The following is a 72,089-nucleotide window of genomic DNA, read 5'->3' as shown; positions in this document are numbered from 1 at the left end:
GCTAAAGTTCACCTCTGGGAACAGCTGAAGATATTGAAGAGTACTGGGTCTAAGACGGAACCTTGCGGTACCCCACTGCTTACTGCTTACTACTCTCCATGTAAACTTAGATCCATTAAGGGATACTCATTGAGTACGGTTTGTCAGCTAGTTGCAAATCCATCTGGATTAGGTTGTGGTCTATTTTGTTGAATGCTTTGCTGTAGTCTAAGTATATTGTGTCCACAGTATTTCGCTGGTCTACTAATTTAGTCACTAATAGAATGGCAATAGGAATTGGCAATAGAAATACAGAGACAAAGTGCTCCTTGTCCAGTTTCAGTGCTGGGAGAATGGCTTAGAAAACAAATTGTGCAAGTCACATTGTGAATATACTCCTCAGTTTTTCATTAAATCTTAATATATTGTGGCTTGTTTGTATTCAAAATGCTTATAAATTTATCACTGTTGTTTTCCCTTTATTTTATTATTTAAAACAAACTGTATGGAAGAAAACTTAATAGGTATTTTGGGTTTGTCTATACAAGCATTTATGTATGAGACATGTTTTAAGTTGACAGAAAATAATTGCAAATATTACAAACATTAAAGTACCTTTGTTAAAGTAGAAATATTTCCTTTTAAAATTTTGATAGTGTATTTTCTAAAGCTTTGCTTGCAATTAATTGAATATATTCTGTCTATAATGCAACTACATTCATTTTAGTAATTCATACCTAATCACTGAGATCTTAGCAATTGATGCTTCCTGGTAAACAAGCAATTACAGATTATCTCATATTATTAGGAAGTAAATGCTAAGGTAATTTTCAAATACCTTTCCAAGAAACATTTCTTACTTCAACCTGTTTACCAACGAACATCTGTAAATTGTTGAAGATTCTGAGCTTATCCTAGGATTCAAACCTATGGAGCCGGTGCTGGAATTCATCCATTATGAACTGAGAATCCGCCAACAAACACACTCAACATTCTCTTGTAACTACACCATTAGAGGGAGATTAGTAGCAGTACTTAAGAAGCAGTCTTTCATGGAAGCTTGTTCCCATTACTGAACTGAACCCAGAGTGACCTGGATGACAAGAAGAAAAGCACTTTGTGTATCATATTTGAGGGCAGCAATGGTATATTATTTAATATAATTGCAAAGGATGCTTGCATTTTCAATTTATTGTATGTAATTTGATGGACAACATGCAGTTGTAATTAGTATTGGATAGCTTGCCAGATGTCATAATGGAAATTGATCACAATCAACAAGGTCACAAATACTGAATCTTTGATATTAATGTTGGAAGAAATGTCCATCTAGGTTCAGTTCCAAGTGGGAAGAATGACACCAGAAACATGGAGACTGCTTGGAAAGATGGTTTAATGGTTTAATGGTGGACAGGGCCACATTGGTCCAAAGAGTACATGGAATGGAGAGAAGGATATATTTATACACTCTCTTGGGCCCTGCCTTAGAGTTTCCTGTTCCTGTACAAGAAATGTATCCCATTGACTGTCAGACTCCCAGATGGCAGGGATCTTAGCTAACTTTGTAGGCTGCCTGTGTCCCAGGCCTGGTTGAATCTTGCTGGGTGATGATGTAATGAAGGGGCTTTGGGCAATTCCTATTATGGCTTAATGGCTTTGTCTTTTGTGTTGTAGATAAGCTGGCCCAGCCTTTTGTCTTGCAAATAACAAAAGTATCTGCTGGGAGCTGGGGCTGAGTTTCTGTTTTAAGATTTCTATTTCTCTTTTAGGGAAAATATTCTGCCTTTTAATATTTCCTAGACTGTTTTGTTTTCTTAGGAGAGGGGTCGGTGCTAACTTCCTACATTAATACAGTATTTTAAAAACATTTTTTTTCATTCAGGTTAGTGTGAATTTTGTCCTTTTATGAAAGTATAAGTGGAAAAATGTTGAAATTTTAAAAAGGTTTATGTCCCAGTTTCCCTTGCAACATTTTCTAGGTTGCACAGAAATATCAGGAAGCTGGACAGGATGAAAAATGCTATATAATTTAGTGCAGGAATATGGTGGAATCAAGCAAGTAAAAAGCTCATTTCTGAAATACAGTTGTTTCCCTCTGGATAAGGAACTTTGTGAGTCATCTTTTCCCCATTAGCAGGGACTCATGCCCCAATGTGCCTTCAGATCCTTCCTGGCCTTCAGATCCTTCCCACCTTTTCAACTCTTCATCATAAGGACTCATGACTGGGGTTTTCTATATATTCATAGGGTATTTGATGAACGACACAGCAACAACTCTTTTTTCCCTCCTTTTATTTTTTTCTTTTCCATTTATTAAGTGAAAAAAGCTAGCAGCATCAGTTAGTTTCATTTTCCCAGTCTAGCTCTGCAAGCAAATTTACAACTAGTAATTGTGTTTCTCCCAATAATGCTACTGCCTGACTTTTTAATTTGCAAAGAAAACTTTTTTCTCTACTACAGTGTTTCCCCAAAAATAAGACAGTGTCTTATTTTCTTTTGACCCCCCCCAAATAAGGGCTTGGTCTTACTATCTGGGGTCTTATTATTTTGGGGGTGTAGAGGTGGTGAGCGTAGGACTGGATGTCCTGTCACTGCCATTGCCTCCCCTCCCTGTTCTTCATGCTGGCCGAGCGGCCCAATGTGTCCCGCCCCACCCCAATGGCAACAGCTGCTTTCCTTCCCTGCCATCTCTTTCTCGAGAGGGTTGGCAGGTGGGGCGGGGGAGAAGCGAGACATGTGGAGTGAGACGTGGCTCCTCTTGCCGTCTCTTCTCCCACCCTCGCCGGGCATGACGGGACTCCTGTCCCTTGCTTACCCACCCACCCCCTTTAGGGATGCAATTTGGGGGTGGCAGGTGGGACTGGCAAGAAGTGGGATGCAGGTCTTACCTTTCAAGCTCCATCTCTTTCCTTGCCATTGTGTCCAGGGAAACCTTGGAAAACCTTTTCTTGTAAAAGAAACCTTCTCGCGAGTTTGAGAAGTTTGATTGAAGTCGCGAGAAGGTTTTCTTTTACAGCGTCTTTCCCTGGATACAACGGCGAAGAAAGTGACGGAGCTTGAAAGGTAAGGGGGGAGGAAGAAGAGACGGCAAGGGGACCCACATCTCGCTCCATGCGTCTTGCTTCTCCCCTGCCTCACCTGCCACCCCTCTCAAAAAAGAGACGGCAGGGAAGGGAAGCAGCCAGGCTGCTGTTGCCATTGGGGTGGGGTGGGACGTGTTGGGCCACTCGGCTGGCATGAAGAACAGGGAGGGGAGGGCATATCCCCCCCTTTTCCCCCCTCTGGCCTTGCCTCCTCAATTCAGTATGGTTGCATGGCAAGCAACCAGAGGAAATGGCAGGACCGGTTTTGCATGCGTGTAAGTAGTTGGTGGGGGGCTTATTTTATGGGGGTGGCTTATATTATTGCATGTGCTGAAAAGCTTGATTGGGCTTATTGTCCAGATATGTCTTATTTTCGGGAAACACGGTATAGAATATGATTGTCTAACATTTCTCTAACTGTATATATGTTTGTAAGGAATGATGTTGCTTAAATAAGTATGTGCATATTAACATTTCTAATTACTCTACTCTCTATCTACATCCTACTTTAGAACTAAGGAAAAAAGTAACCATATAATGACCAGCCTCCTTTCTCTCTGAGACTGACATAGATTTTCTCCCTTGGCTCTGACTGATAGACTGTATTATCTTTTGCAATCCTTAATCTCAGAGAGATCATTTGCAAAGCATAAGCAAGATGGTGCATTCTTCTCTTCTTTTGGATCTTACTGAATAACTCTCTTCAGCAATCTTCTCCAAAATTGCCCTTAAACACATGAGCCTTCAGCAGTATGCTGATGGGTGCTCTATCCCTGGAGGTTTCCAAGAAAAGATTGGACATTTGTTTGTCCGGTATGGTAGAAGAACTCTGGGGTTGGACTTAGAAGACCTAAGGTCTCTTCCAGCTATGATTCTAGTATAACACAACCCAATCAGATTTAGTTCTATCAGACAGCATTACTGTGTACTAAAGCAATAGTCTTGCTTCTGAGGTCTGAGGGTGAAAATGGTGGTGATGTGTGAAGTGCCCACAATTTTCCTGTTTGATCTTCATCATTATCTATAAGTAGACTCATAGGAGGAAATAACCATTAATAGCTATTAATTGTGAAGGTTAATGTCAGAGGCAGAAAAATTGCCTTGGCAGAGATATGCAAGCTCTATTACTAATGCAACAAGGGGAAAACAATTTGTAATCTACAATAGATAGAAAATTGGTAGAAGAAGCTCATACATGTCCCTAATTCACAGGAGAGAAAGGTATAGCTCAGACTTGCAAGATGCTGTTATTTTAGCTATTCTCAATAAAAATAATTTTATTTTTCCTGCAGAATTGATTTCCCTGTCTGATCTACCTGGTGGAGCTGACAGTTAAATACTCCCGGACCAGCAATGGAATGATTCTCAATACCAACTCTGATCTCCAGGAATTTGACTAACCGCTTGAGGAACAGAACAATATTTCCTCCAGGCAGAAGACAATTGGAAACCTGCATCAAAATGTTATATAACAGTTTGTACTTACCTGCTCACTGGATATTGGTGGGGAATGATGAGAGTATTAAAAATGCAATTCAGCATTATTCTCATCTCCTATATGAGTTTATTAAGAATTGTGAAGGAGATAACAAGTACATGTTACTTTTAAAGCAATATTGCTTTAGTAATAGAAGCACCCTTATTGGTATCCACTATCTCTCTCACATGCTTTCATAACATTTAGGTGCCCTTGCTCTCTGGTCTCTCCATTCTAATCATGTTTATTGCTGTCCATTCCCATCAGTGGCACAGATTCATGTGAGTATCGTTAAAAAGACACATGGTTTATTTACTCATTAGCATATCCAGCTGTTAGTTTTCCTTCTCCCAATATTTCAGACTAAGTAGCCATTTGTCAAGAATAACCCCCATTCAATAGAGGTTGAAGGATATTATAAAAACAAAGCTTTTTCTTTAGGTATTCTGTACAGTATCTGGTTAGAGGAGAAATAATCTAACAACAGGATGGGCAGGAAGATTCAAAGTTTTTACTTAAATATATATGTTAAAATGAGTGAAATGTTACTTTATTAAATGGATGATATTACATTAAGAACAATGAATCAAAAGTTTCTTCTCAACATTTTAAACCAACCCAACATTTACAACTTTAATCATTCATGTCCTATTCTTAACAGCCATCAGGTGCCCAAACTCTGTGGCTGATTGAATTAAAATGAGTCAGCTGGGGAATGATTGGCTCATTTTCCCTGGAGGCTCAAGAGCAGTCAAGAAGAGATAACATAAGTGCCTGGTAAGAGTGGTCACTCAAGTGATTGGGCTCTATTTGCACTCCATAGGCTAGGCTGCCTAGCAGTAGCATTAGAACTGATCAACAGTTTGTATATACTTATCCTGTCAGATTCCAAAGCTGCTCTCAGAAGCCCCAATGCCATTTACACAATGTTATTTAGCCAATGTATGGCAAGTAATGTACTAGGTCGGTGATAACAAATCTATGGCATGTGTGCCAGAGATGGCATGCAGCACCCTCTCTGATGGCACGTGAGTCGTCACCCCAGTTCTGTCCTGCTGTGCATGTGTGTGCACCTCGCACCAGCCAGCTGGTCTTTAGGTCTCTGCTGCGCATGCGCAGGGGGCAGGGCGCATGCGGGGGTGCACATGCATGTGCAGGGCCCATGCAGGGGCATGCATGCATGCATGGGGGCAGGGCACATGCATGGGCCCATGTGCACATTACATTTTGGGGGTTCGAGCATGTGTGCTTTGGGCACTCGGTCAGGAAAAGGTTAGTCATCACTGTACTAGGTAATCTTTATTGAGCCCTGTGAAATACCTAACTAGGAGGCTCAACTTATTCTTTATACTGAAGAGTATAGCTTTGGCTTGTTTCAAGCCTAACTTTAAGAATTAGCTTATTATATATTTTACTTCCAAAATTACTACTCTATTAATTATCCCAGATATTAAGTTCCAAGAAGAGAACATTTCACTTGGATGAGGAAAACAACTTTCTGATAATTATGGGACAAAAGTAGAACCAGTTACATAAAAAGTCCTCTTTATGGACTATGTTCAGGCAATGCTAGATAGTCCTCTACCTGGGAAATTTTTACTTAGATTCCTGCCCTGAGCAAGAGCTTGGACTTGATGGCTTAGTGAATTGTTCCAATTGTTTCAATTCATGGATCATTTCATTTCTTTTTTTAAAATATTTTTTAAAATATTTTTTGAGGATTGTAATTACATAGTAAAAATAAATACAAACTAAATTCAGAGAAGGTGAAATAGAATAAAAAGTGTAAAAAAGAAAAACTTAGGATAAAAAAAGAAATATTTACAGAAATGATTTCTGATCTTCATCATAAGTACCATATAAACAAACTTAATATCTCTTCACCACTATAAAATTACAAATATCTCTTCTTCCCATAATAGCATAGCAATAGTATTTAGGCTTATATACTGCTCCATAGCTCTTTACATCAGTTTACAATGTAATAATCTATTCCTAATCTAAGTGCAATCTATAAATCATCCAACATTTCAGTCGGCAAAAAAGCCCATAAAGGGTTACCAGAATTTTACAGAACAGTGTCTTATTTTAACATAACATAACAGCCAACTTTTATATTGTTTCTTTTTAGTTTTGATGATCTTGGTCTTTTTCAGATGTCATTGTAGGATTTAGTCCCTCTTCAGTTTTTCTTTTTCCCATACCGAAGGCTTCTTTAAGGCTTTAACAAACCTCTTTTGTAAACCCAGCAAAATGTCATTATCCAGGTCATTCCCTTGGTTTACCATTTGTATTTCCACTTTAATTGTCAAATCTTTAACCCTCCTTTTATATAGCCAGAAAAGTCTTACTGAGGTCACTCTCTTGGTGTGTGATTTGTGTGCCACGTTAGCTGTTTTATAATTCTCACTTTTTTATCATCCAGTATTTCTGATTCTAGTATATCTGCATCAAGAAAAATGGTTCCACATATGTCATTCCTTCATTAGTATCTTTTGGACATAATCTATCCATAGAAGCAGATATCACTGCTGGCATTCTAACTGCTAATTTCTGGCCCCATTCTTTAAAAAATCTTTTTAAAAAAATATTATTTAAAATATTATTTAAAAAATATTACAACACAAAATGTTGTAATATTTTGTGCCATTTTATAAATCCCTATACAAAAAACCAAAAGAAGGTTAATACTTTTTTCTTTTCTTTTCCTTTTCTGTCTGGAATCTTTAGTCTATTCTAAGATCCAATTTCTGAAATCATAAACTTTCAAATCTCTGATCACATTCCCATGAAAAGCTATTTATTTTATATAATTATTTCCAAAATCTTATAATAAAAGTCTCAATATTACATATTTATCTGGACCCTTCATCCAGTTATAACTTTTATAATTTTCTTAGATCAAGGTCTTATGTAGCTTTTTGCTCTTTGTTTCCAATCCTTTAAATTCTTAAATTTAATTATGATTAATTTTTCTTTTTTCAAGAATGAAGCTAACATAACTTGGTGGCTTTTAAAACCTGCTACTGTGAAGATTTCTAACAATCTTATGATAGAAAATGATTAGAAAGTCAGATTAGTGAACATTTCTACTACTATCAAACCTGAACTCTTTTTGTATGACATGTATATGCCGGTATATACCATCCGCTATGCCCTTTCATTAAGCAATGCTATGCAATGGACAGAAAAGGATTAATAAATAATAACAAAATTAAATATGACCTCCACTTTTCATCCATTCTGATTGGATTTTAGTGAGATTAATAAATCTCATAATATGTTTTCATATAAGACTTATACATTTTCTTCTACAATATGAAGCCATTTCAAAAATAGACAGCACACATTTTAGGATATTGAACATTCTGTTCATTATGCAATAAAGACATTCATCGGTATAAAAATATAATTAATTAATTAATTAATTAATTAAATAAATAAATAGGTTAAATGACATTGTTTAAATGGCAATTAATCCTTTTAAGATCAGGTTTGGAATCTGAAAGGGCAAATAGACAAACCTTTTGCAAGGTTTGAGAGTTGGAGTGGGGTATTATACAATCAGATGAATGATAAAGTTAAAAGAAAAGAAAAAATGAGATAGGTTGAGAGGATTTTGGTTGAAATATTAGAGAAGATATTGAATTATTGAAAATGTTTATACTGATCTTGATGAAAAGGAAAGTCATTCCTTTGTATAATATTTTGTTTTCCTTTCTTTAATTTTTACTAGTTTTTTAAGATTTCAGTAAAAGGTAGTTTTAAAAGAGTGGTATACATATCAACCTGTGTGCAAAACTGAGATATAAGGCCTGACAATTCACCAGTGGAACAGCTTGCCTTCAGAAGTTTTTTTTTTTTTTTTAATAATCTTTATTTACATTTATCATTAAAAAAGAAGACAACACACCAGATAAATGACAAACAGAACAACAAAACAAATAACATACATGCCTATAAGTAGTACCTTAATAACTTAATATTCGGTACAATATATCTATGTTACATTCTGGGGGAAGCAGAACAACCTAACTTACATTTGTAAATCAATTAGGTCTATCTGACCTCACTTTACTTGTATAATATAAATTTTTCAATAAATACAACTCCTAATCTGGTTTGGGTTATAGTTTTCTCTTTGATAGCCAAATATATAGTTTTTCCCAAGATAAACATGTTTGTGTTTGGTTTGTGTTAGATCCTTATCCTACGGTTGGGTTTGTGTTGAGTTACGGTTGGGTTTGTGTTGGATCCTTATCCTACGGTTCGGTAGATAATATGTACTGTAACTTTAACTGCTACAAGATGACTAATTGATTAAGTGGTTAAAACAGAAATAAAAGGAAGGCAGGAAGTTCATTCACTTCTTCTCACTCCTGCTCGTGATATTACTGTGAAAGATACTGTGTCGGTGTTACAGAACTAGAACTGTAAGCAAACTTTGTTTTGCATTGAAAGTGTTATCTTTGTTTATGAGAAGCCAAGTTTGTTTGTTTTACAACAAGTAAAGACTATTTTTTTTTTAATGAAATTTTATTGAATTAAGAATATATTACAATTTCAAACTATACGGTTCGGCAATGTGTAGTCATATTGTATATTTACAAGTGCAGTGTCTAATCAATTATCTAATTAATTATACAGTTGATACAAAAATTCTTATATATGAAATTAATTACTGTTTAATTAAGATATAATAATATATAGGATTAACTAATAGTTGTGCATTGTTCCTTATTAGTATTAACTTTTGCATTTAATTTCCAACCACCTATACCACAAATCCCAGATCGTGTAAAATTCTGAATCCTCCTTTCCATTTAATACATACGTTAATCTGCACATTTCTGCGCAGTCAAGTATCTTATTGACTATCTGTTCCTCAGTTGGTCCTCTTTTCTCTTTCCAATATCTAGCATAGGAGAGTCTAGCAGCTGTGACAATATGAATAATCAAATATTTCTTGTCCTTACCAAATGTTCGTTTTAGCACTCCCAAGAGACAGATTTCCGGCAAAAAAATAATATCCTCATGTAATATTTCTTGGATCCATTTTTGTATTTTTTTCCAAAACTTCCTCACTTCCGGACACGTCCACCACATGTGATAGAAGGTACCTTGGTGGTGGCCGCATTTCCAACACTTGGGGCTTGCATTTGGATAGATCTTAGCAATTCTAGATGGTGCTAAGTACCATCTATATAGCATCTTATACTGATTCTCCTTATAGGTTGTTGCTCTCGTCAATTTAAGATTGCTATTCCATATTTCTTCCCAGTCATCAAGATTTATCTTTGATTCGATGTTTTTCCCCCAAGAGATCATTTGGTCTTTTAGTATTTCTCCTTCTCTGTCGTATTCGAGCAGGTAGGAGTATAATTTGGCTAATAGTTTGTTCTCACTACCTCACCACCAATCAATATGGATCCCTTGCTCTTTTAATATCTCATTGGGTATAAGGTTACCACAATTATCTAAAATATCTTGATAGGTGACCATTTTCTCCCTACCTAACGTATTTGGATGGGTCAATGCCTCCATTATAGATATCCATTTTGGGTATTTTAAGTAATGTTTATGCCTAATTTCTTTCCATGTCTTCATTAATGTATCTCTAATTTTATGTTGATGGAAACATATCCCTGTTCCTTTTCCTTTATCCCAGAGGTAGGCATGCCAGCCTCTCAATAGGTCGTGCCCTTCCAGTTGCAAAATTCTCTTGTCTCTTAATAAGGCCCACTCTCGTAGCCATACTAAGTTGGCCGCTTTATGATATAGTTCCCAAGCTGGGAGTCCGAATCCGCCCCTGTTCCTTTTTTCCTGCAAGGACCGTAATGCAATTCTCGGTTTCTTCCCACCCCAGATAAACTTCCTTACTATCCCATTTAAATCCGAAAAGTATTTTCTGTCAATACTAACAGGAATAGTTTGGAATATGTATAGTAATTTGGGGAGAACGCTCATCTTAACAGTGGTTATCCTACCAAGGAACGATATTTGCAACTTCCCCCACCTATCCAAATCTTGCTTTATCTTTGTCAGTAAGGGTGTATAGTTATCTTCCTTTAAGGTTGAGCATCTGGCAGTAATCCAAATCCCTAGATATTTGATCTTCTTAACTATTTGGATACCCAAATTATTTACTAGTATTTCCTGTTCTCTTATTGGAATATTTTTTGTTAACATTTTGGTTTTTGTCATATTTAATTTAAATCCTGATAATTTCCCGTATTCATCTAATTCTTTCAATACTTTTGGTCCTGTTATTGATGGATCCTCCATTATCAACACAACATCGTCGGCAAAAGCTTGAATCTTAAAGGTTTCATTCCTAATTTCCAATCCCCGTATCTCTTTATTTTGCCTAATTTTTCTTAGCAATACCTCCAGGGCTAATATAAATAAAAGTGGAGAAAGTGGACAGCCTTGTCTCACCCCTTTACCAATCTGGAAGGATTTAGTTACATCCCCATTCAATAAGATATTTGCACTCTGTTTATCATAAATTGCTTTTATCACATTCTCGAAATACCCCCCGAAATTCATTCTTTGGATTTGCTGGGTCAAAAATCCCCAATTTAAGTTGTCGAAAGCCTTCTGAGCATCAAGGAAGACCATGGCCAGCTGTTTCTCGGAGTGTATTTCGTAATACTCCAGCACATCCATCACCACTCTCATATTAGACCTAATCTGTCTACTGGGGAGGAACCCGTTTTGGTCGGGGTGGATCCAATTATTTAGTATTGTCTTCAACCTACCCGCTAATATTCCCATAAATATTTTATAATCCGTGTTGAGTAAGGAGATCGGCCTGTAGTTCCTTATTTGCTTGGGATCGGTACCTTCTTTTCCTACCAATGTGATGAACGCCTCCTTCCACGATTCTGGGATCTTAGAGCCTCTCAGGGCCTCATTACATATTATCAGAAGTTTTGGTACAAGTATTTCTGTCAGATTCTGATTTTTGTATAGTTCTCCTGGGAGGCCGTCAGGACCAGGCGTTTTGTTACTCTTTAATTTGGATATTACCCCCTTCAGTTCCTCTATTGTAATTTCTCTATTTAACATTTCCCTTTCCTCCTCCTTTATCTGTGGGGGTTTCTCTTTAGCAAGGTATTGATTAATATTATCGATTGAAGTTTCCTCCTCACTATGTAATGTCTCGTAATACTGTCTGACAAACTCAAGTTTCTTCTCCTCATCCTCTAATATTCTGCCTTCCGAGTTCTCCAGACCGTCTATAACACCCTTCTCTTTCTCTTTTTTTAATTTATACGATAGCCATCTCCCGGGTTTATTTGCATTGTCGAAATAATATTGTTTGGATTGTTTGATTTTTTTCGCCAATTCTTCCTGTTCCAGTAAATTTAATTTATGCCTTGCTGTCATCCATTGCTCTTTTATTTTAATATCACTTGGGTCTTGTTGTAGTCTCTTTTCTGTTTCTTCCAGTTGGGCCAGCAGATCCTTCTGAGCCTTTCTTTTCTCTTTATTGTTATATATATTATGCGATATTACTAACCCTCTTAAGTAGGCTTTCATTGTATCCCAAACACATGTTAGTGGCGTTTCCTGATTCTCATTCTCCGCAAAGAAAAATTGTAGGTCTCTCTGGAGTCTCTTAGTAAACTCTGCTTCCCTAAGAATATGGGTATTTAATCTCCATCTCCTTCGTTGAATCCTATTTTGACTCTTCCACTTAATCTCTAGAGGGTTGTGATCAGCCCAAACATTCGGGGTAATTTCAACCGAATGAATATCTAACCCTAGACTTCTACTGACCCAAATCATGTCAATCCTTGACCAGGACATCTGGGGGTTTGAGTAGTATGTAAATTGCTTATCGTTTGGATGTAATGTACGCCAGAGATCTACTAGATTGTGCTCATCAACCAAATCAAAAAAGGTTTTGTGGAGTTTTCCCCTTGTGGTCTTTTTCTTTATTCCACTCTTGTGGTCAACCTCTGGGTTTACTACCCCATTGAAGTCCCCAATAATACAAATATTTGTATGTTCCAATTCATCTATTTTATTGCTTAATTTCCTGTAGAATTCTCCTAGGTTTCTGTTTGGAGCATAAATGGCTATTACTAAAATTGGGATACTACCCCTCTTAATTTCAATTGCAAGAAATCTCCCTTTATCATCTGAATATTTAAATTCAGCAGCAATTCCTTTTTTTACATATAAACCCCCCCTTTTTTTTTCTCTGCTAGAGAGGTAAAGCATTTGCCAAATTTCTCAAATTCCAAATATTTCCTCTCCTCTTTCTTTATGTGGACTTCTTGAAGGCAAATTATTTCCGGGTTGAGTTTGATCAATTTTGAAAAAACATGTTTTCTCTTCCCTCCGTTGTTTAAACCGTTTACATTAACAGACAACAATTTCCAGCCCTCTGTTATCTAGCTAACTACGTAGTTTTTGTTTATATTTACAGCTCTTTGTGGTCTTTGCTTCTTTCCTGTAGTTTCTTTGTCTTCCTTCTCTTCTAACTCCTTATCCTCTAGTGTTCCTTCCTTGGACTTTTTTAACTGTGCGTTGATCTCTTCCTGGGAGGCTATATCCAGTTCCTCCTTGCTACTTTGGCCTTCCTCCTCACCTCTCAGTTGGTCCAAAAGTTCTTGTGCAGAGACTAAACTGTCGATCTTGATCCGTTTTCCTTGCCAGGTGATGAGCATTCCCTCTGGTATAAGCCATCTGAAGGGAATGCTTCTCTTGTTTAGTTGTATCGCCAGGAACCTGTAGTCCCTTCTCAGATCTCGAACCCTCTTAGGAACTTGTTTCAGTATGATTACTTCTTTGCCTTTAAAATTTACAGGTTCATCTCTTACAATATTGTATAGCACGTCTTTCACTTTCCTTCGGGCAAATCTAACATGAACTTCTCGAGGGAGTTTATTCCTCCTGGCATAGTTGGTTTGCACCCTGTAAATTTCATCCAGCTCCTTTATAATATCGTCTTTATCTTGTTGTAGGATTCCAGCTATTAAATCTACCATAACAGCACCCAGACCTTTGTCTTTTTCCTCAACCACATTCTGGAAATGAAGGTAAAAAGCTGCCCAGTCCATCTTGAGTTGGATAATAGAGTCTTCCAACTCCCTATTCTGTGCCATCAATTTCTGGTCGATCGAGTCAAGGTTTCTCTCATTTTGCTCCACTCTCGTCTCGACCTTCTTTATCTTTTTCTCATTGTTATGGATGGATCTCACTCATTTTCTTCCAGTTGGGAATCGTGGCGACAGGGTGCTGTGTGAGCGAGCCCTGCTCCACGGCACTACCTTTTTCGCCGTGTCTTGGGGACCCCGAGGGGCGAGATTGCCTGGAGAGCATCTCGGACCAGAGAGGGGATCTGGAAAGTGGGAGAGCGACGTGCAAGCGCCTCTCGCTTGGACAGATTCCTCTGTCAAACCGGCATGGGCGCATCCGCTGTGTAATGGTGGACCCGAAGCCGCGACTACCAACAACAACGAGGAAGCAAGGAGTTCGGGACGGCTAACGTGAAAAGGAGACCCAACCATAAATCCCTGGTGATCGTGGGAGTAGATCTCAAGGAATTGCGAGTGTAGCCAGCTGGAAGAGCTCACGGCGGTGGGAAGGCGGCGAGTATAAGTGACAGAGCAGATTGACTGCATGTGGATTGCTGGCGAAGCTGCATGGAGGAAGGAGAGTTTGCTGAAGCGGGGAAGGCGAAATCAGCTGTTGGCACATTTTTCTAAATTTGCAGCGAGCACGGATAAAGAGGCTCAGATCCAGACTTGGTGTATAACATCGCGAGGAATTATCGAAACAATAATTTTCTGCTGTCATCTCTCAGCTACCCGGCTCTCCCCCAAGGGAGAAACTGGAAGCGCAGCCATAAATCATAGCGGGGATTTGAAGCTCGACAACAGGAAGGATTTTGTGACGTTCTGAGCTGCGGTCTTCTCTTTGAACTATATTCCTGCTTATTAAGACTTAGTTGCGCATTGGATTTATTTGAGATTTCCCCTTAATTAACTGAAATATCTCTCTACGTGGAAGAACTTCCTTGACTGTGGTAGTAGTTAATTAATACAAATAAGAGTAATGAAGTTTTTAATAACACTATTTATAGAATTTCTTATCAATTACAAATATCAATATTAATACTAACTTATTAACTTATTAATTATTCTATAATCATCCCTCTATTTATATAGATACTAATTTTTTTCCTTCTTTATTAATTATTCTAGATAACTTCTCTTATTTCTTTTTGAGTGAACTATATATTATCTTGTAAAAACTTAATAAACCTTAATCTACTGCTATTGTATAACCCTTCTACTTAAACTGTTAACTTCTTATATCTAGTAAATTGATACCTACATCTATATTTAACTAATAATTTATAGACTGTATTTGATGAATTTAATAAGTGTGAAATAGTGTGTCTGCATTAGTATTGCAAGGTTAATATCGAAGAGATTGAGTATTTATTACGATATATAGATTTGGATTAATTAACTAATTTTATATATAGATATAACCTTGATCGAGCACTTAGTACGGCATACTGGTCTGGTTTTGATAATCATATTTAGTCTATTTATATATAATTTTGTATAACAATATTTGAATGAACCATTGCGTGTAGACAGGAAAATTGGGTAAACGTAGGATTAGATGAATTAAGTGAATTTTGCTATTAGAAGAGAGGATAGTAGATGATAATTCGGAAGAACATCGAGGTAATTTTGACAAACCAGAAAAGAATCTTAAAAGAGATGACAAGCATTTCATCGGCAGTATTTAAGACTGGGAAGAAAACGTCATCTAACCCTGTATTAACAATGTCTTCTCCAGCTCAGCAAAAATCCACTGAGGTGCTAACAAAAGTGGATAAGTCAGCAATGTTACCAACCATTCAAGCGATACAAGTGACCTTGTCAACTATTCAAGAAACGATGCTCCTGTTACAAGAAAAAATGACTAACAATCATGTTGAACTTAAATCCAACATTCACTCTATCGACTATTTATTTTTCTAACAACGTTCAGAGTCTGAGAGTATCTGTGTTGCAACGCTGTCTGGTCTGTCGCTCTACTCTGCAGAGGGCAGTTTACCCTCAACACTGGTTATGGGCCCAGTGCCAGAGTGTGTGTACCAGTTACAGCAATAAGAGAGTTGCAGCACACATTATTGCTCCAGACATTCTGATACATATCAAATATCCTGGTGAGGATGGCACAAGGTCAAGCTCCAGCTCCTAACTTATCGCTGGTTACCCAGCTGGATGGCACCAACCACTAACAAAATTCTATATACCGTATGGCATGGAAGGAAGCCAGATTTGAACTACATACACACATTTGGATCACCTGCATGGGTACATACTGCAGCGCAGTTAAGGCGTAAGGGCCAGAGTAGGGCACAACAATTAATATTTGTTGGTTATAATTCAAACCACAGGTCCTACAGATTTTGGGTAAAAGGAACAGCAACGGTAGTTAACAGTGCAAATGCAGGTTTATGGAGCATGTAGGGTGGAATAAATTAGGTACTGAAAATGAGGTTATAATTGAAACTCAGACTGAAGCTACCAATGAAATGCCAGAGATCCAGAGCGAAGAGGTAGAGAAAGACATAGTACAGGAAGAGGTTAAGGTGGAGAGGCAATCTGTAAGTCCTGAACTCCCAAGAAGGTCGAGTAGAGTAACAAGACCACCTGATAGGTATCAGGCAACTACAGTCTATCAAGTAAATAAAGTTCCTACTACATTTAATGAGTTGACCACGTTTCCACCTGAAGACCAGAAAGTGTGGAGAGGTGCAATGACTAAAGAACTACAATCTTTGCAGAATTTGAAAGTATATGAGTCTGTAACAATTCCAAAAGGGAAAACTATACTCGGTAGTAAGTGGGTATATAAATTAAAAACTGGGATAGATGGGATACCAATATATAAAGCTAGGCTAGTAGCTCAAGGATTTAATCAGTCTCCTAATGATTACGATGAAGTATTCGCTCCAAGCTTAAAAGCCATTACATTAAGAGCAGCGTTGGTATGGACAGCTAGAAATAAATATACAGTTACCCATTTAGATGTAGAGACCGCATATCTGCATGCACCATTACAGCATGAAATTTATTTAAAGAAACCCTCAGGATTTGAGGAAAATGGAAAGGCTGACTGTTGGTTATTAAAGAAAAGTCTGTATGGGTTAAAACAGTCGGGTTATGAATGGAACCAGTGCATTGTAAAAACATTGAAGAATATCGGATTTAAAGCAGGATTAGCAGATCCATGTTTATTTAAAATGGAAAGGGATAGTATAGTATCATTATTACTTCTTTTTACGGACAATATAGCTCTGATTACAAAGAATGAGCAAGAGGCCAACAGGATTGTTGATGAATTAAAAGCTCATGTCAGGATTAAAAATCTAGGGGAGATACAACAATATCTAGGTGTAAGGATTGAAAAAACTAGGGAAGGATTTAAATTATCCCAAACTGATAAAATTAATAATCTATTAAAACAGTTCAGAATGGAATTGTGTAAACCATCAAAGACACCTATGGTTCAAGATTATTGCAACACTGATGTGCAAAGTCCGTTATTTGATAAAGAGATATACCAATCGTTGATTGGCAGTTTATCATACATTAGCAATTGGTCTAGACCCGATATTTCTTATAGCGTGAACCAATTAGCTAGATTCAACACGGAACCTACAGAAAGACACTGGCAAGGAGCAAAACGTATTCTTAGATATCTGAAATATACCATGCATCATGCATTGTATCTACAACCATCAGAAGAATTGCATGTAACCGCTTATGCAGATGCTAGTTTCGCAACAGATGGAAATACAAGAAAGTCAATCTCAGGAATCGCTGTATTTCTGGGGAAATCTTTGATATGGTGGCATTCAATAAGACAGAAGCATTTAAGTATGTCTACAATGGAAGCAGAGTTTTCTTGTTTATCTTTGTTATGTACGGATTTGATCAGTATTAAGCAGCTAATGCTAGATTTAGGCATAGATATACAAGATCCTATAATAGTATATGAAGATAATCAGGCAGCAATAAAAATGGCAACAAATATAGCTGTAAAGACTAGAACAAAACATACAGATCTTCGATATCTCAATGTAAGAGAATGTATAATGAGCAAGATGATAGAACTTGTATATTGTGCATCAGAGGACAATGTAGCCGATCATTTCACAAAAGCACAGGGAAGTAGGAAACATATAGATACATGTGAACAGTATGGTTTAAGATTGTAAACATATTAGTCTACCCAAAGGGGAGAATGTTGGATCCTTATCCTACGGTTGGGTAGATAATATGTACTGTAACTTTAACTGCTACAAGATGACTAATTGATTAAGTGGTTAAAACAGAAATAAAAGGAAGGCAGGAAGTTCATTCACTTCTTCTCACTCCTGCTCGTGATATTACTGTGAAAGATACTGTGTCGGTGTTACGGAACTAGAACTGTAAGCAAACTTTGTTTTGTATTGAAAGTGTTATCTTTGTTTATGAGAAGCCAAGTTTGTTTGTTTTACAACAAGTAAAGACTATTTATTTTTCTTTTTTTTTATTGAAAAAGTTTTTCAAATACAAATTTTTCCCCCTTTTCCCCCCCTCCTCCCTAACCCCCCTCACCCCCCTTCCCCTTTGACTTCTTCATAATAAAACCCAAATTCATAACAGATTATATCATGCTTTACTATCCACTTACTCCATCTCCATATACTGACCCTTTCTAATAAAATTATCATACCCCCCTTATACTATGCTATAATATGCATTTCAAAGTGACATTCTATTATAACAATGTCTAATAACTCCTGATTCAACATAATAATATTATTATATCTCCCAATTTAACAATTTCCACTCGTGATCTACCCTTTTACTACCCCCATACGATATAACATTTCAAAACATACTTCCACTCTAAAACTATTCAATAAATCCTAATTTAACACTTATTCAATTCAACTACCCATTTCCTTCCCCCCCTTCATTACATATATTCACATCTAAACATAATATCCCTTTTCTTTAAACTAAACAATCCATAACCTAACCTATCTCCACCCACTTTCCTACAAAATTACCATAATTATTCTTAATATCTTTATTCTTCTGCCCACTCCCCTAGAAGAATATTCCCTTATGTAAATAAAATCCTAAAAGAAAAAAAAACTTTAAGCTTGTAATCCATATAGCATCTTCTGTAATATCCTTCAACTGGATGATAAACTCCATCACCCATGTTAGGGTAACATCGCATCCTTATTCCAGCAGTATTTTCAGAATCTTCAATTACCATCTGCCCCCATCAGTAACAAATATCTTCATATTGGAAGAAAGAAAAAAAAACCCTGACAACCACCCGAGTGACTTTATAATTATATTCCGTATAATGTTTATGGAGGTGTCTTTTATCCAGATTATTAATTCCAGCCATCATAATAGGGTAACAACCAGATCTTCTGCGTGCCCCAATCCAGTAAATCTCTTGCCATATAACTCAACATACACGTAATATATTTATCCGGAAATCCAAAAAACAAACAAGATGTTTCCAACCATTCGATTTAAGGCCTTTTTCACATCCCAAAATAATTCAGCACTGCAGAGATCTGCCCTATCCTCAGGATAAAATAAACCAATACTTTGCCAATTATCTTTTCATATATTCAGTCCTCTCATAAGTAACTGGCATTACACTGTTGTTTAGTTTAAAAGTTTTTATGTTTGTGAGACCTACTTCTTCTTTTCTTGACTTTTTGTGGGTTGGATCTCCATCCTAAATTCCTTTCTGTAAATTGTGTGTCAACTATTTGGATTTGCTGATGTATAACTTGATCCTGTTGGGTTTGCTTTTGTGGCTGAGATCTTTCTGGTTCTGTAAATTGTATATCAACTGATTGACTTCCATGCTGGTTTGTGGCTTGACAAATCATTGCAATAGGATCCAGAACCGCCTCTCTTATATTAAATAATCCAGCTGAGACCTCTGAAAGAGAATCCAAAAGCGGCTCATCTGTGGAGACCTCTTTAACTTGTTGTTTCTTCATTGTCTCCATCTCCTTCTGCTTTTCTTGAATTTCTGTCTCTTGTTGATTTTGCTTTTTAAGTACCTTATGATAAAATTCTTCCGCTTTTTCAACAGTATTTAACTGATATCTTATTCCTTGATATCTCAGTATTATACCCACTGGGACATCCCACCTGAATAGAATATTTTGTCTTCTTAACTCAGTCACCAAGAGTCCAAATTTCTTTCTATCTCTTACCATCTTAGGCGGCAATTCCTTATATATCCAAATTTTTCTCCCATTCAGTTGTAAAGTAGAATTAAAAGATTTTTGCACAATATCATTTCTTATCTCTTTATCTGTAAAGTAAATCACCACATCTCTAGGCAGTTGCCTTTGTTTTGCAATCCAGGAATTCACTCTATAAGCCTTATTAATTTTACTGAATACCTCCTCAGGATGAACCTTTAAGATCCCAGCCAAAACTTGAGCAGATGTTTTTCTTAAGTCATCACTGTTATTTTCCTGTAAACCTCTGATTCTGATCGCAAATTCTGTAATCCTGTATTGCAGCATTACAACCTCTCTTTCAATTCCTTGCTTTATATCTTCTGCATTATAAGTCTCGTGACCAGCTTCCTCTTTAGACTTTAGTTCTGAGCTATTATCTCGAATATTTATTAAGTCCTTTTCAATTCTTAATATTTTATTATCCAAATTATCAATTTTCTCCATTTTAGACTCTAGCAATTTAATATTTGTATCCAACTTTATAACAACTTCTGAAAAACCATTAGTCACTGTAACAATCTTTTGTTGCAAATTGTCATACTTTTGTTGTATCATTTCTTTAATTTCCTGCCTTAAATTTTCAAATTTCTGGTTCACAGTCTCATAATATTTTGCCATTTCCTCCTGAATAAATTCTTTTAAATTAAAACCATTCTGCAGAGTCTGTAGGCTCAGAGCTTGTTCAAACAGTTGTGAGTGGGGGAGCACCCCCCCTTCTTGTCTATCAGATTTTATTAGTAATGCCATCCTTCCAGCAAACTGTTCTTTTTTACCCCCCAAACAAGATCAAGTACAAATCTCCAAGAAGAGAGGAACTTAAAATAACTCTTTTTCTTTCAAACTGTAGCCAGCACTATATATTCCGCTACTTTGTATCTGTTATGGAAGGACTCTTACTTTCAGCTTTCTTCTACTTCCCAAGCCTCAGCGGCCATTTTAAAGCTTTTTTTTTTCTCTTTCACTTTAAAATGCTTGTAAATTCATTAAGGATACTTGCGATTTAGGGTCCAAGATCCAAGTCTCATCTTTTTTAATAAGTCCATCTGTTAGTTTCGTTAGTTAATCCAGTTCCAACGCCTAGCTCTGCAGAAAAGCAGAGTGCACTCGATGCCCGGAGCAGCGGCAAGGGACAATAGGGAGCTCCAACCTGCTCGTCCCCAAGAGTTAAAAAAAGACTCTGGGGAGAGTCTTCGCAGAGGGCTCTACCCACCCCGCCCGCTCAGACTCACATTTCCATCAGGAAATGGAGTTTTTCGAGCCGCCTTTCAGATGTAAAGGCAGCTCTTTTACAGGCAACGGGGGTGGCGGTCACGAAGGACCGTCTGGCGGTGCCGGAAGCCAGACAGGAAGTCCCGGAAGCCAGACAGGAAGTCAAGACTATTTATTTTTCTAACAACGTTCAGAGTCTGGGAGTATCTGTGTTGCAACGCTGTCTGGTCCGTCGCTCTACTCTGCAGAGGGCAGTTTACCCTCAACATTTACATTTATCATTAAAAAAGAAGACAACACACCAGATAAATGACAAACAGAACAACAAAACAAATAACATACATGCCTATAAGTAGTACCTTAATAACTTAATATTCGGTACAATATATCTATGTTACATTCTGGGGGAGGCAGAACAACCTAATTTACATTCGTAAATCAATTAGGTCTATCCGACCTCACTTTACTTGTATACTATAAATTTTTCAATAAATACAACTCCTAATCTGGTTTGGGTTATAGTTTTCTCTTTAATAGCCAAATATATAGTTTTTCCCAAGATAAACATGTTTGTGTTTGGGCTCTATCTTTCAGTTTTTTAGCCAATTTATCTGCTTCCGCACAATCCAAAATCTTCTTTATAATTGCTTCCTCTGATGGGGTATTTTTATCTTTCCAGAATTGAGCATATGTTAATCTCGCTGCTGTGATAATGTGTAATGCAAGGTACCATGAATCTTTTTTAATATTTTCCAGTTTGGAGCCAAGCAAGCATGTCTCTGGTCGCCATTCAATCTCTTGGTTTAAGATCTCGTTAAGCCACTTTTTTATTTTTCCCCAAAATTTTACTGCTTCTGGGCACGTCCACCATTGGTGATAGTAAGTGCCATGCTCAAACCCACACTTCCAGCATTCAGCGGACTGTCCAGTAAACATTTTGGCCAATCTATCAGGGGAGAGATGCCATCTGTATAGCATCTTGTAACTATTTTCTTTATATGCCATAGAAACTACTAGCTTCATATTCCCCCACCAAATCTCTTGCCATTTTTCCAGATGAATTGAGTAACCAAAATTTTTCCTCCAGGCAATCATTGTATCCTTTATTATCTCGTCGCCAATCTCTAACCTCATCAACAGTTTATAGCTTTTAGAAATCATGCCTTTTTTCTGGCCCATCAAGATTTTGTCTAACTCCTGCAAGTCAACATTTATACCTTTCCTATCTCTGTCTTTTTTATATTTTGATTGGATCTGTAGATAGGTCCACCAATCCAATCGTAGTCCCTGGGAATTCAACTCCTGTTTTAGCTCTCCTCGTGCATTCAGCAAATCTTTGTACATTAATTTTTTCACAGGGTTATATAATTTTGGATATGTCAATGCTTCTAGAGGTGATATCCAGCACGGTGTTTTAATATAGTATTTTTTACTGATCTTCTCCCAATTTTGAATTAAGTTATTCCTTATATAATGCCGGGTAAATCATTTACTTTGTGGAGTGTTATCCCGCCAGAGTGCCATATGCCAGCCCTGTTGTAAATCATGGCCTTCTATCTTGAGAAGACGGCTATTGCCTAAGGTGATCCATTCTTTTACCCAGACTAAAGAGCAGCTGAATAGTTCTCCCAACATGGTAAACCCAGGCCTCCCCTTTCTTTTACCTCCTGCATCAGTTCTGAATGCTTAGGGGAGGTGGGGTTGATGTCATGGCGATGCGACGCATATCCATGGGGCTCCGTGGAATCATGCCAAATTTGACCTGCCAGAAGGTTCTGAGGGACCCAAATCACCCTGGAGGGGTGATGAAGACAGAGAAGACACTCCGCTGATCACAAGGAAACCACATACACCTTGTTTGATGTGGAGGAGCTCTCAATCCGGCGGGAAGAAAAAGACGGCCATTGCATGCCTGACCGAAGATCTGACAGCCAACCAATGCAGCAAGTATAGAAGTTGAGGAACAGTGTGCCCGATCTGGGTGAGATTTTTCCAACTCCTGTTGTGGAATTTACCCCCTTAAAAAAAGCCTGGGAAAAAGTGGGACTCAAAGAAGAGAAGGTGGAATTGTTTGTTTTCCACCCCCAAGAATAGCGGTGAGCAAATTTGCAAGCTATTTATAGAACTGGAAGTAGAGAAAAGATATTTAAAAAAAAGGAAGAAGAAACTGAAAAGCTAGAAAGCTGGACTGGGGATTTAAAATACAAAATAGACTAAGTTGAAACTTTTTGGGAATATGAAACTTGGACCCCTGGGACTTTTAAAAAGCTTTGGAGCAGATGATACAATTTAAGCTAACAAAAGAGAAAGGAGAGAAATAGAGCAACAGTGACATCTACTGGAGAAAACTGCAGAGAAGCAAAAGTAATGAAAGTACTTTGAAAGTATGACCTTGACTGGCTATTGAAGATAAGCTTGTTAGCCACAATAACCCTGCTCTAGCAAATTGTTTATACCAACAGCAGAGACAGAGAGTGAAACACTGTAACATTTTAAACTGTGCAGCTCTTTGAACTTAGATGAAAACCAAACAGATAAAGTAAATAGAAGCTGGGAAATAGCAAAGAACTTTCATTTTTCCTTCATGTTTGAACTTTTTTTTTTCTTTTGGGTGATATGAATCTGAGTGGTTGAACTTTGGGGCTTGGTGGGCCTAAGTAGATTACAAATTTATTAAATTTATTAAATCTATCAAGAAAAGAAAGGATTAGGATTTGAAGAACCTGAAGATTAATAAGGAACTTTATTTTTTTATTTTTTCTTCGACTTTCCTCTTTTTTGGACCACAATGACAGCAAATTTGAAACTGTTTGCAGACTTTGGTGGTGGCTTGATTTGTGAAAATACTTGTTATAGTGGAAGCTGGTGGGGGATTGAAGAAATACTAGAAAATTGTTGCATTATTGCTGATTATTCTTTTTAAATGTTTTGAAGATCTTAAGCTTACTCGAAATGACTAGCACTTCAAATTTAAGCAAAGCATGGAGAAAAAATACATCTTTGCCCTAAGCAGCAGCAGCAGCTGCTGCATCCAATCCAGCAAGTCAACGATCTTTGAATAGCCTCTGACGATCCAAGCTGAGTTGTCTGATCAGCAGAGACTTTTTTTCTTTTAAATGCCTGTGACGATCCAAGCTGAGTTGCCTGATCAGCAGAGGCTTTTTTAAAAAGCCTCTGCCGATGAGGCAACTCAGCTTAGATCATCAGAAGCATTTAAAAGAAAAAAAAGCCTCTGCCGATCAGGCAACTCAGCTGGGATCATCAGAGGCTTTTAAAAGCATTTTTCTGCAATCTCTGAAGAGGTTGTAGAAAAAATGCTTTTAAAAGCCTTTGAGGATCCCAGCTGAGCTGCGTGATCATCAGAGGCTTTTTTTTTTTTACTTTTAAAAGCATTTTTTCGGCCAAAGAGGTTGTAGAAAAAATGCTTTTAAAAGTAAAAAAAAAAAAGCCTCTGATGATTGTGCGGCTCAGCTGGGTATGGGGGGGGGGGCAGGGATTTTTGCTACTGGTTCTCCGAACCACCTGCCTCCATCGCTACTGGATCGGGCGATCCGGTCCGAACCAGGAGCATTTCACCCCTGATCCAGACCAAAATGGCTTCTTGCCTAAGAGACAGATTAAAAACAATTTGAGAATGATTTTAAATACATTGGAATATTATGAAGCACATCCTGGAAAACAAATGGTATTGACCTTCTTAGATGCGCAGAAAGCATTTGGCAACGTAAATTGGCAATTTATGCTGTTACAACTAAAATCTATGGACTTTGGTGAGAGATTTATTAACATGATAAAGGCAATATATCATAAACAAATGGCAAAGATGATGGTAAATGGAGATACAACAGAGAATTTTAATATAAAAAAGGCACATGACAAGGATGTCCACTATCTCCTTTACTATTTATATTGACATTGGAAGTGTTAAGTAGAAATATTAGACAAGATATAGAAATTAAAAGTATGGACATAAAAAAGGAACAATATAAACTACAGGCATTCACAGATGATTTGGTCTTTATCATGGAAGACCCTCAAAAAAATGGACTTAAATTAATTAGGAAAATAGAAGAACGGTGTATGGTGAAGTTGTAGGACTGAAAATAAACAAATAAAAAACCAAAATAATAGTTTAAAATGTTACAGACACACAGAAAAAAGAACTAACAAGGAAACTAGGTATACAGATAGTCAAGAAAGTTAAATATTTAGTAATTCAACTAACAGCAAGGTGTGTAATGATTAAATAAGATAATTATTATAAATCAATGCAACAAATTAAAACAGACTTGGAGAAGTGGAAAAATCTACAATTATCATTGATGGGAAGAATAGACACTATAAAAATGAATAACTTGCCATATTCATTTCAAACAATACCAATAAAACTGGAAAAAAATATTTTGAAGAATTAAATAAAACAATATTAAAATATATTTGGCAAGGGAAAAAAGCAAGGATAAATTTGAAAATGTTGCAAGATTCTAAAAATAGAGGTGGTTTGGGGCTACCAGATTGGGAATTCTATTATCAGGCTTCGATACTTACTTGGGTGAAAGAATGGATTGGCTTGAGGAACAAAAGATTATTGACCTTGGAGGGATATGATCTTGAATTAGGTTGGCATGCTTTTTTATGGTATAGAAAAAACAAAATACATAGCTATTTCCAAAGGCACTATGTTAGGATTATTAGTATGGGAGAAAATTAAAGAACAACATTATTGAAAATACCGATCTGGCTCTCCATAATGGAGGCACTGATTTATCCAAATGTTATTGATATAGAGAAGGTTACCAGATATAAAGATATTTTAAATGAAAAGGGGAATTTAAAACTAAACAGGAACTGAGTGATCAAGGGGTTGAAATAACATGGTGGTCATAAAGAATTAACAGAATTAGATCAGATATTAACAGGGACAGATGAAAAATTAATAAAAAATATAGCTCTTTGTTAAATATTAAGATGGAAGATGAACAAGTAAAAGAGACAATAATAGTATGGGCTAAAAATTTTGGCTATTCGATTGAGTTAGAGAAATGGCAGAAGTGATGGGATAGAAATTATAAATTAACTATGTCTACTGCATACAAAGAAAATCTTTATAAAATGTTTCATAGATGGCATTTTCTGCCCTCAAGGTTAGCAAAGATGTCTAAGGATAAATCTACAAAGTGTTGGAAATGTCACCAGATACCTGGTTCATATATCATATGTGGTGGACATGTCAAAAAGTGAAAAAATATTGGACAAAAATACATGCATGGCTGGAAAAAATGATAAAACAACATATAGATTTGAAACCAGAGAAATTTTTGTTTGGCATTTTACCAGACAAGTATAACAAAGGGAATGTATATCTGATTTTGCATGTATTGACTGCAGCAAGAATAGTATTTGCACAAAAATGGAAAAGTGAAGAGATCCCAATGGATGAAGATGTGATTAGAAAAAAAGAGAATGTGCAGAAATTGATAAGCTAACACAATTAAGGAAAGGAAAGAAACTGTAAATTTTTTTACTTGGGACTTATTTTTATCAATGGCTAGCTGACAAAGCAAGAGCTAGAAACAGAAATATATGGAAGGATCAGTGATATAAGGAAGATATGTTAACTTGGTTAAACAAATAGTATGATTATTATTACTATCAATATTAATATAATTGATATTAATGCAATGAATATTGTTGTAAACACTTTGATTATTATTTCCTAAAATGATTTGTACCCAGACAAGACACTGTTCAATTGAAATTTGAATTTTTGTATATTATAAAATAAAATAAAAACTTATTACAAAAAAAAAGAAGAAGTTCTGAGTGCTTCATCACTGGGTTTTTTTAAAAAGACTGGACAGTCACTTGCCTGAAATGGTATAAGGTCTTCTGCTTGAGCAGCAGGTTGGACTAGAAGACCTCCAAGGTCCCTTCCATCTCTATTCTGATTGATTGATTGATTGATGAGCTGTCCATGACAAGACATGAAGTGAATTGCCAAATATCCATTTATTTCCAAATATGGGAGAGAAAAAAACTTGTCAGAACTGCCATCCTGAGCTTTCAGTCTTGCTTTGCTAAATTGACTACGACTATGCCATTGACTATGGGGGGAGGGAGCTGCTGGGACAGGGGAAGTTGAAACTACTCATCGGGCCTTACCAAGGCATTGGCTCATCGTCCCAGGGCCAGAGACCTGGGAGGGGAATGCAACAGCTCATCATCTAGCCTGCCAATGCAGGGATCTCTACCAAAACAATTCCTTTGAATGTAACTGCACAATTGGGAGATAACTGGGGGGGAGAAACAGGAAAGGAAAAGTTAACTAGGGAACTTTTGTGCACAAATGTTTAGTACTGTAACCACTTGGCTTTTAGTAAAAGTATTCTTTTCACAAAACTTTTGAGTCTTTTTTTCCTAGCAGCTCAAGGAGTGACAAAACCTGACAATTTAAAGCAATATTCTTCAAACTTGGCAACTTTAAGATATGTGAGCTTCAACTCTGAGAATTCCCTAGCCAGCATGTAATTATGAGAATTGAGACAATTAAATTTTTATTATTTTATTTTTATTGTTTTTATCCTTTTTGATTTTGTTGTTGAATTTTAATATACTTGGGTAAATATAGACTTTCTTCAATGTATAAATTGTATTAAAATGTAATACTCTAATCTTTCAGCTAGGATAGGGTTACAAATATAAATCCCTCCTCTCATCTAATATTTAACTTAGTACTGGAAATACTGATATGTTCTGTCAGCCAATTAAATTATATTTTGGATATGAAAGCAGCTAAAGCTGAGTGATATATTATGTCTCATGAGTTATTATGGGTGTTGTATCCTTACATCAGGGATCCCCAACCTCTGGGCTGCAACCCACTAGTGGGCTGTGAGGTATTTGCAACCAGGCCACAGAAACAGGCAAGTGCATTTGCATGCACGCACAATCCCACTTGCGTACACAGAAGGCAAACTTGTGCACACACACTATTTGCATGAGCAAATGGGTACATGTGCACGCCGCTCACACAAAATTGAGCTGCACATGCATACTTGCCGGCCGCTTGCATAGAACCATCCCCTCTTCCCCCACTCCACCGGTCCGGAAAGCCAGAAAGGTTGGAGAACTCTTCTTACATTAATAAATATAATACAAGCTTGTCTTCTGCAGCGTTGGCTATTCCTGCTAGCTCAGTATCATCTGCAAATTTGATGAATTCTCCTTCTATTTCCTCATCTAAATCATTTATGAAGATATTGAAGAGTACTGGGCATAAGACTGAACCATTTGATATCCCACTACTTACTTCCTTTCATGCTGATGTACTACCATTAAGAACTACTTGTTGAGTACGGTTTATCAGCCAGTTACAAATCCATCTGGTAGTGATGCTGTATATCCCACATTTTATCTCATAAAATAAATCTTTTATTTTCTATAGGACTTGGTGTAGCTACAGTTTTGTAAAAATTGGGTTTTCACTTGTTTTTGTTTTGAATTCTGTTCAATGTGGGAATAATCATTCTAAGGAATTTTTTTTTATTAGTCCATGTAAATATACCAAATGGGTGTTTTCAGCAGAAAGGTATTGAGAAAGGTATGTGTCAGCCTCCGCTTTCACTGCTTCAGCTGCCATAAAAAACGGGGGGGGAACCAGTCAGGGGGGTGAGGGGGGGAAGAGTGCAGGAGGTATCTTTCAAGGAAACGAAACCTATTCTCCAAAGGAGCCGTTAGACCAACCGTCACACATTCCTGATGGATGACATTGCCAGACGTGATTCCACCTGACCTTTGGGAGACCTTTGGATTGGATGATGGATGATGAACACAGGAGGGGGAATGCTATCTAGATGCTATTTCGTGCGTTTTGCTCACTTCCAGCTTTACCTGGGTTGCGATCATTTCCAATTCAGTAAAAGTACTAATCTCTATAAAATATGGAGTTTCTTTCCTGGATTTTGAAGGAAGCATACCTGACATTAAGCTGGAAGTCCCTCCAGTTATCCCGGGAAAATCCCGAGAGACTGGAATCTAAAATATGTCAGACCCAGGGAGTGATGAAGACCAGATGGGAGCAGCAAGTTCCGCGGCAGCTACCCTCCAAGCGGAGAGAGAAAGTGCAGAATGGTTGGAAAAACTCCGGCTGGAACCTGAAGAAGCCAGATGGTCGAAAGGAGTTGGGAGATTGCCAGACTGGGGGGAGACCCCCCCCGGGGAGTGACCAGCTCCAGACCCTGTAAGAAAGAGGCAGTATGGATGCAGGAACAAAAGGAATGTCTCATGATGGCACAAGCCTTGCAGCTTATCCGTGATGTGGAAGAAAGCAGGAGAAGCCGGGAGAGCAGTGAGTCTTTTGGGTTTCCTGTGGAGAAGGGAGGAGAAGACCCCAGGGGGGAGCCAGAGGAGATAGCCTGTGGGGGAGAGGAAGAAGCTGAGGAAAGAACATCCCAGGTTTCTGCAGCTCAAGGGAGGGATGCAGCCGGCCCGGGACCCCCAGCCTTGCAGCCCCCCCCCCCCCCCCGCAGACGTAAAAAGCCAAAAATTCCCCCCCTGCCTGGGAAATATGATGGAAATCCGAAAACCTTGGGGTTTTTCCTGACCCAAGTGTGGAACCACATGCAGGACTGGGGGGAAGACTACGTATCAGATGCCGCCCAAGTGAGATATGTCACGAACTCCTTAGAGGGATTAGCAGCTGAATGGATGGTGGTTCTCCACAATAACAACTCCCCCTTACTGACAAATTACAACCAGTTCATGCGGGCCCTTAGAAGGTGGTTTGAAGACCACTTGGCTGAATGCAAGGTGAGACTCAGGATGAAGGGAATCCAGCAGGGCCGGAGACCTGTGGCAGAGTACATCCAAGAGTTTCGCAAGCTGGCACCCTATATGACAGGATGGTCAGAAATGGCTCTATTGGAGAGCTTCAAATATGGGCTGAATGAAGAGATATATCGAGACTGCAGAAGTATGGGGGTCCCCGAAGACTTGCAGAGATGGTACATAGTAGCTGAGGATGTGGAGATTGAATTGACCCGAAGCAAACTCCGAGGAGGGCGTACGGGGGATCAGTCATCATCCTTCCACTGTAAGGGAGCACCCAAGATGATGGGGGGGGAGAGCAGAATTCAAACCCAAATCAAAGCCCTTCACCTGTTTCAAATGTGGGAAGGAGGGACACCGAGCTGCCGAATGCTTCTCCAAACCAGTGCCCTCCGGAGATAGAAAACAACCTGTTTCCCTACTTCTAGTGAGACCAGAAAGCCCGAAAATCAGCTGGCCGGTGCACACATGCGCACTGGAGCTGAGCTCACATGCCTACCAATATGGCTACGTGTGCACCTGTGGGTCTATAGGGTCTCCTGCTTGAGAAAGGGGTTGGACTAGAAGACCTCCAAGGTCCCTTCCAACTCCTATTCTGTATTTTCTTATAACCAAAGCTAAACATATTCGATCATTAGTACTATATTGCTTTCTGTCATTTATCCTTTAGCCCAGTAAACCAGTGTACAGTATACCGTATTTTTCGGCCTATAAGACACACTTTTTTGTCTCCCAAAGGGGGGTGAAAATGTCTGTGCATTTTATAGACCAAATATTGCCAAACCCCCACCCACCTGCCAGCCGTTTTTTGGCCTCCGCACGCCCCGTTTTCAGACCTTTTCAGGCCTTTTTTGGGCCTGTTTTTGAGGCTTTTTTCGGCCCGTTTTCGAGGCTTTTTTCGGCCTGTTTGGGGGCTTTTTTCAGCCCGTGTTTTTGGAAAAAACGGGCCAAAAAAAGCCCCGAAAATGGGCTGAAAAAGGGCCGAAAAAAGGGAGGCCAAAAACTTTTTTTTGTTGTTTTCCTCTTCTAAATTTAGGTGCGTCTTATAGTCCGAAAAATACATTTTTTTTCCGCTTTAAAAAGAAAAGCAGGATCTGTATTGATGACAATCACATTAAAATAAAAATGATGGGAGCTTAACATTTTAGCTTACCTCTTTTCTGTTCACCCGCCCTGCTTTGTAGGATTCTGGCAGTTTGGATATGCGCGGGATGGGACAGGTCCTACCAGCACATCTAATGGAAGAGAGATTGATACGACAGCAACAAGAAATGGAGGAAGACCAGAGATGGTTGGAAAAGGAGGAGAGATTTCTGGTACAATCTTTTTTTTTTTTTGGTTTCCTTGTTGCAATTATAACAAGCTCTTTTCCTCTTATATTCTCGGATAATAATAAGAAAACAGAGTTCCTATTTCCATTAAATGCTGGCTAATTTTCCCACTAGTACAGCCCTTAAATATTCCCTTCAGATATTTATTTTTTTCCCATGCATTTATTTTTCACATTTTGGAACCGTCCAACTCCCGCCAAGAGGGGCAGTTACTATTAAAAGTCCACCTCAATCTTCGTTGATCATGTGACCGGCGGTGAGACGGTTGTAACTTTAAGGATGGGTCACAAGGCACTTTTGTCAGTGCTGTCACAACTTCAAACGGTCGTTAAAAATGGTCGTAAGTTGAGGGGCAGCAGTCGCACTCATATACTGCTCCACAATGCTTTACAGCAGGGGTCTCCAACCATGGCAACTTTGCTGGCTGAGGAACTCTGGGAGTTGAAGTCCACAAGTCTTAAAGTTGCCAAGGTTGGAGACCCCTGCTTTACAGCCAGTGGTGGGTTCCTCCCGGTTCGGCCCGGTTCAGCCGAGCCGGGTAGCGGTGACAATATGACGTCACCGAACTGGTTCGGGTCCCCCCACCCCCCCGCATTATTCTTACCTTTTATTTGGCCCCACCCCCAATCTGTTGCTGCCTCCTGAGTCCCAGCTATTGTCTAGAGGGAAACTAGCTGTTTAAACTCTTGCCGCAGGGCTTCAAAGGGCCGCCCTACAGCTGATCAGTGGTAAAAGAAAACAAATGAGTAGACCGGTGCCTCCAAAAACAAAATGAGTAGACCGGTACAGCTCTGCAAGCAGTTAAAAGCCTGGTAGACCAGTACCTCTGCTAAATCCTAAAGAATTATCACATGACCATCAAGCCACGCCCACAAAATAAGCCACACCCACAGAACCAGTAGTAAATAAATTTAAAACCCACCCCTGTTTACAGCACTCTCTGAGCAGTTACAACGTCAGCATCAACGTCAGATTGTCCCCAACAATCTGGGTCCTCATTTTAACGACTTCGGAAGGATGGAAGTACCTGTATATATAGATACTTGAGCACCTGTATATATATAGATACTTGAGCAAAAGATGCCTTCTTTAAGTCAAAAGGCTTATTTTGATGTTTTGCGAGGTGTGGTGGCGCAGTGGTTAGAGTGCAGTACTGCAGGCCACTTCTGCTGACTGCCGGCTGACTGCAAATTTGGCAGTTCAAGCCTCACTAGGCTCAAGGTTGACTCAGCCTTCCATCCTTTTGAGGTGGGTAAAATGAGGACCCAAATTGTTGGGGGCAATATGCTGACTCTGTAAACTGCTTAGAGACGGCTGTAAAACACCGTGAAGCGGCATATAAATCTAAGTGCTATTGTGGCTCCCTCAAAACATGATTAAGCTTAGAGCTTGGATGACTCTATATTTTGTCGGGCTGAGTTTCAGGCTGGGATTAGCACTATCCAAACCAATAAACTCTTCACAGACTGAATAATACATCTGCAATGGTATGATTTTCTTTTTTTAAAAAAAATGTTGAAATTGTCAGCTATAATGTAAAATTTCAGCTCTTTATCTCTCTATGATCTCTTTATTTCTCCCTGTAGCTAATGCCTCTGAATAATTAATCTTTTCCCAAGTAAAGCATTGCTATCTAGTCTACGAAACAGCGGGACATGCAGATTTTGTTTTCATGAAGTCTGTGCTAGCACACTTCCTTGAAGGCTACCAAATAAGGACAAAACAATGTTGTTTTTCCCCCAAGGGGGAAAATAAGCAGCTGCAACTATTCTGGATGAAATTATTCTGAACTATCTATTGACCGTCTCTTCCCTTTTTGAAGGAAAATGGAACAGGCACCTCAACTCCTAACTGGTCTGTGAGCTTTTGACATAACTGCTCTATTTTAAAAAAAAGAAACATCTTGCTCTAAAGGGGAGCAAGGGAATAAAGGGAATTGTTTGTTCAGTACTTAATGTACATGTACACAAATACACACACACACACGCACACCAGGTTTTTTTTTTAATATCCAGAAAGTTCATTCCAGATGTTCCAATCTGTTGTTGTGCCACCGAGGTACAAATTGTGCAGAAACAGTGAAAATGGTGTTTGCCAGTTCTTTGAACAACTTGGTGTAAAATTCCATTTTAAAACCGGCTAGAAATATTTTTTGGGGGGGAGAAACAAGATTTTATTCCAAAGGTTCGACATATTATTGCCTCTAAAAATAAATAAAGGCAGAGCCAGTGTAATTTCCCAACGGGTTTTCATAAAATTGTTTTTCAAGCACTTTTTTTCCCAGTTTACTTTTTGGGAAGTGAAGTGACAATATATTGTTGCCCTTTTATACACAATAATACATTGGTTGCCATCGTGCTGAACTGCATTGGTTTCTCTGCCCCCCCCCCCCAGCTGTGACTTCTTTTGAAAAGTTCCCCCATGATATTATATAGAAGATCCAGCTGAGACATGACAAGAAATCCATTACACATAGTCCTCAACTTACAACCACAATTGAGCCCAACATTTATGTTGCTAAGTGAGAAATTTATTCAGTTGAATTTTGGGCCCATTTTACGAGTTTTCTTGCCACATTTGTTCAGTGAATCTCTGCAGTCGTTAAATTAGTAACACAGTTGTTAAGTGAGTCTGGTTTTCCCACTGATTTTGCTTATCAGAAGGTCACTGAGACAGTCATAAATATGAGTCAGTTGTCAAGCATCCAAATGTAAATCACATGTGACCGGGGGGATGCTGCAAAGGCCATAAGTGTGACAAATGGTCGTAAGTCATTTTTTTTTTCATTGTAACTTCAAACGGTCACTAAGTGAACTGTTGTAAATCGAGGACTGCCTGTATACGGTTTTTCTTAATCTCTCCTAACCTCATATAATCTCTTCGGTTTGCTGCTTTTGTGATTGGCCAGGATGTGTTCACTTTTACTTTCAGGATTAATACATAATCAAATGGAATGAAAGTAGTCTTCGGTCCTCCCATTTATGGCCATAAATTGTAAAGCGGTTTTGTTTACATGACTGTCCTGATTTTAGGATCTTCTTTGCGGGGGTCGTTAAACAAACACGGTCACATTTAAGGGAACTATTGCTGCCGTTAAGGAAACTGTTGGTGCACCAGGGTGCTGGTTTTGCTGAAAACGTGGAAGTAACTCCTGGTTTTTATGCTAAAACACGGTCGCAGGACATTGCGAACGACTGTAAACGTGTCCTGGTTGCCAGGCGCTGGAGGGGTAGTCATGGGATGTGAGGGGGGTGACATGGGACGACGACTTTCAACGCTTCGAATCCCACGAGCCTATCAGAACCTTAGTTGCTAAGCAACTGGTCGTAAGTCGAGGACTATCTGTTTTTACAGAGGCACGGTGTCAGCCAGAGTGTTTCATGGAAGCTCCTGGGGTCCCTGTATGTGGACTTTAATAGGATATGCATATTTTCTGACAACTGTACACATTCATGCCGGCATAGGAGCCGTGGTGGCCCAGTGGTTAGAATGCAGTACTGCAGGCTACCTCCGCCGGCTGCCGGCTGCCAGCAGTTTGATCCTGGCCGGCACAAGGTTGACTCAGTTTTCCATCCTTCCGAGGTCAGTAAAATGAGGATTGTTGGGGGCAAGAGGCTGACTCTGTAAACTGCTTAGAGAGGGGCTGTAAAGCACTGTGAATATAAGTATATAAGTCTTAAGTGCTGTTGCTATTGTGCAGTCAATGCTCTCAGCACATTAGGCTATGCTGTTTGGAAGAAATTTTTTCCCCAAGGGGAAAAAAAATGTTAATATCAGTGGCGCTTCAAGCAGAGTCATTTGTTTTGTTTGTTTGTTTTGTTTTATTAGATTTATATACCACCCTACTCCCGAAGGACTCAGGGCGGTGAACAGGCACAAAATAAAATACATAGATACAAAAGTTAAAAAACATAATTAAAACCAGATTAAATAATTTAGCCCGAGACAATTAAAAATCCCAATAATTTAAAACAGATTAAAATTTCGATTTAAAAGAATTTTAAAACAGGGGAGAAAATTAGGCCAGGCCGGCTTGCTGGAATAGGAGAGTCTTAAGAGCACGGAGGAAAGTGCGCAGATCTGGGATCCTCCGTATCTCTGGGGGGAGCTCGTTCCAGATAGTGGGTGCCCCCACAGAGAAGGCCCTTCCCCTGGGGGAAGGGGACATTGTTTAGCTGACGGCACCCGGAGGAGCCCGTCTATGATAGTGTACCGGCCGGTGGGAGGCTGTTTGTGGTAGTAGGCGGTCCCATAAATAACCAGGTCCTAAGCCATGGAGCGCTCTAAAGGTGGTAACCAAAACCTTGAAGCACTGGCTGGGGGATTCTGGGAGTTGAAGTCCACCCATCTTCAAGCTTCCAAGGTTGAGAAACACTGGTGTAAATGAATTGTCTGTCGTCTTATCTATGGTGTGGGTGTGTAACCGTTTGTTTGTGTGTGTTACTATCACTACCCTCACCATTTCTTTGCAGAGTTTTATTTTCAAACATTTCCCACCCACATGCGCTTCAGTGCCCATCCCAGATTTACTGAGGAAGCAATCAATAACAACAACATGGATGGAATTTTTTTTATGCTAAACTTGGGTTTTATGATTTTTTTTTTCTTTTGCAGTGAGATGGACGCTGTTAACCTGGAGACAATTTTTAGAAGGAGCAAAACACCCTTTCAAAGTTTGGTCTGATCACAAAAATTTAGAGGCATTAAAAACACCACGTAAATTGTCCCCAAAGCAAGCTTGTTGGGCCCAACATTTCAATCATTTCAATTTCACTCTACGTTACCTTCCTGGTGGAAAGAACTTCATGGCAGACGCACTGTTCAGATTGCCTCAGTACAACAGCATCAAAAAGGAGGTGGTTCAGCCTATTATCCCCTCGACTCAATTGGCAGTACCAGTAACTACCAGAGCACAGGCAAAAGCCGAGCCAGAGCTCATGGGAGACTTGCTTAAAAAAGTGTGAGAAGCTCTGGAAACTGATGAGTGGTTTAAGAACCACTCAAATGAATGTACACTCCGTGATGGACTACCTTGGATTGGGGCGAAATTATATGTGCCGGCCAAGTTACCTGACAGTATGGCTATCTTATGATGACATGGAGTTAGTTTCTTGATTTTCAATTTTATAGTTACGATCTTTATTTCCTTGTGTCAAGGCTGCATCTCTCCTATTTCACCTTGTGAAATTAAAGGGATTGAAAATTATTTTTGGACAAAAAATTGTCCAGAAACTGGACAATTACAAGCTTATTATGTTACTTCTTTTGTATTATAGCTTGGTTGTCTTTTTATCATAATCACATTGTGATAAAATATGGAATATTTAATAAATAACAATAATAAATGTTAAAATAGATATCCTCAGAAAATTAGTTCTGCATTGAGTTTTTGTTCAAATCTCTCTCCCTTTTCATAAAGTAGCTCCTGATAAGCCCTCATATTTCAGCTAAATAAATAAATACATCTCTCACTGATTTCTAAGGGAATAAATTTGCAGGATCTGCCCAAACATACTGTACTTTGTTGTGAAAGAGAAAATAAAGCTCAAAGAAAAGTCTTGCATCACTAATCTTTCTCTGAATAAAAACAAATATGTATAAAATCCCTTTCTTACAAAAAAAAATATTATTTGCTTCAAGACTGTATGCAAATTGACAGATAAAATGAAAGCATCAGAGAAATTTACATTAAAAAGTTTCAGTGGGGATATTAATATACCTGACAGTATTATAGATACTTGTTTAAAATGTTTATTTAAGAACATATGTGTCACATAAAATGTATATACAAAACCTTTCAATGATATAGAAAGAAGATGTTTTATATGTACCATATTTTTCGGACTATAAGAAGCACTTAGTTTTTGGGGAGGAAAACAAGGAAAAAAAATCTGTCTCTGCCTCCCAGCAATTTACCTCCTTGCAGCAAACAGCAAACAGCCTGGTCACTTCAGCACAGCCTGATTTAGCACAAGCAGCTGATTTGTGGTTGGATCAGCCTCCCAGAATATCGCCCATCAGCTGTTCCAGGCTGCAGAGATCGCCACCACCCGTCGCTGCCGTCACCGCCCATTGCTACTGCCACCCATTACTGCCTCCACCACATGCCCCATTTTCAGCCTCCACGTGTCCCATTTTCAGCCTCCACACATCCCATTTTTGGCCCTTCCAGGTGGCAGGGATCACTGTCACCACTGCCTATCCCCACCACAATGGGCCAAAAATGGGGCACGCGGAGGCCGAAAATGGGGTGTGCAGAGGTGGTGATAGGTGGCAGCAGCGATGGGTGGTGATGGGCAATCCCTGCAGCCTGGAACAGCTGATAGGTAAATTGCTGGGAGGCAGAGGCCAAAGGGTGGGGGCTGGCAGGTGGACGGGACTTCGGCAACATTCGCTGTATAAGATGCACAGACATTTCCACCCACTTTTTTTTGGGGGGGTAAAAGATATCTTATACACCAAAAAAATAGGGTATATAATCTTTTTTAAAATTTAAATTTCTTTATTAAAAAATCATTTTTTAAAAAAATATGTGATGGAATGGAAATGAAGACAGTTAAACATACTGGATATATGGATCCAAGAATCCTATTCTTTGCCTCAACTTCATTTGCAATACTTAAATATTAATTTAATAACTCTCTGCTTCAGATAATTGTTCTAAGGCAGGGGTGTCAAACTTGATTTCATTGAGAGCACATCAGGGTTGTGTTTGACCTTGGGGGGCTGGGGTGGGCATGGCCAGCATGGGCGTGGCCAGCTAGACATCACGTGTGTCGGGGGAGCCTATGGTAGCCAGAGTGCCCTGTCAGCTTAACAGGCTCCTGAGCTCCATTTTTGGCTGCAACTGCCTCCTGCAACCTTCTGCCAGTGAAAACGGAGCTCGGGAGGGCCGAACGCGACCCTCCTGAGCTCCTTTTTCACTGGTAGAGGCACTGCAGGATGGTCCTTTGCTGTTTCCAGGGTGGCCTGCAGGCCAGATCTAAGCACCCCACAGGCCAGATCCAGCCCATGGGCTTTGAGTTTGACACCCCTATTCTAAGGGTTATTAAGATAATTTATGGGCATATTTTGAACATTTGGAGGAATACATCTTAAATATTATATTGTCAAATGTCAAATATTAATTGCCAAATACTGCTAAAGTTCAAATATTTTTTCCACCCCTATTCTAAGGGTTATTAAGATAATTTATGGGCATATTTTGAACATTTGGAGGAATACATCTTAAATATTATATTGTCAAATGTCAAATATTAATTGCCAAATACTGCTAAATTTCAAACTATTTTTCAAATAGTGTAATCATATATTGCTAAACTTCAAGAACTGATATCAGTGAAAATCTACTCAGTGAATATCTCACCTCAAAAGTGAGGGTGAGGTTCTCTTAATTAACCTTTCCAAAAATATTGTAGGGAACATTAAACCTATATACAAAAATGGAAGCTAGAGTCAACCAGCTTAAAACCAGCCTGCCATCCTGCATTAGTAAACAGATGGTTAGAATCTAAAGAAGGGTGTCACATGTAAATGCCTGACCTCAGACCCAGGGCTGGAGGCAGTGGGGTTGGGCAGGCCGATCCCTAGGGTCCACCCTAACCCACTGACCCTTCCTTACCTTAGCCACACCCCGGGGGTACTTAAGGTCCAGCCATGCGGTCCAGGGTGAGTTTCAGAATTGTACCTGCAAGAATGAGATACCTGTGAATAAAGATTATTGATCCAAAGAGTACCTGTGTGATGGAGTTATTGGGCTCGATCCTTGGACATCTCTAACAAATTGATAGCAGGGATGGTTAAATAGCCCAACGAAACTACTCCAGGACATGCCAGGGGACTCCATGCAAACGACCACGACGAACAGGGTGAATACCAGGGCATTCACCAAGAAGATGGCAGAACGGCCTGCCCAAACAGAAAACACGCAAGGAGAGGCGCCCAAGATGAGCGGCCTACTCTCCCACCCATGCACCCCAACCAGACACGACGAGGGATGCAAGGAACCTGAAAGCCCAACAAGTGAGAGGTACGACCTAAAAGAAAGACTCCTAAAACTAATAGACTCGGCACAAAGCAAAAGCGACCTCGTTGCGGAACTTCGAAGCCTGGTCAAGGGCTGCGAAGCAGCGAGTGAGGAAGATGAAGGCGAGTCAGACTACAGCAATGAAGACGCGGTAAGAAAAAACTGCCCCTGCCAGAAGCCCACCGAAAAGGCTGAAAAGGAATTCGCGCCCTTTTCGCAGCGGCCATCTTGGGTGGTGACGTCACCGAAGATGGCCGACCAACCACCAATAGATTCCCGAGATTTGAATCTCATAGCAGGAATCGGGGCCTACTTGAAGGTGACCACCCAGAACCACAGCGATGACTGAAAAGGCCCAAAACCAAAATCCACGAGCTCGCCTACCGAGCTCGAGATCGATGGGGCAATAGAACTAATCACCGCGGCCCTCGGGGACAAGATGAGGCTGCTGGACACACACTCCGGCACCACGCGAAAACCCAGAGGGACCACCAACCCGAGGGGAGCCAATGCCAACGCCAACCCAGAGGGACCAACCACCACCACACGGGTCAATACCACCCACGACTCCCAGAGAGCCCACCCATGGGGACACTGGAGCCGGGGACAGAGCACCGAGGGCGATGGGAATACTCACCCGACCGGCGACCAGGACCAGAACCAGGATCCGCGAGACCATCGGCAGGCAAGGGACGACCGTCGGCAGGCAGGGGACTCGGCCCGACCCCAGGATGCAGCATCCACGCAAGGCCGGGCCATCCAGGAGCATTCGCGGCTCCAACAGGACTCCCGACCTTCGCCGACGATCCGCGCCACTTTCCGGGGATCCAGATGACAATCCGAGACCACTTCGACCAAGTGAGGCCAGCTAAGGAGGAACCGAAGGCCCATCCGAAAGATTGGGGCCTTCACCCGGGAGCTGCAGGAACGAGCTCCTCACTCCACGGCTGCTGGGCTGGAATGAACTTCAGGCATGCACAGAGCCTACCTACAAGAGAAACGGAGCGAAACATAGAGATAGACCGACGCAAGCACATAGAAGCAAGTCAGTACAGACTTGCCACAGTCATCCCTCTGCCTTATTGCGAGTATCCATACATGCAAAACCATGGACAGCGACACAATGTAAGTAATTTAACTTACAATTCAGGGACTTTGCCAAATGACTTTCCCAAACTGAGACTAGATGGGGACAATTTTTTGGAATGGAACCAACAGCTCCAAGTCATTCTCCTGAGGGAAGACCTGTTGTCCCTAGTTACTGACCCCCCAGAAAAACCCTGGACTTTTGAATTAGACTGTACTCACCACAAGGCTTATTATATAGTTATTGCTAATATCACCCCCAGCATTTACCCTAGCATTAGCCACCATTTAACAGCTTCAGAGATAATACAGAAAATGCACAGCCTGTTCTACAGTCAAAGTGTAGCAAGCACCACCAGACTCTCCAGGGAGTTCTATTCAACCAAACTCAAGGCAGGGACCCCCATGAGCGAACATTTATTGTCTTTAAATGCCACCAGGGCTGAACTAACACAAAGGGGGTAGGTCATAAGTGAGAGGACCATGATTAGTATTATTGTGAATTCTCTGGACCCCAGCTGGGACACATTTATCACACAGATAGATAACCTCAGCTCAGGAAAACTCACGCTAGAACTACTAACTTACAAACTCATTGCCGAAGATAGCATAAGGAAAGACCACTCACTAAGCCGTAGAGAGCAGAGACCTAGCAGAAGGGCGGAACCACAGGGTAGGAGCCACAACAACACAGAATGCTACATATGTGGCTCAAAAAATCATTACAAGAGGGACTGCCCTAGGAACATTAGGGACAGGGATAGGCCACACCAGAGGGACAGGCCAGAGCAAAGGGCGAAATTCAGCCACAGGCGCTCGCCAGATGATAGGCACAGACGTAGAGATTCCCCTAGCCCAAGGAACAGAAGAGGTTACAGGGACAGCTCCAGGGAGAGCCAAATGGGTCACTGTATGGACTGGGGGACCAAGAACAATACACCGATCAGGACAGGAAAGAGGGCACGAGGTTACTGGACTCAGGAGCCACCAACCACACCACATACGACCAGAGTTCACTGACCTCATTCACCAAAGAAAACTTTATAATAAAGGTGGCCAACCAAAACAATGTACAAGTGACAGGGAAAGGTAACACATACGTGCCAGGGATTGGAGTATTGGAGTATTGGATAGGGAGTATTATTAGTACCAAACATACCCTACAACATCCTTGCCACCCTGAAGCTGAGCAGGGATAACAACGTTGAGGTGACATTCAAAGAGGGGAAAGCACACGTAACTAGAGGGGGCAAGAGCGTAGGGAAAACAGTGGTCAGTGGGGGTTTGCCATATTCCCACCCAGTCAGAAACACACAACCAAAGGTGAACATCCACCTGAGGGCAAAACTCGACACCACACGCAACGCAAATGAGGAAAGCAACAGTGAGGAAATAGAGGGGGTTAGCCACGTACACATAACAAATGACCCAAGAGAGCAAGGGTCACCTGGGAAAGGGAAGCCAGCAATAGGGAAGTTAGTACATGACAACTGTGCGCACCTATTGCATAGGAAGTTAGGGCACATCAGCTTCCCTGTGGTACAAAAAATGATGGAATGCTCCGAAGGTATAAAAATAAAAAACTGTGAGAACTATCTCGAGTGTTCTGTTTGCAAAAGTTCCAAACTAAAAACCAAACCCAGGTCCAAAAAATCAGTACGCACCACCAATTCAATTTTCCAACTCATACACATGGACCTGGTGGGACCACTAAGGCCCTCCATTAAATACAGAAAAAGGTTTTTCTTAGCCATAGTTGATGATTTCAGCCACTATGGCTTTGTATACACCCTGAAACACAAAAATGAGGTATTCCAAAAATTTAAAGAATTCTATGCAAGGGTAGAAACACAAGATAACACTAAGATCAAACAAATAATGACAGACCAGGGGTCTGAATTTCTGTCAAGCGATTTCTCACGATGGCTGAAGGCATGCGGGATACTCCACTACACATCTTCTCCGTTCTCTGCCTTCCAGAATGGCATCATAGAACAAAAAAATGGAACGCTGCAGACCATGATGAGGTGCGCACTAGAGGATGCAGGTTTAGGGCAACATTTCTGGTCAGAGGCACTCATTTATTCAAATTATACGCTAAACAGACTGTGGTCCAGTGTACTGAACAAAACTCCATATGAGTTGATGTACCAGAAGAAACCACAGGTGTCACACCTACATGTATTTGGAGTCACAGCTGATGTGCACATCCCCAGGCAATTGAGACACAAGGGAGACAAAGTATCCAGAAGATTGAGGTTCATGGGATACGAACCGGGGATGAAGGGGTTCAGGTTCATAGACAACAACAACAGATTTGTAATATCACGAACAGCTGTCTTCCACGAGAACGCCAACTGGTCCAAGATACACCTCAATGAGGTGTTCCCTAACAAGGACGAACCAGAAGGCAGCCAGGGGGGAGCAGAGCACAACACAGGAGAGACCACAGAGCAGGGGAAGGACAAACCCAAGAGACAGGGGAGACAAGTTAAGGAATGGAAGGAGAATCACCCCTGCATTAAAGTAGATTCACCCACAGAGAAGGAGGCTAAGTACCTACACGACACCGAAACACCACCTGCTAGGCCAGTCAGGGCAAACAGGGGCAAGGCACCAAGAAAGTTAGAGGATTATGTCTTATCACTACACACTAACCAACTAACCCCCAACACATACGAAGATGTACTGAGGTTACCAGAGGGAGAGAGGGCAAAGTGGGAACAGGCTATGGAGAGGGAGATGAGTAGCCTAAGGGAACTAAAAGTATACACCCCCTCCGAAGTCCCAAAGGACAAAACACCCACAGGCACCAGGTGGATCTACAAAATTAAGACTTTAGAGGGAAATAAAGTCCTCTATAAAGCCAGACTAGTGGCACAAGGGTTCTCCCAGAAGTACCCTGAGGACTACACAGAGACATATTCCCCCACCGTCAGAGCCGAAAGTGTGAAATGCGCACTGGTGATCGCATCACTACTTGGCCTAGAAGTACATCAGTTTGATGTACAAACCGCTTACCTACACGCTGAGCTCGACAAGGAGATCTATGTAAGAGCGCCACCCAGCCAAAGCACCAAGAAGGGGGAAGCCTGGGTCCTAAACAGAAGCCTGTACGGGCTCAAACAATCAGGGAAACGTTGGTACGAGTGCCTGTCCAAAACCTTAAGGTCCATGGGATTCTTTGCCACCTCAGCAGACAACTGCTTCTTCACTAAGAAGGTAGGCAACTCTGTTGAATATGTTTTGATATATGTAGACAATATACTGTACATCAGCGACCAGACCAGCAAATGTAATGATTTTGCCAGTGAGCTAGGGAAACACTTCTCACTGAAAATACTAGGTAAGGTGGACAAATACCTGGGGGTACAAATTACAAAGACTGACAAAGGCTTCCAGCTCTCACAAAAGGACAAAATATTGGAACTATTGCAAAAATGCAACATGGCCAATGCCAAAACATGTGAGATACCAATGCAGCCAGATTTCATAAAAGACATGTACAATGAGGCTGAGGCATTCAAGGACAATACACTATATAGGTCCACCATAGGCTCTCTATTATACATTGCGAACTGGACAAGGCCCGACATCGCCCTGCCAATTAACCTATTATCTCGGCACGTAGGTAATCCCACTGTATACCACTGGGAAGCCATCAAAAGAGTACTGAGATATCTAAAGCATAGCACTGATGCCTGCTTATCCCTAGAACCCGAAACTGCCACAAGACCCACACTCACATGCTACGCTGACGCTGACTGGGCTGGAGATGTGAAAAGCAGGAAGAGCACCTCAGGCTACATACTCTTCCTAAACAACAGCCCAGTACATTGGTACACAGGCAAGCAGAACCTGGTAGCCACATCCACAACAGAGGCCGAATACATATGCCTATCCAAAGCCGCCAACAACCTGGTCTGGTTTGATGACCTGCTCACAAACATCTGGACTGAACCCACCTACCCAATCACCATCCACAAGGACAATAAGGCTGCAGTGGAAATATCGAAGGCGGAGGCAGTAGGTCAGAGGTAGAGGCATATTGATATAAAACATAAACATGTCAGACAGTTTTCAAGCATCGGGTTCATAAAGGTCATACACTGTGATATCGAAGAGCAGACAGTGGACATATTAACAAAACCCTTACAAAACATACATATCTAACATCCAAACTAGGCATTCTCCCAAGAACAACCCCTCAGGTGCACACAATCCAAGGACACCCAGGTCAGGCATTTAGAGGGGGTTTTGTCACATGTAAATGCCTGACCTCAGACCCAGGGCTGGAGGCAGAGGGGTTGGGCAGGCCAATCCCTAGGGTCCACCCTAACCCACTGACCCCTCCTTACCTTAGCCACGCCCCGGGGGTACTTAAGGTCCAGCCATGCGGTCCAGGGTCAGTTCCAGAATTGTACCTGCAAGAATGAGATACCTGTGAATAAAGATTATTGATCCAAAGAGTACCTGTGTGATGGAGTTATTGGGCTCGATCCTTGGACATCTCTAACAAAGGGCAGATTTTTTTATTAACCAGAAGTCATCCAATAGCAGTCTTTACTTGGTACCAGAAATGACGGCCTTTCAACTGTTTCTATGGCAGAAATTCTGTACCCGAGAAGAAAGTAACTCCCTGCCAATAGGCAAAGAGCAAAAAGACAACACTGAAAAATGTGGTGCAGCCAGAAGGCAAAGCAATTCACAAACAAGGTGACGAGGGTAAGAGGACACCTGGAGTTCTTCATCCCAATCCTATTATCCTGCTTCTCTAACCTGATAGGTTTAAATTCTTCATTATCCACATGCCACTTTTCCTTCAATTCCTTTTGCTGACTGAGAAAGATCAACAACCAAAAGATCAATAGATCACTAAGAACAACAATATGCCCAAGTCATATAAGGAACCTTCTTCTGATAGAGCTTAAATATAGAAGCAGACATGAATGCCAAAAAAGAGAAGGAGCTTCTCCCCCCCCCCACCTGGAATTACCAAAAAATCCAGTTAATCATAATCCCATTCAGCTCTTCTACTCTGCTGAAATCCAGATGAGACTATTGCTCTTAGGAAAAACCAACATTTGATTTCCATGAGGCTGAAATTCCCCTAATCATACCATGCTAAAGAAGCAAGAAACAATTGCTGGACAACTGTTCTGCTGTCTCTGAAAGAAAAATAGCCATGAAGGCATAGAACCTAATAGCTCATTGAACTATTTATTTATTTATTAATTATTGCAATTTATATGCCGCCTTTCTCCCTGGGGACTCAAGGCGGCTTACAAAGTGACAATTTCCAATACAAATCACAATGAAATAAAACTTAAAATCAGCTACCCTATTAAAACAATTTAAAATTATAACAGTGTACCCCCATACTAATCAAAGCTGAGCTCCAAAGACTCTTTTCTTTAAAATGCCCACATGGGGACTTTGGGAGAAGAAATGGCAAACTGAGTACAGCTCCATTACAGGTAGAGCCAATGACCACTGCAGATTAAAGAGCTGGCAAGTAGACTAGCTAACTATTAGGAATCTTTGGATCAACTGGTTTTAGAGCATTGAATGAGTTTCCTTCAATCCTTAATGAAATACGTTTAAAATACAAGTTTATGATTTTTTTAAAAGTGGGGGGGGGGGGGCAAGGAGAGAGAATAAAAAGCAAAAGGTTATTAGAACTGTGATTTTGGAATTTTACAAGTTGGTTAAGGGTTTCTGCTGTCCCACTCATTCACACACACATATAAGTGTGGTTTAGAGAGTTTATTAATGTTCCCCAGCAATTCCCTTCACCCAGCCTCAGAACTATCCCAAATAAATCCAGCCACAAGCAGGCCAAGGTTAATCCACAAGGCAATGGCCAATAGTCTATAAAAAAATAGAAAGTTGCTCCAATAAATAAGTCCACCAAACAAACTTAAATCCACCAGGCCAAACTGAAATACACCGAGAGATCAATTGGCAAGAGAAGTTCAGAGTCTCCAAGGCACAAAGTCAAGCAGGAAGCACAAGGATAATACAGCTGGAAACCAAACATTTTCAGTGGTGGGATTCAATTTTTTTTACTACCGGTTCTGTGGGTGTGGCTTGATGGGTGTGGCTTGGTGGGGGGGTCATGTGACTGTGTGGGCATGGCCACCTCAACGGCACTCACTGCAAGGTTGAATGGGCGTGGAAAACTCGACATCACCCCACCAAGCCACGCCACCAAGCCACACCCACAGAACCAGCAGAAAAGGCAGCTCCTGCACCCTGTCCCTTTATCATCCCCCCTGCATCGAAGTACCTTAAAGGGACACTGCAGTCTGGCTGCCTTCCGAGCAGTTCCACTGCGACACCGTCCCTCCAGTATAGCAGGCCGTTCTCCTGGCCGGGTCTGGGAATGGGGTGCAGTCACACACGTGCACCGGCAGGCAATGGGATGTGTGTGCACGGCCATTGCGTAAAATAGTGCAGTGATGGCAGCGACAGGACTTCAGGCCTCTTTTTCGGCCTGTAGTTTTCGGCGCAAGAAGCCTGCAGCCGCTACCTCTTTTTTGGCGGAAGAAGCCTCCAGTCGCTGCCTCTTTGCCATCCAGAATCAGACCTGCAACAGTGGCTGGAGGTTCTCACGCTGAAAAAGAGGCAGCAGATGCAGGCTTCTTGCACTGAAAATTACTGAAAACTACAGGCCAAAAAAGAGGCCTGCCTGAAGAAGTCTCATTGCTGCCATCGCCAGCCACCCTGATTTTCACGCCAGCTGTGCACGTGCCCCCAATTGCTTGCCAGTGCTGTTCGCAGCCAGACCCGGCCAGAAGAACAGCCTGCTGTGCCGGAGGGATGATGTCGCAGCAGAGCTGCTTGGAAGGCAGCCAAAAACTACTGGTGGCTGGAGGATCACTGCCCAAGGCTCGCCGGGAACCACCACCAAGGCACAGACGAAGGTGAGAGAGACGGAGGGCAAATGGGCAGTATGTGGGTGGAGGCCCCAGGGAAAGCCAGAGCTGGGGAATGGCATGTTCCCTGACCCGGCTGAGGTGGGTGGAGGCTCTGGAGCAAGGCTGGAGCCAGGGAATGGTGCATTCCTCAACCTGGCCAAGGCAAACAGCAACCAGGCAGAGGCTCTGGGGCATTGGGGAATGGCGTATCATTGGGCACTGAATCCAACCCGAGGTGAAGGACAAGTGGGCAACATGCTTACCTTTGGTGAGCAGAGTGGGCAAGGCATGGAGGCGAGGTAAGGCAATTAGCTCGGCCATGTGGCAAAGGCAACATATATAGAGCAGGGTGTGCAGGGCAGGTGTGGCGGGTGGGGCGAACAGTGACCAGGCGACTGGGTGGGCAGGGGTGGGGCCAGCCAGAGGTGGTATCTGCCAGTTCGGCAAACCAGTTAAAATTTCCACTACTCGTTCACCCAAACCAGTCCGAACCGGCTGAATACCACCTCTGACATTGTTCCCAGCAATGGCTCCCTCTGCCTGCTGAAAAAAATAGCTTTCTGGTACAGCCAATGAAGACAGATGGGGCCTTCTCCTGAGTAATCTGGCAGATCTCCATTGCTCTTGACTTTTCTCTGCCCTGCATACTCTTCGATCCATCATGAAAGGCAGCTCCTCCTCCTCCTTTTCATTGACCATCTGCCCCCACAAGCTATCCCCAGCTGAAGCCTCCTGTAAATCTCTTTCAGATGGCCATTCAGAGTTATTAATTAATCCAGTTCCTGACATTTCAGGAATGAGCTCACCCTCCCTTGAGCTGACCTCCAAGGAAGAATCCAAGGAGTTGTCCAAAGGAGACATCACAGAGTTGGAAATAAGACTTTAGAATTAATTATAAGAATCCTTCCAGTGGGAAAATGTTTTTGTTTTATTTTTATTTTTTTTAATGATAGGGTGGGACTTTGGTTAGACAGCAGGGGGAAGTAGAAGGAACTAAAGATCACAATTAAAAGAGAACAGATAAATTTGACTTACTAATACAGAATGGAGCAAAATATTTTATATTTTATTTATATTTGTTGCAAATGTAGGAAGAAGTATTTCTTTAAATGTTTTCTTTTTCTTCATTTTACTTTTCTTTATTCACTTGTTCTTTTCAATTTTTTCTGGACCTATTTTTTCTTTTTTCTTTTTTTAAGTTTGTATTAGTTTTCATCACTGTAAGTGTAATTTTTAATTAAATTACTATTTTAAAAAATCCCCACATGGGATGTTTCTTCTGTTGCCTGGGGCAAGGAGGCTATGGGATAAGCTCTGAGTTATTGTTAACTTGATGCTTTGCTCAGCCAAGAGGCATGGTCCTTTATGAATGTCTGAGCAATTATGTTCACCATCACGCTTCCTTTTATATAGCCTGGCAGATACAGAACTCTCTGCTAAATTTCAGGATATTTGCAACTTTCTCATTTCCTATCTATTACTTCTGAATGCAAACAAGCTGAGGTTAAGATGCAAAGCATCAGATTACAAAGCATATTGGGAGCATTTGCAGAACAATAAGAATTTACTTCCCAAAGGAAAAGTAATGCTATGTATGCTCATAATCAGTTTTGCAGTAGATTTTTAAAGCTTGTTTTCTCTTTGGAGAAAGGAACTCTACAGTCTTCAAAATATATTTGCAAAAAGAAAGTGATAGGCCTAATTTCTGGTTATATGTGCTATATTACAACATCTAATTCCATTTTGCATGCAGAGTGTATAAATGTCTAAATCTATAAGATTTTTGGAAACAGGAACTTCCATTTTGTAATCCCAGCATAGCAGAGAGATTTGAAACAATAAATCTCCTGCTGTATACTAGAAAACAATACACTGAGTTTTGTGAAGCAGATGGGCATTGTCATCCCATCTCCAGACTATAGCAAAAAATGTCATGCCCTGAAAATATAAGCCCTGATGTTCCTTATGCTAACTATGAGGGCTCTATAACAGCCCTCGTAAAAGTTATCATAATAAATCTATGCTGTAAAAAATCATCTAAATACATATCCTTTTCTTGTACAAGGTGCTGACCCATCTGCACACATGCATGAAAAATATAGACCCACGACAAGCTTTATATCTGAATCAGCTTGCTTACACTGTGTGATAATTTGTTGTATAGGTTGTGGGATCTGCTTCCCTCTTCTCAAAGCTTTCAGTGGATTTTGAATCCATTGAAAACAGTAGAATGGCTCAGTGATAAGGAATGGATCTCTTCTCATTTAGTTTTGACTCCCTTCAAAGAAAAGGTTGGAGATCATAGAGAGTTTGGTGTAACAGTAAAGCTGCTAGGCTAGAAACCAGGAGATTGTGAGGTCTAGGCTAGTGATGGCTAACATTTTTGCCATCATGTGCCAGGAGCGGGAGAAGTGAGGGGAGTCACATGCACATCCACACCCACAATTGTATGCGCCCCACGCATGAACGTGCAACCCCCCCCACACTCCCCCCGCTCCTGGCACATGATGGCCCGGTGGGCTCGATAGGCCCATTTTTCTCTATTCCCCAGCTCCAGAGCCTTTCTAGGGGTCTGGGGAGGGCGAAAACAGCCTTCCCCATCCACCCAAAGGCCCTCCGGAGGCAGGAAATGGCCCATTTGCCAACTTCTGGTGGAACTGGAAGACCTGTTCTTTGCTCTCCTCAGGCTCCAGAGTCTTTCTAGGAACTTGGGGAGGGCGAAAACAGCCTTCCCCACCCCCTGGAGGCCCATTTGCCAATGGCCCATTTGCCAACTTCCGGTGGGACCAACTTCAGGTGGCAAACAGGCTGTTTCTGGCCTCCAGAGGGCCTCTGGGGAGTGGGGAAGGCCATTTTCGCCCTCCTCAGGTTCCTAGAAAGATCCCGGGGAGAAAGAAAAATGGGCCTTCCCCACCAGCCCCCAAGGCCCTCCGGAGGCAGGAAACAGCCTGTTTCCCTACTTCTGGTGGGTTTGGAAGGCCCAAAAATCAGCTGGCGGAGCTGAGCTCGCGTGCCCACTGATATAGCTGTGCCACCTGTGGCACACATGCCATAGGTTCGCCATCACAGGTCTGGGTTATCCTTGAGGCATAAAAGCCAGGTAGGTGACTTTGGGCCAGTCATTCTCCATCCAACCGATTCCACAGGGTTGTTGTTGTTTAGGAGACAGGAATTCAAGTAGTCCTCATTCACTGACCACTCACTGAATTTTATAAATACTGTATTAAGAACCACACCTTATGCAGATGAAGAGAGATATATAGAAGATAATCTAGGACAGAATTAGGCCCATCCAATCAAAATATCAACCACTGAACCAACGACTGCCTGGTGCACCAAAACTTCAATCTTCAGTCTATGTCAGGGGTATCAAAGGCGATTTCATTGAGGGCCGTATCAGGATTGTGTTTGACCTGGGGTGGAGTAAGCATGGTCGGGGTGGGCATGGCGAGGGTGGGAGTGGCCAGCTTGACGTCACTTATGTCGGGGGGATGTACTTGTGGTGGCCAAGTGCTAAGGCAGGACTTCCCTCAGACTCTCCCTCACTCTCATTATTATCTTCCTTCCTTCCTTTCTTCCTTCCTTCCTTCCTTCCTTCCTTCCTTCCTTCCTCCCTCTCTCCCTCCCTCCCTCCCTTCTCTTTCTTCTCTTTCCTTCCCTCTTCATTCACCTTTTTTCTTCCTTCCCTTCTTTCCTTATTTTTCATTCCTTGCTCTCCTCCATCTTTCCTTCCTTTTCTTTGTCTTTCATCTTTCCCTTTCTCTTTTTCTGTCCCTTCTTGCATGCTTAAATGCAAAAGGGGAAATATTTTATTTTGTTTATTTTGCTAGCCCACTGCCAGCAAAAATGGAGTTTGGGGCCCTGCGCAGCCCCACTGGGCCACATTTTCAGCTAGGGTGGGTTCCTGCAATCCTCTGCCAGTGAAAACGGAGCTTGGGGGGCACGTGCACCCCCCCCTGAGCTTCATTTTTGCTGGCAGAGGGCTTCAGGAGGCCATCATGGCCATAAACAGGACCCAGCAGGTCCTTTTTCACTGGCAGAGGCACCATGGGCCAGACCTTTGCTGTTTCCAGGATGCCCCGTGGGCCACATCTAAGCACCCCATGAGCCAGATCTGGTCTTCGGGCCTTGAGTTTCAGATCCCTAATCTATATAATGCTCTAGAAGTCTCTGGAGGCTGGGGACAGCAAAAAAGTCACTTCCTGTCCCACCGGGAGTTGGGAAATGGGCCCTTTCAGGCCTCCGGAGAGCCTCCGAGGGAGTGGGAAAGGCTGTTTTTGCCCTCCCCAGATGCATAGAGAGGATCTGGAGCCAGGTGAGAAAGAAAAATGGGCCTTCCTCCCCCCCAGACCCTCCAGAGGCAGGAAACAGCCTGTTTCCCTACTTCTGGTGGGCCCAGAAGGCCCAAAAATCAGCTGGCTGGCACATGCATGCATGTCAAAGCTGAGCTGGCGTGCCCAGTGATATGGCTATGTGTGCCACCTGTGACACACGTGCCATAGGTTCACCATTACAGGTCTAGAGTCTAATATTTTCTTGACTTCATAATGGGTCTCTCCTTGCATTACTATAAGAGGAGGTGGTGGTTGGATTTGAGGTCTTATGTTGAGGTCTTTCAAGGCGGCGGGTGACTTTTGAAAGAGGCGGTGGTGAGGCCTCTCCTCAAGAAGCCTTCCCTGGACCTGGCAGTGTTAGCAAATTATTGTCCAGTCTCTAACCTTCGCTTTGTGGCGAAGGTTGTTGAGAGTGTAGTGGTGTGACAGCTTCCCCAGTACCTGGATGAAACGGTTTATCTAGATCCATTCCAGTCGGGCTTCAGGCCTGGGTACAGCACAGAAACGGCATTGGTCGCATTGGTTGATGATCTCTGGAGGGCTTTTCTGTGGGGGCACCTGCCATTTGGAACGAGTTCCCCCCAGAGATACGGAGGATCCCAGATTTACGCATTTTCCGCTGTGCCCTCAAGACCTTTTATTTCAACAGCTGGCCTGGCCTAACTTCCTTTTAATTGTTAATTTTAAATTTGTTTTAAAACAATAGGGGTGTTTTAAACTGTATGGGCCAAATTATTTAATGTGCTTTTACATTGTTTTTTAAATTTTGTATCATGTGTGTTTTATCTTTTGGCTGTTCACTGCCCTGAGTCCTTTGGGAGTAGGGCGGTATATAAATCCAAAATAAAGTAAAAGTAAAGTAAAGTAAAGTAAAGTTGGACCCAACTGATGGTTTTAGCAAGCTACAAGCTGTATTTTCCCTAGCACGCGAGGGAGGCTTAATTGAACTGTCATGGAGTTGATTATTTTCACTATAGGGAATGGACCTTGGAGCTTTGGTCCTAACCTCTTGCTAGGCAGCCTTAACCGTATGTATTTGGTGGATAAGAAAACTTTATCTCCCACTCAGAAAGGGGGTGGAGCAAATGGTGCTTGTCTGCTTGCTTTTTATATTCCTCTGCTGCTTCTGACAGTACCTTCTTAGTATTTTCCCATCCCTTCTTTAATGAATCCATCCATTCAGTTAAAGACATGGATGAGGGGGGCTCTCTGGGTAGCTCAGGCATGGGGACAAACTCCATGCCACTGATGACCTGGAAAGGGGTCAGTCCAGTACTACTGTGCACTGCATTGTTGTAAGCCACTTCTGCAAACAGTAATAGATCTGTCCAGTTCTCTTGTTGATAATCCACATAACATCTAATGTATTGTTCCACCATGGCGTTCGTATGTTCTACCGTTCCATTTGTGCTCAGATGGAAAGTGAGCTAAGTCCTTGTGTGGACCTGATGGACCTTAAGATCTCTCTCCAGAACTTTGCAGTGAACTGGACTCCTTGGTCTGAGATGATGCGGCAGGGTGCTCCATGCAGGCGATAAATGTATTTGATGAACAGTTTTGCAAGTTTCTGCACAGATGGTAGTCCGAAACATGCAGTGAAATGGGCTTGCTTTGAAAACAGATCAATAACAGTCCAAATTACTGTGTTCCCCCCACTTTCTGGGAGCTCAACTATAAAGTCCATTGCGATTTCTTCCCAAGGTCTGCTGGGGGGTTGCCACTTGTTGAAGACATCCTGGCAGTTTTCCAAGTCTCGGTTTCATTGCTGCACATGTGGCATTCATTTTTGACCACCAGAATTGTCTCCTAGTGAGGTGTAGGGTTTTCAGGAGTCCAAAGTGGCCAGCTAGCTTGGAGTCATGGCTGCGCTGAAGTAGTTTGAGTTATAGGCTTGCTGGGACATACAATTTGGATCCTTTCCACACTAACACATCCCTCATGGTCAGAATGTCTTTATTGTTGGTGAGCCAAGGGTCTGTGGACAGCGCCACTTTCAATTTAGCTGTCAATCCATCCCGCTTTCGGTCTGGTGGTCATTTGGCTTGACTTCTTGTGGTGACTTGGGCGGCTGCTTGTGAGGGGAGGGGAATGATGGCATGGACCACTTCCTCTCAACCTCTCAAATTGAGGCTTCCTCGATAGGGCATCAGCTAACAGATACTTCCCTGCTGGTATGTATTTCAGTTCGAATTTGAAACATCTGAAATATTGAGCCCAATGAACCTTTTGGGAGATAGTTTCTTGGGGGTCTTTAGGGCCTTGAGGTTTTTGTAATCAGTCCAGACCTCGAAAGGCAGCTTACCTCCTTCTAGGAAATGTCTCCAAGAGAGTATGGAATGAGCTGCCCCTAGATGTACATATGATCCCCGACCTGCGCACCTTTTGCCACACCCTGAAGACCCTTTTATTTCAACAAGCTGGGCTGGCCTAACATGAATATGAATTTTAAATGGGTGTGTGATAGTTTTAATTTGTGGGCCAAATTTTTGTATATCCGATTTTAATGGTTTTTTAAATTTTGTAAATTATATGTGTTTTACTTTGGCTGTACACTGCCCTGAGTCCTTCAGGAGAAGGGCGGTATAGAAATCTAATAAAAGTCAAAGTCAAAGAGTAAAGCCCATTGAACTGCATAAGCCTCTTTTTCCCAGATGGCCCATTGTCTCTCTGTGTCATTGAGCTTTTTGGACACATAGGCACAGGGCAATAATTGTCCTTTGGTGTTCCTTTCAAGGGGCACAGGAGCCACTGCCACATTGCTAGCATCGGCTTGTATAATGAATTGCTGCTCTGGATCTGGGTGCTGCAGGATCGGCTCTTGGGCAAACAGTCTTTTTAGGTTCTCAAAGGCTTTTTGGCAATACATCATCCATGTGATTGGTTCGGTCGGCTTTTGCTTTGTTGGTGGGGATCCCATTTTAAAAAGTTTGGTTAGGGGTAGAGCCACCTCTGCGAAAGCCAGAATGAATTGCCTATAGAAGTTAGAGAATCCCAGGAAGCTCTGGAGTTGCCTGTGGGTTCGTGGGGATTGCCAATCCAGAACTGCTTTCCTTTCCCTGGATCCGCCTCTACAGCCCCACTGTAAATTCGGTATCCTAAATAGTCTAGGGAGGTTTTGTGAATTCACACTTTGACAGCTTCCTGTAAAGTTTGGCAGCAAGGAGTTTTTTCAGCACTTGCCAGATGAGTTTTACGTACTCCTCAAGGGTCTCACTAAATATGAGGATGTCATCTAAGTAAACGAGGACCCCCTTATACAGGTGCTCATGTAGCACTTCATTAATGAATTGCATGAACACCGCTGAGGCTCCTTCCAGTCCAAATGGCATCACTTTAAATTGGAAACTGCCAAGCGGGCAGTTAAATGCAGTTTTCCACTCATCTCCCTCCCTGATTCTTATGCGGTAATAGGCTTCCCTTAAGTCCAGCTTGGTAAGCACCTTGCCCTTTGACAAGTGGTTGACCATGTCTTTCATGAGGGGGAAAGGGTAGATGTTTTCTACGCACATGGCATTGATTCCACGAAAGTAAATGCAGAGCCTTATCCCCCCCCCCCATATTTTTTCTCTTTAAAGAGTACCAGGGCTGCCACTTTGGACTTTGCAGGCTGGATGAAGCCTCGCTCCAGATTGGCATCTATGTACTCCTCAATTCCTCCATTTCTTTTGGAGTCATGGAGTACATTTTTGGCTTGGGTAATTTAGCCCCTGGCACAAACTCTATTGTGGAGTCGGTAGAATGATGAGGGGGGAGGAAATTGCAGTCCTCTTCACTAAACCCCCTCCCCAAAGTCTTGATACTCCTTGGGCACTTGTTGGCTGCCAGGTAGGGCATCCTGGGCCGAGGCTGCGGGTTCTGGCATGGTCATCTCCTTTGGGGTGATGACTTCTGGGGGATGGTCCTGCCTCACTGGTGGCAATGGTCCAATCCCAATGACTAGCTTCCTATGGCTGCCATCCCACAAGATTGTGGGACCCCACTTATCAAGCCAGGAGAGCCCCTGACTGATTCTATCATCTTCGGGGCGACCACGAACCGAAGGAGTTCCCGATGGCACCCCATCTCTAACCTGATGAGCTCAGTGACCAAGGTGGCCAGAGCCCCACCAATTAGCGATCCGTCGACCTGCTCAAAGCTGATGTGGTGTAGCAAAGGTTTAGTGCATATGCCCAACTGCTCAACTATGGGGAGGCTGATCAGGCATCGCGTGCAACCAGTGTCTATGATGGCTTCTACTTCCCCGTGGACCCCCATCTCTGGGACCACTAATGTAATTTTGAGGGCAAAGGGGCAGATGGCTCCACTTACCATCAGGTCATCATCGCCATTGCTCTCTCCTAGGGAGCTTGAGGGAGATCTGCTGGCTGGCATCCCCTCTGCTTTAATGGGCAGGAGTGGGGTTTCTGCTGCCTGTTTGATGCTCTGTTCCTTTTCAAGTGGCTTCTGCAGAGCTTTCTTTGTCTCAGTTCAAGCAGATGACCTGGTGCCAGAGCCAGGCATTCTGAAGCCTGGTGCCTGTGCTGACCACACCGATAGCATTTGATAGTCCTGGAGGGACTCCTGGAAGGAGGCTCTTTGGGTTTTTCGTCTACGCTCAGTGCCCTAAAGGTCTCCTGGTTGGTTTGTCCATCGTTGGTTTCCTGTAAGGTTGAAACTCTAGGTCCAGAATTATGGCAGTGTTGTACCACAACTGTATCCGGTCAGTATCTTCCTTATGCTGCAGGCTTGCCTGAGATCCAGGTCCAGGGTATCTTTGACGGTATGCACCATGAGGCACTATGGCCAGCCTCACAGTTTTCCAGCCAATCTTTGGAACTCCCATACCAATTATTTTGTGGGTCTTCCAGCTTGCATCAGCATTTTAATTTGGGTCTCAGCTTCTACTTGCTGGGCGATGTTGTTGAATCTGACCTGCATCAATTGGACAAACTCCTCAGGATCTTCTAGCTCAGGAGCCTCATCGTTGTGGAGCTCCATTCTGTCGCCTCTCCTTCGTTCATGGCATCCGAGATGGCGGAGATCAAGTCTTGATCAGACGGGTATTGATATCTATATTGGTTGATGTGGGCCCAGACACAGATAAGATGGCTTCCAGGTCTGACACTGAACATGCTACACAAATATGCAGAATCTACAGAGGGCAATATTTGCCAAAAATCTCTGCCTGCTTTTGCCATCAAAGCAGATACATGTATGGTTTGGAGCTCCTCTGAGAAGTGGACTTCATGCCCCTTCTCAGTCTGCTCTTTCCAATTAGGAGATGGGTGATAAAAACACCCTTACTATGAATGCTAGAAAGGCCATTTTCTCCAGTAAATGGTTAAAATTCTTTTCTCCCATGGATTTTCACTCAAAATATATAAACAATATCCATAAACTATACATAGTTCTGTTTATAGCAAACAAAGTCCATCTAGGATATCTTTTCCAGGGAACTGACAAGAGGAAACAGCAAGGAGGCTCTGCAATAGAGTCTATAGACAAAGACCTATTCTGCAATCATTTCAGAAAATACTCCATTAATTTTCATAGCCCAGTTTTAATTGCACATACTTGCATATATCAGCCTTCTTATTTTCTACACCTGTCATAGCTGACACTTTATTTTGTGTGCTTGTCATTGCCAGGACTAATTAAAGGGATTTGAAGTTGCTGGGGAGGTTTTCTTGTGTGTGGCATTCAAAACTATTTAATTCTTCTCAAGTCCAGATGAACAGAACAGTAAAGCTGACAATTAGGGCACAGTGCTCAAAATAAGTTTATATGTATGGTGGTGGTGATGGGTGTATGAGTGTTTGTGTGCATGTATTTTGTAGGCAAATTTCAAAAGATTGAAGGATCTGTTAATTAAATACACTAGAATATTTATAATATATACACAAATGTTCTAACAATTTTTTTCATTATTATTATTATTAAGTGTCAAAACTAGAGTCATTGACAGACCAAAAGAAAGATGGCCATAGAAGAAAGATGATGAAGTACACGGGAGGTAAAAGTCCCTTCAAATGTTGGAGGATCCTATTTAGAGCTACATGTTATTGTTTTGTTAATTGTTTAATTACTTCTTCATCTCATTCCTTAATGCTACATCTAAATTGATGGAGTAATTAATGGCTTATTTGTTATAGTTACTCATTGTAATCTGTCTGGGGGGATGATACACATCAGGGTCCCCTTTGGCATAGAAAAGTGGCAAGTTTTCTTTGAAAATGTAAAAATATGTTTCACTTAATTGGGCTTGCTAGGTAGTGGCAGTGGTCCTATGTGGTATATTTCATATAGGCAAAATAATGGCTTTTAATTATTCCAGGCATCTAGTGATCTATCATCTCCAGAAACTGTTGACATCAACATTTTAATTAAGACATTTAACCTTAGAGATTTTGTCAAATACTGATTAGAAGGGTTTTTTACATTTCCAAGGTACAATTGAAAAAGTGCTAGGAAAGGAAAACACAGTTATCTGATTGATAAAAGCCTGTCAGTTATCTGATTGATAAAAGGGTGGGAGTTTGAGGATGTTAATGTAGCTCTCATTTCAGGATGGAATTCAATATGTAGTTTTATCAAGTCTTTGATAAAGTTTTCTTTCTCCTTCAGTAAAATGAAAACTCCTGATTTGCTTTTTTGTATAGGAGATGACTAGGCTGAGCCTGAGGAAGGAGTCAAATGCATCATAAGTCACAGGTCCCTGCATGTCTGCAAGAGATCTAAGTCCAGCCCACCTTGAATGACTCTCTTATCTCCCTTGACCGCTTTACTGTATCTGTAACAAGCTAAGACATCATCAAAGTGTCCAGGCGCTTCAGCGAGCAGCGTGCTGGATTCGTATTAGTGGTCCACGGGATTTAAAATTATGAATTTAGTGGTCCCTGAGGTCCGAAAGATTGGTGACCCCTGTTCTGGAGGATTGGCTATTTCTGCCAGTTTATTGTCATCTGCAAATTTGATGTTTCCCTTCTAGTCCCTCATCTAAGTCATTGAGGAGTGGCAGCTATTGTCCGGAAGAGTCTTTGCCCTTGCAGGATCCCTGTCCCTGAGATTGTTGGGTGTGAGTCTCTCCTCTTGAGGTTGGACTCAGAGGTTCAGTTGGTCTTGTTGCTGACGTACCTGCCTCCCAGCTGCGTTACAACAGCCCTGCCTGTGCTGCTAGAGGCGGTAGCTGGGCTGGCGGTGGAGTTCCCCAGGCTTATGGTACTGGGGGACTTCAATTTGCCATCACTTGGCGAATCCTCAGATGTGGCTCAGGAGTTCATGGCTTTCATGACAACCATAGACCTGACCCAAGTAGTTCAGGGTCCGACTCATAGGGGGGGACACACACTTGACCTGGTGTTTCTCTCGGGGCAGTGGAGATATGATCTGGAATTAAGGGGTATAGATGCTTCTCCCTTGTCACGGTCAGATCATTTCCTGATGAGATTAGACTTCAGGACACTACTCCTCCATCGCAGGGAGGTGGAACCGATTAAGTGGTTCCGCCTCAGGCGCCTAATGGATCCTGAAGGGTTCCAGAAGGAGCTTGGGGAGATACCTGACTCCCTTGTCCACAGTCTGGCTGAGTCCCTGGTGGCTGCCTGGAATAGAGCGGCATCTGGGGCACTGGACTGGATTGCGCCTTTGCGACCTCTCCATGGCGGTGGATCCAGGAAAGCTCCCTGGTTTACAGAGGACCTCCGGGAGATGAAGCGCCAGAAGAGATGTCTAGAGTGACGCTGGAGGACCAGTAACTCCGAATCTGACCAAACACTCTTAAAAGCCTTTATTAGGACTTATTTAGTGGCAATATGGGCAGCAAAATGTTTGCATTTTTCTGCACTTATTGCATCTGCGGATTCGCCGCCCTATTTAGGGTGACTCGCTCCCTCCTTAATGTAGGGGGAGTGGAGGAGCCCTTGCAGGGTAGAGCTGAGGAGTTTGTGCAGTTTCTGTCAGATAAAGTCGCTCAGATTCGGATGGACCTGGACTCTGATTGGGCAATTCTGACCAAGATGACGGGGACAGATCTTAGTCCTATTGTGTGGGATGAGTTTGAGCTTGTGACTCCTGAGGAAGTGGACAAGGCTGTAGGAGCGATGAGTTCCTCCACTTGTTTGTTGGACCCGTGCCCCTCCTGGCTGGTTTCAGCCAGCAGGGAGGTAACATGAGGCTGGCTCCAGGCTTTAATTAACACGTCCTTGAGGGGCCTTCCCGCAATCATTAAAGGAAGCGGTTGTAAGGCCCCTCCTCAAGAAGCCTTCCCTGGATCCAGCAGAATTAAAGAACTTTTGTCCAGTCTCCAACCTACCTTTGTGGGAAAGGTTGTAGAGAAAGTGGTGGCACTTCAGCTCCTGCGGTCATTGGAGGAAACGGATTATCTAGATGCTTTTCAGTCTGGCTTCAGGCCTGGCTACAGCACGGAAACTGCTTTGGTCACGTTGATGGATAATCTCTGGTGAGCCCGAGATGGGGGTCATTCCTCCATCTTGGTGCTACTTGACCTCTCAGCGACTTTCAATACCATTGACCATGGTATCCTTCTGGAATGACTAAGGGAGCTGGGAGTGGGAGGCACTGTGTTACGGTGGTTCTCCTCCTATCTCTCTGGTCGGTCACAGTCGGTGTTGGTAGGAGGACAGAGGTCGACCCCTAGGCCCCTCATTTGGGATGCCTCAGGGCTCGGTCCTCTCTCCCCTCCTATTTAACATTTACATGAAGCCACTGGATGAGATCATCCAATGATACGGGGTGAGGTATCAGCAATACGCTGATGATACCCAGCTGTATATCTCTACCCCACGTCAATTCAGTGATGCGGTGGATGTGATGTGCCGGTATCTGGAGGCTGTGAGGGTCTGGATGGGAGTCAACAGGCTCAGACTTAACCCAGACAAGACCAAATGGCTGTGGGTATTGCCTCCTAAAGACTATGTTGACTGTCTATCCTTGGTTCTGGGGGGGGGGAGAAATTGTACCCCTCAGAACGGGCTCACAATTTGGGTGTCCTCCTAGACTCACAACTAAGATTAGAGCAACATCTGACAGCTGTAGCTAGGAGGATCTTTGCACAGGTTCGCCTGGTGCACCAATTGCGACCCTACTTGGATCGGGAGGCTCTCCTCATGATCACTCATGCCCTTGTCACTTCACGGTTAGATTATTGCAACACGCTCTACATGGGGCTACCCTTGAAAAGTGTTTGGAGACTACGGTTGGTCCAGAACACAGCTGCGTGAGCTGTCATGGGTGCACCTAGGTACACCAACATTACACCAATTCTCCGTGAGCTGCACTGGCTCCCTATTGGTCTCTGATCACAATTCAAGGTGTTGGTTATTACCTTTAAAGCCCTACATGGCTCAGGGCCAGGTTATCTTCGAGACCACCTTCTACCGCATAGCTCCCAGCGACCAGTAAGATCCCACAGAGTTGGTCTCCTCCGAGTCTCATCAGCTAAACAATGCCGGCTGGCAGGCCCGTGGAGGAGGGCCTTCTCTGTGGCTCCCCCAGCTCTCTGGAACCAGTTACCTCCTGAGGTCCAGACCATCCCCACCCTATTGGCCTTCCGAAAAGCGGTGAAGACCTGGCTTTTCTGGCAGGCCTGGGGCCGTTGATCTCGCTCTTGCGATCTGGCAAGATCCGGCCATGAATGGTATGAATGAGTTTTAATGTTTTAATGTTTTTAATTTTTAAATGTTTTTATTAGGATTTTAAATGTATTGTGAGCCACCCTGAGTCTTCGGAGAGGGGCGGCATATAAATTGAATTAAATTGAAATTGAAATTGAAGATATTGAAGAGTAACTGGGCCTAAGACGGAACCTTGTGGTACCCCACTGCTTATTTCCCTTCATGTAGATGTAGTACCATTAAGGACTACTCATTGAGTACAGTTTGTCAGCCAGTTACAGATCCATCTGATGGTGATGCTATCTATCCCACTTTTTTCTAGTTTACCAAGAAGTAGGTTGTGGTCTACTTTGTTGAATGCCTTGCTGAAATCTAAGTATATTATGTCCACAGTATTCCGTTGGTCTACTAATTTAGTCCTTATGTTGGATAATGAAATAAGATTGATTTGGCATGATCTGTTTTTTAACAAACCCATGTTGACTTCTAGTTGTAACTATTTGTTACTAGATGTTCAATGTTCACAGATCTGGGTTTTTTTTATTATCTTTTCCAGTATCTTCCAAGGTATTAATGTTAGAATTAGTCTGTAGTTTCCTCAGTCTGGTTTTGTGTTTCCCCGCCCTTTTTTTTTTGAAGATGGGAACCACATCAGCTCTTTCCCAATCTTCTCCAAGTGATTCCCTGGTGTTCAAAAGCTTTTGTAAGATATGATACAACGGTTCTGAGATAACATCTACCACAGGGGTGAAATCTAAAAATTTTCCCTACCGGTTCTGTGGGCGTGGCTTAATTGGTGGGTGTGGTTTGGTGGTCAAAAAAATAAAAAACGCTGCGAACGCCGAACGGATGCTCCTGTAGGACCTCCAGCCCCGCGATCTGTATAGCTGCTAGAACAGCGAAAACCAGCTGTCTAGCAGCTAAAAAATCTCCCCCTGGGAAAAACGGGGAGAGAAGAGCAGAAGGGTCTAGGTAGAGCTCCCCTAGACCCCCAGGTTTTTTTCTTTTTAAGCCTGGGGTTTGCAGGGTGAGAGCTCCCTGAAAGCCCTTCGTTAGCTCTGGATCCGGGGTGAGTCTGCCTTTTGCAGACCGAGGCATAGCGACCACACCAGCAATGCAATTTTAAGTTTTATAAGACATCATGACTTTGGATGCTGGCAGAGCAAAATCAGGAGAATGAGAAAAAGCAAGTATTGAGCTTTAACTCAGTAAAAAAAGGGGGAAATGGCACCTGAGGGCGTGAAAATGAAACTTACCAGTGAAAGGGCTTTTTAACGTTTGCAACATTGTTAAAAACTACTGGATTACACATTAAGAAAAAGATTTAAAGTGGAAGCAGAAAGCAAAAGACTATGGAATTGATTTCAGCTAATTTACATTTTTAAATTGTGTGAATAATTGGACTTTGAAAACAAAAAGAAAATGGCTGGCACCTTTGAAAGTGCTGAAGGACTATTATTACACACACCAGCAAATACACCAATAAGAGTTATAATACATGAAATTTTTGAGTCACAAACCACTGCTTTACTGGAAAGTCTTAAAGGTTTTTTTGATGAAAGGTCTCAGGAAGAGGAAACTGTTTTGACTCAAAACATGGAGACAAAAGAGAATATAGTATCATTTCAAGGCTTGTTAGACAGTTGTGAGCTGTTGGAAGAAGATGGGGCAGAAATCCAGTTTAATGTGACTTTGGATAAAAAGGATGCTTTCCAGACCAAGAGGGGAAAGCAAAGGAATCTGGAAGAGTTCAATCAGGAAGGCTTGAGAGAGATTTATGGGGGTTTCAAATTAAATGAAATAACTTTAAGAAGACAAAAACTTTCAAAGAGACATCAACCTCAAATCCAAATTTTAAAATTTTTGAAAATAAAAGCAGGAGGAGGAGCAATGCTGAAGAAGAAAGAATTATCGAAGAAAAAGGACTGGAAAAAATACAGAAAGAAGGGAAGAACTGAAGATTAATCTTTTTTGGGGAGGATTTTGGCAATAGGTTGAGAAGCTTAATTAAATTTGTATTTTTAAAGTTTATTCTAAGATAATATTATAAAGGAAGTATGTTATTACAATTGGTTTTGGATATAAAAATGATAGCTTTTTAAGAGTTATCGAGGTAAAAATGATAGCTTTTTAAGAGTTATCGAGGTATTAAAATGGTTAATTAAAAATTTGAGGGATACCTTTCTGAAGGGCTTGAAATTTATATTTTGAGAAATGACTTGATGTCTTATTGATGTATTAAGAGATTTTTAAAATGTTTAACATAAGATTATAATATTTTAAGAAGGTATATGAGATAAAATGTTTAAAGTTTTAAAATGTTTAATTTTATGAAGGATTAAAGAGGATAAATGTCTAATTTAGAACCTTATTAGGGAGCAATGTTGATTGAGGAAGAAGGACTGGAAAAAATATAGAAATGGTTAATTAAAAATTTAAGGGATAGTTTCCTGAAGGTTTTGAAATTTATATTTTGAGAAATGAATTAAGAAGGTCTTATTGAGGCATTAAGAGGTTTTTAAAATGTTTAATATAAGATTATGCTATTTTAAAAGGTATAGGTGATAAAATGTTTAAAGTTTTAAAATGTTTAATTTAGAATTTTTAATGCTGAATAGTTAGAAATTGATAATTGGTTTATGAAGGAATAAAGAGGATAAATGTTTAATTTAGAATCTTATTAGGGAGCAATGTTGAAAAAGAAAGGTGTTTGAGGGATGAAAATGAAACTTATCAGTGTTTGTTAATGCTTGTAATATTGTTAAAGTTATTGGATTATATACCAAGAAAAAGGCTTTTATATTCAGGAAGAAAGAATTTAACCCAATTGATTTTGAGAATTTACAAAAGGGAGGTTGATGAATTCGTAAAAGAGGAGTTAAAGAGTGTGAGGGAGTTTTAAACTTTGTAGTAGGTTAGTATATTTTAGCTTTTGCTTGTTAAATGTTATACCCTGTTTTTGCTCTGGGAAGTCGGGGGGGGGGAGGGTGGGGAGGGGGGAGAGTTGGGTTGGGATAAAATTGTTGAATAGATAAAGGTACAAATATAAAAGCAAATGTGGGGAAAATGTTACAACAAATGAAATGATAATATCAAGATATGATAAATATTGGAGGAGTAAGAGGAAAAAAGATGTATTCAGATAATACACTGATTGATTGATTATATATTGTATGTATGTTTGTTTATAAAATAAAAACTTTTCAATAAAAAAAAATAAAACTCCTAAAAAACATCCCAATTAACTATTTTTTTTAAAAATTCCCCATTACCAAATTGAAGGCACAAGGCAGGCAGGCAGGCAGATTGAGCTGCTCGCTGACTGCATTGATTGCAAGCAGGCAGATTGAGTTGCTAGCAGATGCAATGGATTGCAGCAGCCGAAGCAAGGCAGGAAAAGCAAGAGAACCCAAAAGAAGCAGCAAGCTGCCAAGTAGGCAAATGGGGACCAGATGATTGGGTAGGCATGGATGGTGGGGAGAGGGCCCAGGGATTTTTGCTACTGTTCTCCAAACTACCCGCCACCATCGCTAACAGATCGCCCAATCAGGTCCAAACTGGGAGCATTTCACCCCGATCTACCAGCTCCTTTACAACTTTGAGATGTAATCCATCAGTTCCCGGTGATTTATTTTCATCAAGATCAAATATCTGCTGATACTTTGCCTTAGTTATGTGTCCCTTTCCATTTTTTGTACTTGTCCTTTTTCTCTTTCAGTTTATTAGAAAGATCTTTGTGCAACCATCCCGTTACATTGATTGTTAGACAAGAAGGTAAAATGGACCTGAGGATGCAAGGAAGCCACCACTTTTGCTGAAGTCAAAAGACTGTTGTCCTCTGATAGTGTCCTAATTCAATATAATGAGATTATGCCCCTCAGCCTGACTTGTGATGCCTCTCCATTTGGCATCAGGGCTGTCCTTAGCCACCAGATGCTGAATGGAACTGAGGCATCAATTGCATTCTACTCCAGAACTCTATCAGTGGCAGAATGGAACTACAGCCAGCTGGACAAGGAGGCATTGGCTGCCGTAATGGGGGGTCAAGTGGTTCCATGAATACCTATACAAGAGGGGTTTTGAACTAATTACTGACCACAAACTGCTTCTGGGTCTCCTTGCAGGAGACCAGCCCACTCCGAACATTTTATCACTGCGAATGATGAGATGGACTATTTTCATGGCAGCACACAAATACCAGCTAAGGCAAAGCCCTGGACCATGCTGATGCCCTCAGCCACTGCCCACTTCCAGAAATCATGGAAGACCCAGCCCCATACTGCTTATCAAGGACTTTGCGGCTGGCCCTATCACAGCGACTGAAATAGCTGTGAGAACTATACAAAGACACAACTTTGGCACGAGTTCTAAACTAGGTGTGGAGAGGGTGGCCTACAGGGCTGGTGGGGGGTGATCTAAAACCATTTCAGATGCAACAACATGAATTGTCAGCACAAAAAGGGTGTCTACTGTGGGGGGACTGACTTGTTGTACCCTATAAATTAAGGAAACAAGTGCTGGGGGCTCTACGCATGGGGTATCCTAGCATTGTCAGGATGAAGGCACTGGCCAGGAGCTATGTATGGTGGCATAACATGGACAGGGGCATAACCGAATGGGTGGCTATCTGTATACCTTGTCAAGAGTCCAGGTCAGCACCTCTCTCCACACCAGCACATGAATGGGAGAATCCCAGAGCACCCTGGTCACGGGTGCACATTTATTTTGCAGGGCCAGTCCAAGGCCAAACATTCTTAATAATCATGGATGCCATACTCAGAATGGCTTGAAGTAATACTTATGACCTCTACAACGGCAGAAGTGGTAATTAAAGTATTACAGACACTTTTCTCTACCCACGGGCTACCGGACATTTTGGTATCGGACAATGGGCCCCAATTCACTGCGATTCAACTCGAAACATTCTTAGCAGAGCTAGGGATTAGACATGCCTTGGTCGCACCGTTCCATCCATCGAGCAATGGTCAAGCAAGGAGAATGGTGCGGTCAACCAAAGAAGCCCTTTTAAGAATGGGCCCAGGGGACTGGCAAGTAAAAATAGACAAATTCCTTCTCATACAGCACATCACACCTAATGCCACTACAAACTGAAGCCCGGCAGAACTACTAAAGGGGCGAAAGCTAAGATCACAATTAGATCGGTTTCATCCAAATTACAATGCAGAGGCACCCACCAACTCAACCAGCCATCATTTAGCCTAGGGGACCCAGTATATGCCCACAGCTATGTTGGGGGTGCTTCATGGGTCCCTGCCAAGGTGGTAGCAATCACGGGTCCCTGCTCATATAGAGTGGAATTGGAGGATGGTAAAATATGAAGAAGGCACATCTCCAGGGACAGCTAGGAAACTCAGTCCTAAGACAACCAGAAACAACTCCTACCTAAACCATTAAAATAGCTATGGAAATAGCTCCTCTACCAGAAATTCTACCAATAGCAGACTCAAACCCGAATCGGCAATGCATACACACACCTGAGGAACTGGGAATCCAGCAAAGGGTTCTAGAAAAACTGATTCTGGCAGAGTCAGCTACGCCCCAGGAAAACTTCCAGGCGATTCCATTGGCTGACTCCGGAGCAGCAACAGACTTGACTGTCCAGGCCACCGCCACTGATACAACTGAGCTGCGCAGGTCAGGTAGAACCCACCGTAGCCCCACCTACCTGTGGGACTACATCAAATGAGCATCTCTGATTGGACAACATCCTTTCCTAGAGGGGAAGGGTGTTATATGTTAATGAGGAGTGAAGCCAAGGAACATAGGCTTCACTCAGGTCTGCCTTCCAGGCGCGAAATAATAGCTTAAATTCATTGGTCCACCTTTCTGGTGAGAAAATAGGTTGAACTTATTGGTGAAGTTGTCTGACAGCTTTCCCTTTAAAAGAGCAAGCTGTCAGACAGGCAACGGGGGGTCTTGTCTTTGTATCTGTTGCTGAATAAAGAGTTGTTTGTTTGGAACTCTGTGTCCTGCCTCTTCAATCACCTAATTTAACAATTTGCATCATCCACTGTGACCATTGGAGGGAAGAAGGTAATCACAAAAGCCTATCACATGAGTAACGACACTAATTGCAGATCAGGGAATGAAGGCCCTCTCTACCTTCCCCCCGCCCCCAATCCCATTGCAATCATTGATTCTTCTTCTTCGTTTCCTTTTCCAGTTTTCTTTGTCCTTTCCTTCATGTCCGGTGCTTTTTCCATTCTTGCCTCCTCCTGATTCCCTACCACCAAACCTGCCAGATCTTGCCATTCCCAAGGAATTTTCTTTCTGGCCTCTCTCCCTCAATTTCTTCAGCCTCATTCTCTCAGACCTCACAACACTCATCCAACATTTTAAATTTTCCACCTAAATAACTATGCACATATATTTTGTTCTAAATTAAATTTATGGAGATGATGATGATGATGGATAAATGGAGTAAGTAATTGAAGAGGAAATGTTGGAGCAGGGTAGAAATTGGAAAGTTAATTGCAAATAACCTGCTGCTCAACCACTAAAGGTAATGCTAATGAAACAACCTTGCCTGCTTTTTTATTTAGTCACATGGATTCAAAAGTTGTGATTTTTGTGATGATCTAGAAATGGAGTACACATTAATTGCTGCATTTCTATTTATGGCAATTTGGGTGGAAAAATTTGTTGCCTGGCTTTACCTTTGCTGGAATGTACCGTAAATAAAACCTAGTAATTGTAATTTTGCAGTTAGATATAAATTGAGCATGAGCATATTTTATGTGTACTTTCTTCCTAGACTTTTTATATGCCCTTGAATACAACACGGGTTATTTGCTGTTTCTGTGTTCCAAAGAATGGATCTGATTTCTGAACACTACAATCTCACAGAATGTTCTTAAGAGTTTGCCAATTCTGCTTGACCCCATCTATGAGACCCTGCAAAAGGCCATTTTTCAACAATTTTCTTAATTTTGACCTGACCAGTTTTATTGTATTTTATAAACACCCCAGGTATATAGAGGCTATATCTAAATTCCAGACCAGACGAGTCCTGTCAATTGTTTTTTTTAATCTTATTCTGAAAACAAGAACATGGAAATCAATTTTTCCCCATTTCTGTTATGGCTAGGAACCCATCACTTTCAGCTCAGCTACAGGATTAATCTATTGAAGAGTTTGCAGGAGTTTTGCTGACATATAAGCATTTTCAGAATATATTACATTGCTTCTCTCCCAGCAGCACTACTTTATAAAAACAGCTCTGCCTTTGTCTCCTGACACTCAGCAAGAAGGAGAGGAGGAGGAGGGGGGGGAGGAGGGGGAGGAAGAGATGATGATGATGATGATGATGATGATGATGATGATGATGATGATGATCATCTTGGGGATCTTCTAGTCTAACTCCCTACACGAACTGGAGTCCTTGTACCATTCCATACAAATGTCCAATCTACTCTTGAAAACCTCCAGAAATGAAGCACCCACAACTCTTGAAGGCAAGCTATTTTATAAGTAGACCACTAGCACAAACTTAATCAAACAGAGTATTTTCTCTCTGCAAGTGGTATACATTATTGGCCGTTTGACACCAGCCACAAAAGTCAGTTTGGGTCCAATATATTCTTCAATAAAGAGTCTGTAGACCCTGTCAATACTTGTTCAGTTCATCTTAGGGCTCAGGTTTAAAATGAGATCTTATCCGGGTTAACAGGAAAGAACTGGAATTTTTAAAATGTTCTACTGAGCAAGTACAATTGACCATTCTGAAAGAATGATGAATGCCAGTTTTGAAGTGGCTCCTGCAGTTTTAGATTCAAGCTCCTTCAACTTTTACTTTTTTTAAAAAATGCATGTTCATAAAAGTATTTTGATTTTGACAAGGATTTGATGTCATAGACATACCAGTTGTTCCTTACTGAGAGATAAAAAGGAAGACACCCTGAAGCCAAGCTAGACTCCTAAAGAAAACTCCATGTAGTTTGCTTTGCAGCATTGCATGCCTGGTTTGGCTTTGCCTTGTTTCAGAATATTTTTTCAGCTTCCCTATCACCCTGGAATTCCCAGATGATGCTCCTTTCAGGAACTAACCAGGGGCAGATTATCTGGGATTAGCAAAATGGGCTAAGTACTACAAAGCATTTTCATATTTAATAGACTGATATAGAAGTTCTTGGAAAATGAGTTTTATATTTTCAATCCACAGGTCATACTAAATCAACTGAACAGAGAACCAAACCCCAAACACCATGAACAGTTGGTTTTCCCTGATACAATTGCCTCTTTTTGACCTTCTTCCTTGCGAAAAATAATTGGGTTGCATGGATGTACCAGTTCATTTAAGTGGTAACAATCCATATGATTTTGATTTTATCAAAGGGTAAGAGCCTAGAGCATTTTAATCATATTGAAGCCTCTACAGATCACAAGCACAGAGAGGTGGCCTGGTCATATTTTCAAATAATAAGGCAATAGAATTTTGTTTTCAACCTGATTACAATTTGATCAATTAAAAAGTACTGAAAATCCTGTGGCAGGGACCTCCCAATGGTCCTGAACTTCAGTTGCCAATAGGCACAACTCACATAGGCTAAGAAAATAAATACAGAAATTTGAAGGTCAGCAACATCTGGAAAGTCATACATTTTACTTGTCTGTTTTAGGCTTCTCTGCTTTAGGCTTCTGTGCCAACTGAAGATAAGTACAGAGTCAAATATTTGTAAAATATAATTTAGACAATAGATCAATAACTTACAATTTACTGTATAAACTTGAGGAGGTAGAGGGACTTTCAAGAAGAGATTAGACAATAGACAGCCACTTCTCTAGAATAGTCTACTGCTTGTGGAGGGACCCTCAAAATCCCTTCCAATCCCATTATTCAAAGTTCTAAGAAAGTAGTTGAAAGTAATCAGATAAGTGCAATCACAAGTAATGGGCAGACAAGTAGTGATCTCCCTCCGATAGGCTATCCTTCTTGCCTTGTTATAATTGTAATGCCTATTTTCCCAGTTATCCTAATAGCCTTTTGGCCCAGATATATGGTACACCTCCATGATACTATTAGGCTTCTAACCATTTTTACACATGCCTTCAATTAACCAAACAGTATTAGGAAAATTCTTCTGATAGTTAAGGATCCAAAACTGGAGGAGGGCACATGGATCTTTCATGTTACCCACTATATTATCACATCATTTTTCACTAGAATAGAATAGAATAGAATAGAATAGAATAGAATAGAATAGAATAGAATAGAATAGAATAGAATAGAATAGAATAGAATAGAATAGAATAGAATAGAATAGCTCCCAGTGACCGGTAAGATCCCACAGAGTTGGTCTCCTCAGGGTCCCATCAGCTAAACAATGCCGGCTGGCGGGCCCTGGGGGAGGGCCTTCTCTGTGGCTGCCCCAGATCTCTGGAACCAGTTACCTCCTGAGATCCAGACTATCTCCACCCTATTGGCCTTCCGAAAAGCGGTGAAGACCTGGCTCTTCCGGCAGGCCTGGGGCTGTTGATCTCGCGGTTGCGATTTGGCGAGATTTGGCCATGAATGGTGTGAATGGGTTTTAATTGTTTTTAATGGTTTAACTTTTAATGTTTTATATATGGTTTTTAAATGCATTGTAAGCCGCCTTGAGTCTTCAGAGAAAGGCAGCATACAAGTTGAACAAATAAATAAAATAGAATAGAATAGAATAGAATAGAATAGAATAGAATAGAATAGAATAGAATAGAATAGAATAGAATAGAATAGAATAGAATAGAATAGAATAGAATTTTTTATTGGCCAAGTGTGATTGGACACACAAGGAAGTTGTCTTGGTGCATATGCTCTCAGTGTACATAAAAGAAAAGACATGTTCATCAAGAATCATAAGGTACAACACTTAATGATAGTCATAGGGTACAAATAAGCAATCAGGAAACAATATCAATATAAATCATAAAGATACAAGCAACAAAGTTACAGTCATAGAGTCGTAAGTGGAAGAAGATGGGTGATGGGAACGATGGGAAGATTAATAGTAGTGCAGATTTAATACATAGTTTGACAGTGTTGAGGGAATTATTTGTTTAGCAGAGTGATAGTGTTCGGGAAAAAACGTTCTTGTGTCTAGTTGTTCTGGTGTGCAGTGCTCTATAGCATCCTTTTGAGGGTAGGAGTTGAAACAGTTTATGTCCAGGATGTGAGGGGTCTGTAAATATTTTCACAGCCCTCTTTTTGACTCTTGTAGTATACAGATCCTCAATGGAGGGCAGGTTGGTAGCAATTGTTTTTTCTGCAGTTCTAATTATCCTCTGAAGTCTGTGTCTGTCTTGTTGGGTTGCAGAACCCAACCAGACAGTTATAGAGGTGCAGACGACAGACTCAATAATTCCTCTGTAGAACTGTATCAGCAACTCCTTGGGCAATTTGAGCTTTCTGAGTTGGCGCAGAAAGAACATATGACATTTTTGATGTTAGCTGTCCATTTTAGATCTTGCAATATGGTAGAACCTATAAATTTGAAGGTCTCTACTGTTGATACTGTGTTGTCTAGTATTGTAAGGGGTGGAAGTATGGAAGGGTTTCTCCTAAAGTCTACCACCATTTCTATGGTTTTGAGTGTGTTCAGTTTCAGATTGTTCCAGTCGCACCACAAAGCTAGTTGTTTAACCTCCCATCTGTATGCAGATTCATCATTGTCTCGAATGAGACCAATCACTATTGTGTCATCTGCGAACTTCAGTAGTTTAACAGATGGATCGTTAGAGATGCAGTCATTGGTATACAGAGAGAAGAGAAGTGGGGAGAGCACACAGCCTTGGAGGGGGGCTGTGCTAACTGTACAGGTATCTGATGCAATTCTGCTTAGCTTCACCTGCTGCTTCCTGTTTGTTAGGAAGCTTATGATCCACTTAC

This window comes from Pituophis catenifer, unplaced genomic scaffold (genome assembly GCF_029215685.1).
Source record: "Pituophis catenifer annectens isolate HBS135680 unplaced genomic scaffold, rPitCat1.0.hap2 SCAF_3, whole genome shotgun sequence".
NCBI lineage: Eukaryota > Metazoa > Chordata > Lepidosauria > Squamata > Colubridae > Pituophis > Pituophis catenifer.
The sequence above is the reverse complement of the archived record's forward strand: the minus strand, read 5'-3'. Positions refer to the sequence as shown.